Genomic DNA, 65316 nt, shown 5'->3' with positions numbered 1-65316 from the left:
TACATGGAATATTTTATGAAAATCTTATTTCGTTGAAAATATTTAAGTTCGGCAAAAAATAAACATGTTTATAGAATAATATATTTTATCATTGGTATCTTAATATATATAGTGTACTTATTATATCTTATTTCATTATTTATGCAATGAAGTATATAAATAATATTATTAATCACAAATATGTAAATATATATGTGTTTAAAGTATTATTTATATTTACAGTAAATGTGAATTTATAAATATATAAGAATAATCAGATTTTAACCGGGTTTTTAATCGGGTAGGGCTGGGCCGAAGCCCGGGCTTTTAACCGGGTCGGGCTTGACTAGGCCGGGCTTGACCGGGTTTTGACCGGATCGGGCCGGGCCAGATTTTCGGGCCCAGACTTTTTGTGCATCTCTAGCAACAACAGGTTAACAACCCCCCTTGCGCGTACTCTGCCCCATAATATTATATTTTTTTTGTTTTTTTATTTTATAACCTTATTTTTTATAATATTTTTATTTTGTTATTCTTTTTATTATTAATATTAATATTATATTTATTAAATATGTATTTATTATTATTATTATCATCATTTGTACATATTATTAATATCTTCTTTTTATTTTACTATTATTAATATTATTATTATTCTTACATGTGTACATATTATTATTATTATTACTACAACTATGTAACTTAATATGTTATTATAATTACTGTTTTTTGTTAATTCTTTGGAATAATAATTTATTTTTATTTTTTAACCTATTTATTTATGTATAATATATAATACTTTATCTATATTTTAAATATAACCTATATTAATATATATGTGAGATATGTAATTTCTAACATATATGTAATTTATATTTTTTTATCATACAAAAAAGGAAAAAGAATTGTTATAATATTTATATTATATTATTTATATTATGTATTCTATTGTAGATATTAAGGGTGGGGGTGTCACGCGGGGGTGTGGTTCTCCGATTTCTACTGCTCTACCGTTCCAGACTTTTCTTCCATATTTTCAGCTCCTTCACAACAACCACGAGAATTTTGATTCCATTCACAAATATTTATCGCATCCTACACCTTGATCCCATGGGATTTTTCTTTCTCTTTATAGTAGAATTTTATTTTATTATTTTTATATTTTGTTAGTTAGTTCATTGGGGACAATGAACCACTTAAGTGTGAAGATGAGTTACTAGTGTTAAAAATCCAAAAAAAAATAGAAAATTCAAAATTCAAAAAAATAGAAAATTCAAAAATCTTGTATAGTGCCTAGTCTCTTAGTGTGTTAACAAGGATAAGTACACATCTTGTCAGTTTCTTTTGCATGATTAGTTGATATGTCATATATTTAGAGAAAATCATTTGTTGCATGATGATTCCTTGTATGTGCTTGCGAAAATTCTAAACTTGAGATGTGTATTTGTCAATTTTGGTAAGTATTGAAGCATGCTTTCACCTTGTGAGATCTTGAGCCTAATTTGTGATTGATACCTTTTATATCAATCAAATTTTTATTGTTGTGTGTTATTCGTCATGAAGTATGTTGCTCTAGAACTTGTTTTAAACCTTGTTGAGACTACATGGTATTTGTATGCATGAAAATGATAAAGACATTAGGATGAACCTCATTTACCTAAACAGTACCCATTATCCCTAGTGAACCCACTTGAGCCTTATATCTATTCTTTTGATATATCACTTGTCTAAATGCTTGAACCTACTTGTTCTTTCGTGTCTTGATTTACTGGTAGAATATTTTGATTCATTTGAAGGTTGGTGATACATAGTGTGGGGATTCTTTGTTAAAGTGTGAAAAATTGGTGGGTATCAAACTCCAAAAAAAAAGAAAAAAAATAGAAGTTAAGTACTCCTTTGAGACCAACGGGTGGCAAGTGTAATATCATATGAAAGGGACGATCCATGTGCATGTGCTGGTATTAAGTACACTGTTAGAAATTATGAGGGATTAATTTAATATCTCTTATTTTTCTTGGTGACTTTTCACTGCTCTTGGTTACTGGATAAATACTTGAACCTTGAAAAAAAGAAAAAAAAAGAAGATCAAAAAGATTTTGTGTTCATTGGTTTGTGCAATATGAAGTGGAAAAGTACATGATAATATGTACTTGGAGTTTAATGCTTGTGAGAGACTGATCACCTTCTACAAGATCTTGTTTCATATTTAGTGCTTTAATTAAGAATGAACATTATGCTCTATTAGTTTATCAAATTAGCCACTTGTTAGCCTTTTTCTTGATATCCTACCCTTCACCTTAGCCATGTTACAACCTTTAACGAAGACCTTGTGATTTTTGCATGCATGTATTCAAAGTAGTGGAGATTTGGTAGACAACCAAGCTTATGGCAGCACATATCTTTATTGATTGAACTTGAGCGAATACGCTTAGCCTATACACTTGTGTGATTTGAGAGTTGTGTGAGCTTTTCTTATTAATAGCATGTTACTTGCTAAAAGCAATTTTGATGTCTATTTCTTGTTATTTTTGTCTATCTAGACAATGTGTGCGTACTTGGATAGTTGTGTACAAATGATGTTCGAATTAAAAAAGACTGTCAAAATTTTGTAATTGTGGTTTACATGTGTAGAGTGCTATGATATGTTGCATAATTGAGACTTGGCAGAAAAAAATGGATTTTTTGGGTAGATTCACTATAAGCCCTCACGAGACAACAATCGTCCTACTAGGGCTGCCTAGGGGTTTAAAGGCTTGTTGCATATGTTCAATACAATCGTGTCATCTACGAAAATGGTGTTAGTTAGTGAGGACTTAGTTTTTATTTCTCTTATTTTCCCGAGGACGTGCAAATGCTTAGTGTGGGGATGTTTGATAGAGTATATTTATATATATATTATATGATTTTATTCTCATATTAATTCTGTTTTGTACTGATTTGGATATTTATTTAATAGGTTTTAATGTTTTATTGTAGGTTACAAGGAAATTCTATATTTCGAAGGATTTGGAGCAAAACGTCCTATTTTGGAGTGAAAATAGAAGAAAATTCGTATTATTGGGCTATACGGGCTGTAAATACTGTTTGGGTCGTATCTTGAGTTCTTAAAGTCCGTTTTTGATGATCTTACAGTCCACGCGGAACCCGAGAAATTCTTTTTAATTCAGAGATGGTCCAGTAAGGAGAATCCAGCTGGAGCAACCCAGAAACTGCAGTGAATAGACAGCTACAAATTTTTATTACAGAATCTTATTCAGTGTAGAACTCTCACTTGTAATTTGATTAGAATAAGAAAACACTTTTATTATTAGATAAGACATCAGATTTTATTATTTTTTTTAGACATATTAGAGATACGTATTATTGTAGAGTAGGAATAATTAGGGTTATATATACATAGAAGAAGCCATGAATTTTGGTCTCGTGACAAGATTGAATATAATAGGTTTTCTTATCTAATTTTCATACGTATTCTTATTAGTTTAAGTATGCTTCTTTATTGTTTTAGTTGTTATACTTGTGTAATTATTAACGAGTAGTCGTTTATAGGGCATTAAGGGGAAGCCATGTTTGCATGATAATACAAGCATGATTTTCATAGTAGTTCGATTTATTATGGTTAATTCTAAGTTGATTATGTTTTATTATTAATTTGTGTAATCGGCCGATATCATGAATTAATTGAATGCAATAGGAGTAATAGATCGGGAGATTTTACTCACTAGAGGCACACATACGATTAACAGAATTGAATTTGGGAGCGAGAACATCATTGGATTTCTGAGAGCGTTAATGCTCAGGAGAGAACATTGCTTTAATTGCCTGATTATTTGAACTACCAAAAGTTATTAATGTGTAAGCATATTTCGAGAGTGTTAATACTCGAGAGAGATTGACAAACTCTGGTTGTGTGATCACTTTAGTGACTTTAGTTTAAAAGTCGATTATTGTGTGAGCATGGTGGACCTAATTGCCCTAGGTTTTTAATTCCTTGTTTAGCGCCTAAATAATTAGTGTTAATTTAGTCATAGTTATTAGTTAATTAAAATCTTTATAATCGATTTGTCCTTGAAACAATTGATAGTAACTGAATCAAAATTGATAGAACATGTCTCCTTGTGGATACGACCCACTTGTCACTTTATACTAGTAATAGACACCGTGCGCTTACAGGTAATTAGAATAAAAATAAACACCTCAGTGCAGTTTGGTGGGTGAAGCCACATCATAATGAAGTAAAGATTACATCTGATGCAACAATTTTTACAGAGCAAGGAACTTCTAAATGGGTCTTATAGCTCGTGATCATGAAGGGCATCTTTTCTCAGCTAAGTCAAAAACAATTCGGGAGGTCTTAAGTCCAGTATTGACGGAGGCAATTGCAGTGAAGGAAGCTCTAAGTTGGGCAAAAAAGATGGGATCGAAGCCAATCACAATATAAACACAATAGAAACCGGTTGCCCCTATGCGATCTCGTTTGGGTATGGTGATTGAAGAATGCAGAGATTTAGTTCGTAGTCACAACAACTTCAAGTTATATTTTGTTAAACGATCCGCGAATATGGCGGCGGCACATCCATTAGCTCGAGTGTCACATATGTTTTCTGATCGTAGTTTAGAGCAGTGATAAGATTTGTATTCAAAATGATTTAATGATCTAATAAACTTGCATTTCGTCAAAAAAAAACTCCAGCCCAAATACCTGTTTTATTTTTGGGTTATTTTCATATTTATCCGCGAAATACACTAAACACGACTAAATAATTTGGTGTCCATAGGCGTATATGTTTGGCTGGTTTGTATACTTTCCATTCTTTTTTTCTAAATACTTTCCATTTTCGAATAAAACTAAACAAACCAACCTTGACTTATCGAAGTTGGTGAACTTTATTAATGATCTCCTCGGATCTTTCAAATCTTTACACACAACCCCGTGCACTTTCACTTTTCACGCACTTCAAATGTACCATCTTCTTCTTCAACTCTAACCTCTTCAAGACCCCTTTTCAAATCCTTAACAATGTCACCCATATCCTCACTATCTCCCTTCAAGTTCACACCTTTACACAATCCCCACCGTCCATTCTCCCCATCTTCAAATCCCCACCGTCCATTTTCACCCCAACCCATTTTCTTGAAACCCCTCAAAGCCACTTCTCAAGAATCATCACAAGCACAACCCCAAGTACTCACTACTATAAAACCCACAATCACATTTGAAAACGACGCCGCATTGGACTCAACATGCTTTGTGATCAAAGCGAAGAATAGGATTGGATTATTACAAGTAATTACTAGGGTTTTTAAGGTTCTTGGGCTTGTAATTGAAAAGGCTGAGGTTGATTTTGAGGGTGATGTTTTTGTTAAGAAGTTTTATGTGACTGATTCTAATGGGGACAGAATTGAAGAGAGTGGGGATTTGGAGAGAATTGAAAAGGCATTGAGGGAGGCTATTGAGGAGTGTAATGTCGATTATCGCGGTGAGACGGGGAGGAAGAGAGGAAAAGTGGTGAGGACTGGTGGACTGAGAGATGGGATTGGGAAGGCGAAAGCGGAGAGAATGTTTGGTTTGATGGATGGGTTTTTGAAGAATGATCCTTTTAGTCTTCAAAAGAGTATTCTTGATCATGTTGAGTATACAGTGGCTAGATCAAGATTTAATTTTGATGATTTTGAAGCTTACCAGGTTCATTATTATATGTTGTTAGATTGTTGTTTCACTTTTGCTTAGTTTGTTGTTTTTAACGGTGGCAACTTTTTTCATGATTTTGTTGTTTGTTTCTTAGGTGGTATTAGTGTTTTTAGTAGCGGGCAGTTCTTAACTTTTAAAATGAATTTAAGTTTGTTAATGATCAGTCGCCAAGATGAATTAGTTCTTAGTCAGGTTCTTGGCCTTAAAAGGGAGAGAAAATGCAATAGGAACACAACATGTAGGTCAACCTGTTTGGTTCTTTTTTCTCGATTTAGGAAGATTTAGGAAGAAACACGGGTTTCTTACTTGGCTCTCTATCTTAATTGGTTTGAGGTTTGAATCACTGAAGGTTTAATAATATATTTCTGAATTCTGGTGTAGTTGCTAATAATATCATCTAGATAAGGATATTTTGGCAATGCTAATGCTTACGAAGCTATTTTGCAATAAGATTTTCACAAACCTCAAAGGAGACCTGCAAAGAAGTCATCATTTATTTATGTAATAGAATTTCAACTTAACTAATTGCGGAAAGGTAGAGTACTAACATGGAATCACGTTTTTCATTTGTTTCTAGAGCTGTTACGGGGTATGGGTATTTTCCATTATAGGTAGCCTCGTAGGAACATTTGTATAAACATTCCTGATACAACTTTAAGGTGCAACCAAAACCACAACGGCTATGGGTATTATTAAACCTTTCTTTTTAAGATGCCCACTTGAAAATTTTGTAAAATCGTCTAACGTAGTACTCTACCTAAATTATTGAATTACATCTTTCATTTTTTTCTGGAGTTGTTAGATATTAAAGGTATTTGGATGCATGCTATCTATTGTGAAGAGATATATAATTATGGAACCAAATGTTATATTTTGACAGTGATGTTAGAATATATATCAACCTTTGTGGTATTAAAGTAACTAAAAAAAGAAAGATCAATGTTTATATTATATGATAAACTTGGTTCCTCGAGGTGAAATTTACTTAATGTCACATTCAATACATCAACTCAGATATGATTATTATGAATACCACGATAATGATTATGACGTAAACCGGGTAAAAACATAATAAGAAGAATAATAATAGCTATTACGAAATGTAGGAACACAATTATTATTGATAATTTGGTTATAAGAGAAATTCCACATTTGTTCGAACGGAGCTAGTAATATCTGTGCCAAATATATAACTGGAAATTTATATAACATGATATGTAAAATGTAAACAGTGCATACGTTATTGAAATCTTAGATCAAATACGAAACATCCATATACCACTGATTACTAGAACAAAAAAATTATAAAAAAATTCGGTCAATACGAGACTTACCTTAATTAAGAAGAAGAAAATGTAGTAAACATGTGGGAGATGAAGAAAATGCGGAGAAGAGGCGGGAGATGGAAGTGGGGTTCAGGGTTTTAAAGCCGGCAATGCGTGTCGTTCATATACTTTCGTGTCGTGTACTTTCGTGTTTCGTGTAGTGAAGAGCAAACACATATCCGACCCGTTTAGCATTCGTGTACTTAAGGGTAAACACAATCCATAACTGATCGTTTCATGTTCGTTTCGTGTACATTTCGTGTATAAAAATTAATTAATTAATTAATTAATAAATATATAAAATATTATATAGTTGGATATAATTTTACATATATATATTTATATATATATATTTACATATAACAATATATTTTTGGATATATTTTTATATATATATGAATTTTATGTATATATACATATAATATTAAAGTAATATGTATATTTATATAGATGAATATATAAAATATTAAAAAAAATTATTAATAAATTTATTATTTCGTGTACTTTCGTGTCGTGTCGTGTATTCGAGGGTAAACACATATCCGTACCCATTTAGATTTTTGGATATATTTTTATAAATATATATGAATTTTATGTATATATACATATAATATTAAAGTAATATGTATATTTATATAGATGAATATTTAAATATTAAAAAAAATTATTAATAAATTTATTATTTCGTGTAATTTCGTGTCGTGTATCCAAGGGTAAACACATATTTGTACCCGTTTAGATTTCGCGTTCTTTCGTCTCGTGTACTTTCGTGTTCGTGTACCAAAAAGCTGAATACATATCCATTTATTTCGTGTCGTATACCAAATTGCCAGCTCTAGTAGAATTGTTTCAGGCGAGGTTTCTGAAAATAATTGTTTTAGGTGGGGTTTAGAAGATATAGGCCATGAAAGTTTTATGTATAGTAAAATCCCCTTGCGAAACTTGTTTTTATCGACTTTCTATAGTCAGTGAAAGGGGTAGAATAATTTCATATTAAGTTAAGTGACAACAAAGAAATTGACCATTGCTAAGTATTAAGTAGTGAGAGAGACAGAGAGTTGTTATTGGAGTCTCAAAACTCGAAAATCGAAACCCCAATAACAACTCTTTCTTATACACACACTATACTTAAAAATGGTGGATAAAGTGCAGGTTGGTCATTCTATTTCGCTGCATTCACTTAATTTCATATGCAATTATTCCACCCCTTTTACCGACTATAGAAAGTCTATTTGAACAAGTTTTTACATGGGGACTTTGCTATACATAGAACTTTCATCGCTACATCTTCTAAACCCCACTTAAAACAATTTTTTTGAGAAACCCCACCTGAAACAATTCTTCTTAGAACCCCACCTCCATCTCCCTCTCCCGTCTGTTCTCTACAGTTTCTTCTTCTACCGCCTGTTCTTTACATTTTCTTCTTCTTAATTAAGGTAAGGCAAGTCTAGTGTATTGACCGAAAAATTCTGTAATTTGTGATTCTAGTATTCTGTGGTAGATGGATGTTTCATATTTTATCTAAGAATTTATTAACCTATGCATTTTCTACATTTTACAGATCATGTCTATATACATTTCCCGCTATATATATGCCGTTGATACTACTAGCTCCATTCACAATCCTTGTGAGAACAAATGCATTTCTCTTATAACTAAATTATTCATAATAGTTGTGTTCCTATATTTCGTAATAATTATTATTATTATTCTTTTTATATTTTAACCCAGCTTACGTCATGATCCTGATCATGGTATTAATAATAATCAAATTTGAGTTGATGTATTGAATGTGCTTTAAGTAAATTTCACCTCCATGAACCAAGTTTATCAAATAATATAAATATTGATCTTTCTTTTCTTAATTCTATAATACCACAAAGGTTAATTTATATTCTAACATCAACCTATCAAATTGTAACATTTGGTTCCACAATTTTATATCCCTTCAAAATAGATGGCAGTGCAGCCAAAACCTAAACCTTAAATACGTAACAACTCTAGAAAAAAAAAATGAAAGACGCGATTCAATAATTTAGGTAGAGTACTACTAATTTTGCAAATTTTCAGGTGGTGCAACCTCAAAATTTTCAGGTTTAGATAACTGAAGATTTAATAATAGATTTCTGAATTATGATTTGGTTGCCAATAAGATCATGTAGATAAGGATATTTTTGGCAATTGTGATACTAAAGAAGCTATATTTTGACAAAATTTCACAAAACAAACCTCAAAGGAGACCTGCAAAACAAGTCATGTTCTTGTTATATAATAAAATTTCAACCACTAATTAAGGAAAAGTAGAGTACTAGCTTGGGATCAAGTCTTTGTTTGTTTGTTTATCTTTACACGGTGACGGGTATTCTCATATAGGTAGCCTCGTGGAACATTTGCATTAGCATTCCTAAGGACTAAGGTTCATGTGATCTGCCTCTATGTAATTATATTAGGAGTTCCGAACAATTCTCTTAAAATCAATTTAGCTGTCATGAATTGTCAATATGAACATCACATGATAGTTAGTATGCACAGGCCTTATCACACAGCGTAAGAGATCGCTTGATTGAACGGTGGCATGATACTCATCAACACTTCAAGAAGAAAGATCCCAAGCGCCTGTACTTCCTGTCCCTTGAATTTCTAATGGGTATATCTTTTGCCCTTCTTCCTTCAGTAACAGACATGTTAAATTAATCTAGCTAGTGTATGCTTTTGTGCAAACTGATGATATTTTAAAAATAGACCAGTTTCACTTGTCCTTAATAATGGTCTTCTCATGATTCTGCTATATTTTCTGTACCTTTCTAATACTGACTGTCGTATCAGGACGTACTTTATCAAATAGTGTCATTAATCTTGGCATCCGGGACCAATATACGGATGCCCTAAGCCAGCTTGGCTTTGACTTCGAAGTTGTGGCAGAGCAGGTAGCTAATTTAGCTATTTTTCTGTGTGATTGTATTTTCAGATTACATTTTTTATAACCAAGCAAATTATTAGAAAGTTAAGTCCCATGTCTGGAAATTATAACCTAGGAAAAACGAAGTATGCTACAGAAGCTTAAAAATAACTTTACTTTTATCGTCACAGGCTCACAGCTGCTATCCACATGTAACAAAAAAGAAACACTGATATCCTTGTACATATTTGTGTTAAATGTATTTCAAAATTTACAGAAAAATGATAGGAAAATGACTTTTCTATCATCTCCTTCACCAAAACTTCTTGAGATTCTTTATTGCAAAACTGTCAAACAGCGCATATAATATTACTTATCATGCCAGTTTTATTTAACTTCAGATTATTCCACGATCAAAAGTTTTGTTAACATGATCTTCGCAGCAAACAAGTGCATGCAAAACTCTAAAATCTTACTTGCTAGTGCGAATTTCGTCTTGTACTTCCATTTAAATGCTGAAAGTTTTAAAACATGTTCTGCAAACAATAAACATTCTCCTTAAAATTGATCATACATAGTTCCTGGTTATTGATTAATATGATTGGCTTCTTAGGAGGGAGATGCTGCCCCTGCTTATAGGAAAGCATTGTTTTTAGTAAATGGATTGTACGCAGCTTCTTGTAAATCACATGATTTATTGCTTTTGTTTTCTTAGGAAGGAGATGCTGCACTTGGTAATGGAGGCTTAGCCCGCCTTTCAGCTTGTCAAATGGATTCATTAGCCACATTAGACTATCCGGCAATGGGGTACTATTTAATTGTGAAATACTCCTAATCCCTAGAGCTTATTGTACAAATTTTTCATTTTTATCTGAAGCAATTTTCTGAACTTGTCCCAATTATTAATAAAGGCAGTCAATAAAAATTGGACTTCTTTTGCATGTTTTCACCTTGTAATTCTAGTGTATTGCTACTTTCGTTTATCTAATATTTTTTTTAACTTAAAAAGAAGAAGTTATTTGATTCTTGTAAGATTTTTAGTTGAACTTTTATTCTGGCCTTTTCATTTTTTTAAATAAAAATCCGAACTTGTCCCATTTTTAACGAAGGCGGTTAAGAGAAACTGAACTTTTTACGTATTTCTTAACCATGAAATTGTAGTGTTGGTACTTCCATTTATCTAATTTGTCTTAACTTACAATTCTTTATTTGATTCTTGGAAGAGTTTTTGACGAACTCTACTATCGCACTTCCATTCTTCAGTTACGGATTACGTTACCAGTTTGGTCTTTTCCGTCAGATCATATTGGACGGTTTTCAACATGAGCAACCTGATTATTGGTTGAATTTTGGAAATCCATGGGAAATAGAGCGGGTTCATGTATCATATCCTGTGAAGGTTTGCAACAATATCTATTTCTATTCATGTTGAGTTTCCTTTTATATTTTAACAGTCGTATATTAATATTCCTAAAAGATCTGTGTTTTTACTGCCTTTTGGTGAAATGCTGTATATGGAATAGTTTTACGGTACAGTTGAAGAAGAATTTGTAAATGGGGAGACGCGTAAAGCTTGGGTACCTGGAGAAATGGTGAGTTTCCTTATGACCAAGGGATATGCTAGTATCTAAGATTGTGTGCATTTGATTACAGTGACTGTTTGCACTTACTTTATATCTTCTTATATTGCAAGCAAAGACTCTGCATTTACAATTCATTATACAGAAGATCTAACTTTATATTTCTCTCTTTTTTTCATTTTTATTTGTAGGTTGAAGCTGTAGCTTATGACAACCCTATACCTGGTTATGGAACGAGGAATGCCATTAATCTGCGATTATGGGCTGCCAAACCAAGTGGTCAATATGATATGGTAAATTTACTTTAATGGATTTTTAAATCTTTTTTGTTATTAGCTTGTAGCTAATTATTAAGATTTGATTGATTATGTGATGTACATCTGTTAATGTGTTATATTTTTCTTTTCATCTCCACAAATTTATCTATTATTTTTAGTTTTTATATTTCTGTATTTAAAGTATATAGCTATATCTTCTCCAAAAATTGAGTTGATGTGCAATGAGTATCAATTTCACTGTCGAGTGATTATTACATTCTTTGTATTGTATCTAGTTTCGCGTAATGTAGGACTTTGAAGTTCAAATTCATCCTTTTTGTTTTACAGGAGTCCTACAATACCGGAGATTATATCAATGCTGTTTTTAACAGGCAGAAGGCTGAAACTATAAGTAGTGTCTTGTATCCTGATGATCGCTCCTATCAGGTACATATAATTTTTTACCTACTTAAAATGTAGGCTATACTATAGCTGAAACTTAACATATTTTAATCCTTGACGTGAGTTGATATTCTATGGCTCTATAATTACCCACTCACAAATTTTGATCATACTTTAGGGAAAGGAATTGCGACTGAAGCAACAATATTTCTTTGTCTCGGCATCAATACAAGATATTATTCGAAGGTTCAAAGATGTCCACAATAATTTTGATGAATTCCCGGAAAAGGTGCTGAGTTAATATCTTGCATCTCAATATTATATCTTCTACTGAGAAAACATAACACATTAAACATGATACTAAGACATCTCTTACATTAAACATGGTACAAAAGATTTTGTGTCTCAGTCTGAGCAACATTCCTCCTAAATAATAATTAATTTTAAATAATCAAACTACAAATGTTAGGCACGTGCTTGTTGTATTACTTACTCATGCTTCCAAATAACTTATTTCAGGTTGCTCTACAGCTGACTGATACCCATCCGTCTCTTTCTATAGTCGAGGTCTTACGAATCCTTCTTGATGAGGAACATTTGTGCTGGAATAAAGCCTGGGATATCGTGTCCAAGATATTCTCTTTCACTACTCACACTGTAATACTTGAAGGACTTGAGAGGATCCCTGTGGACCTGCTTGAAAGTCTTCTCCCGCGCCATTTACAAGTATGTTTTTTTAATGATGGAATACACAGTTCCTATGAGTCGTTATGCCCCTCTCTTTTGCAGATTAGGATAACGAAGGCCATAGTTTAACTAATTGTTTGTCTGTTGGTATGTATCAGCTATAAAATTAGCATGGATTGGTATATTAATCTTTCAACACATTGTTGAACCATTTACACGATTCAAATATATGTCAGTCAAATGCTTCTATTTATATAGTGGACATTCAGTGATTATAATCAAATTCTGTGTTTCTTCAGATTATATATGAGATAAATCAGATGTTCATGGAAGAGTGGAAAAAGAAGATGGGGAATGATTATGCTCGTTTGTCACGAATGTCAATTGTTGAGGAAGGCTCTGTGAAGGTATGTGTAAGACCTAAAATTCCTAGCTCTCACTTATTTGGTAATTTGTGAAACACTGGTTTTGGCTGGGGTTAGTTCGATGAAGCTTTTTATAGTTTTCTTTAAACTTCAAGATTTCACTGTATTTGATGGTAATTTTAATGGCAATCTTACTCATCATGATGCTAATGTTATGTTTAATTTGATTTTTTTTTAAATGAGTTTGGATACTGCAAAATGTTTTATGCTGTCATGGCTAATCTGGAAAGCAGGGGTGCGGCACCCACCCAGCGTACTGCGCACCCGATACGTTCGGGTGCAAGGGTGCGTGGTGGTGCGGCCAGATACGCACGGGATTCTCCAGGTGGCGTGTCACTGTACTTTTCTGCTCCGATTCGTGGGGGGGGGGGCGGGAATGGCAGTGATTTGGATTTTGTGTATCTTTACCTGCTGTTACTGAGAGAGTCTTATTTTTTCTATGACTTCCGCATCTTCATCACCGGTTCTTTCTCGATCTCCGGCCATCTCTTCTTTCCTTCTTCCGAACAAACTTATATGTATATATATAGTGGGTTAAGTTCTATGGAGACCACTTTTTTTTGGAGACCTTGGAGACCACTTGTGTTCTGCAAGTTAAATGTTGCATAAAAACATTGCAAAACATATTATTTTGTGAATCATGATCTACAAAGATCTTTATTTTATTCAAAATCTTGAAATATCATATATGTACTGCATGTAAAAGATTACAAAAATACTTTATTCTGCAAAACATGTTAAGTTTGCAGAACATACACATTCTACTTATTAAACGTAAATGATCTTCAATAATTTTAATGAATTAGTGATACTCGTAGAACATACTTCACAAAATAATAAATTTTATAGTGTTTTGATTGCAGAACATATGTGGTCTCCAAGGTCTCCGATTAAAAAGTGGTCTCCATAGAATAGTATGTACTTTATATTCAATAATTTAGTACATGTTGGGGAGGGGAGAAGTGAATGAATATTATATAATATTTGGTGTCAGTGGTAACATGGGTGTACAAAGTTTATCCGAAATCTTAATTATTTTATATTATTATAAGCCCTGAGTGGATCTCTAACCATACAAGTTTCAGAGTACGTGTTTTCAGTTAACATTACTAAGCACTAAAATTCGAAAGTAAACTGAATTTAATATTAAATGTAATATATTATTCAGAATAAAAAAAAATGATTTGTTTTTCATAACATCTTTATTAAATTAATAAATTAAAACATATTTTATGCACATGTATATATTTATTATTTTTTATTTTACCGTATCTCGCCGCACCCGAATCCCCAAATTTGTTATTTTGCCGTACCCGCACCTGTGCTTCACAGCGGCTAATGTAAACATCCTCCCTCTTGTTATGCATACTATATTGGCAATGTTCTGAGGACGAAATATTATATATGCAGCATTCTCGTAGTTGCGCTAAGTAATGCATGCAACCATCTTTTATGAAATGAATTATTATCATTTATCGTCCTTATGGGCCTCTGCAACACGCGCCTTAATTGATGTTTGTTGAGATTGTGGAGCTATGCTCTTTTTGATGTTTTACTTTAGTACTTCCAGTATTGAAATAGGGTAGAGACATGCAGTAAAAAGTAAATCTGATATATCATATTCTTTTGGTTTGGCAGAGTATCCGTGTAGCCAATCTATCAATTGCTTGCTGCCATACTGTCAATGGTGTCTCCAGAGTTCATTCCGAAATAATCAAATCAAGAGTATTTAAGGTGCTACTTGGAGTAAACGTATATTTGATTTCTTCCAGCATTTCCTGAATATTGTGTGCTTAATACCTTGTTGATTCTAGTGCATCATAAACTTAGAGATTATAGTTTTGGTTTATAATTTTATTGGTAATACAGTTGGAAGCTGAATTTTTTGTTGTTTCCATGCTTTTGCAGCCTTCTGTTGATGTATATATCTGTCTAACTAAATTTTTTTAGTGCCTCGAGATCTTTCTGTCACAATATTTTGGGTGCCTTATACCTCTGTTATTTTAATTTCTAGAACCAAAATATCGCATCTTTGACATTTTGCTCATATACAAATATTCTTTTAAATATCACAATTTTTATTACTAGTAGTGGTTTTAGATTGGATGCCTAAGAATTAATCTTCAAATGTTTCTTTATTCTGACATGACTTTTGTTATATAAACACTTTGAGCATGCTATGGCTTTTTTACAGGATTTTTATGAGGTCTGGCCCGAGAAATTTCAGTACAAGACAAATGGAGTAACTCAGGTATGCTACAGATAATATTTAAACGCACAAGTTTGTGATTAGAAGGAAATGAAATTCCCCCACAGGTTTTCAATTTTATTTATTTATAGTTAGCATGTTATGGAAACAAATAATGGAGCTGTTTAGTTAAATGAAGTGTGGATAGCATTCTTTCATCAACTTCTTTCACGATAGCGACTTAGAACTATATTTTTTAAGTTGCATTAAATCATCTGCAATTTTCTGTTTGAATGAGTGTGCTGTTTATTGTTGGCATACACAGAATAGCTAACCTCTAGTAAATCATATTATCAGCGTCGCTGGGTTGTGGTGAGCAATCCAGGTTTATCCACCCTTATTACAAAATATATGGGGACAGAAGCTTGGATCCGTAATGTTGACCTCCTATCTGGGCTGCGCCAACATGCGTCGGATTTAGCTTTGCATCAGGATTGGAAAATGGTAAATAATCTTTTTAATATATGTTACGTAGTGTTGTAGATCCCTCCTTTACATTGACCAACTTACGCCCTTAACCTCACATGTTCAGGTTAAGAAGGTTAACAAAACTAGGCTTGCTGAGTACATTGAGATGATGAGTGGTGTGAAGGTCTGGAATTCCCTGAACTGCATATTTTGATACTTATATTTTTTATTCAATGTTAAGCTTCCCCTGTTTTATCAAGATTCATTACAGTATCTCCATAATTGGGGAAGGTAGCGGATCAGGTCATGAAGATGGGGGATATCCCTTGAATAAATAATTGTGTTGTGTACCTACTTTAAGCAATTAGTGTTATAATTGTTGACATATTAAGATGATTCTTTCATTATGTAACCAAACGGAATCGTTCTACATGTTTGCATTATTTATATAAAATTGGACTTTTATCCGAATTTATAATTTTTCCGTTTACACTTTATTGCAGGTCAGTTTAGATGCCATGTTTGACGTACAGATAAAACGAATACATGAGTACAAAAGACAACTTCTGAATATACTAGGCATAATTCATCGATATGACTGCATTAAGGTATCATTTTGCTTTCTATTTAAAGCTCTATTTTTTTTTGTTCTCAAGATGCCAGTACTATGAGAAAAAACATTTGAAGTGAATATTTTGTCCCAAATATTTTAGTAATTATGTTCTTGCAACTTATGTGGAGTCAACGTTGATGTATGAGAATTCTTTGCTTTTAATTTTGTTTGTTGCTTTTAATTTTGTTTGTTAATGATGGAAGAAACTAACGCTTAACAAGCTTATATTTTCTCCACTTGAAAATGAAGCTAAAATAGGTATATTATATTCACTCCCATGTGACTCTCCTAGCATCAGGAGAAGTTTTTAATTTACTGAAATTTCAGCTGGCTAGACCCTTTCTGATGTAATATAGTTATTCTTGCTCTTATTCCATGTCGTTCTTTTTCAGATTCATTAATTATCTAATTTTACGTTTTTTTGTTTTTTGATTTTTTTTCAATTTGCGAAACTAACAGCCTTGCTTCCTATAATGAGGCGGAATAGTAGACACGTGATATTTATTTATCATTTTGCATACAACTTATATGGTCTCAAGCAATTTTTTTTTTGTTTGATAGTTATAGTCTCATGTAATAATGTTTATAGATTAGCTTAAGCTAGTCTTATCTGCTATTATGTAATATGTGGCTTTATCATCTCTTATAAGAATATTGCGAAAGGTGATAGAACGAAGGTTGTACCACGTGTTTGCATTATTGGAGGGAAAGCAGCTCCTGGTTACGAAATTGCAAAGAAGATTATTAAACTTTGTCATGCTGTAGCTGAAACAATCAATAACGACACTGAAATTGGAGACCTCTTAAAATTGGTATGACCTCTTGAACTATGAACATGCTTATGCGTGCAAATTGCATTGGTAGAAAAAGCTCAATGTGCAGCTAAACATGCAACTCTCTTTATATTCGTAAAGTTTGTTTCAGAAAATTATTTCTTCAAAACTATAGGCAACATATCCCAGTCTTGTAATGTAATTTTCGTGTGTCCTTCAATTATTTCATCTATATTTTATTCATTGGAATTTGGAAGTGCTCCATTTGAAATAGTAAACAATCACATTGTTATAAACTTTGCAGATGTCATTGTTTTACTTTCAAGACTTGTTTGCTTATCTTCAATGTTGCAGGTCTTTATTCCGGATTACAATGTTTCTGTAGCTGAATTAGTCATTCCTGGTAGTGATCTTTCACAACATATAAGGTATAGCTCAATGTAGTATAGCTGTTTTTGCCTTTTCTTTTGATATCTGGTCTATACTGTATACCAAAGAAACCATAGTATGCTCATTGCAGTTCTATTGTTGAGATTTTAACGTCTTTTAAATTCCAATAGCATATTTGTACAATACTGTTGTGTCTTTTGAAGCACTGCTGGACACGAGGCATCAGGAACTGGCAGCATGAAATTTCTTATGAATGGATGTCTGTTATTAGCCACAGCTGATGGGTCTACTGTTGAGATCATTGAAGAAATTGGTGTAGATAACATGGTATGTCGATATTATGCTACTGCTAATCCGTAAGAAGAACTATATGTGTGGATAAGTTCAGACCTAAAAGTACGATTGCTAAGGATTAGTATGTTTTGATGAGAATTTTACCCTTAATGAAAATAGTGATAAAATGACAAGGTCGGACGTGGATAGAATCTTTACAATGTTAAAGTAAGATGTGAACAATTGCAATGAAGCTTTTGAAGTCTGTTTTTTTTTCAGATCAGTCTTCTTTTTGTTCAGTTTGAGCCTTTAAAGAGAAATGACGAAGTATGAAGCCTACACAAACTAGTTTGTGACCAGTCTTTTAATTATGAAAACTTGTGAAGAGCCAAACTGACATTAATTACGTATTTACCTGCCAACTATAATTGAGAATTTTTCTTTCTTTTAGTTTATATTTGGTGCAAAGATGACTGATGTCCCAGCTTTACGGGAAAAAGTAGCTTCTACTAAAGCACCTCTTCAGTTCTTAAGAGTTGTAAGGTAAGTTTACTCTTTTTTCATAATAAGAGAAGAACCTGCTGATCAACAATATTATCGATTTATACTTAAATCTTTCCCAACACCAAAGTACAACTTATTCTTGGTTTGATACTAAATGCAGGATGGTTAAAGATGGTTATTTTGGCTTTAAAGATTACTTCAAATCAATTTGCGACACTTTAGAGAATGGTGATGATTTTTATCTTCTTGGTTCTGACTTTGCTAGCTATCTGGAAGCCCAGGTAAGCCACATTCCACTTCATGACAAATAAAGCATGTGGTTTCAGCTGTCATTTGCGATATATCAAGCAGAGATTAAACGTGTCAAGTACAGGCGGCTGCAGACAGAGCTTTTGCTAATCAGGAGAAATGGACTAAAATGAGCATTCTTTGTACTGCTGGTTCTGGAAGATTTAGTAGTGATAGAACCATTGAAGAGTATGCAAAAAAGACTTGGGGAATTGAACCATGCAAATGCCCTTCTGACTACTAGAATGAAGAACCATTCCACAGTAGCCAGCCTCTTATAGAGCTTTACGAATTGTGACATAAATTGTGAAGGTGTACACAACACCAGATATTAACTTCATCACTGGAGGAACAACTGCTTGCTTCTGCCTTCTGTAGCTTGTTGTAAGTTTGTCGGGTTATCTGTACTGGGGGCAGGGGAAGGAACAGTTATTTACTTATGAATTAAAAAGTAGTTTTTATTTCATATATAGCTTCCAAGATTATTGTAGTTTTAGTTTCTACTTTTACAACAATGAATTGAGAGAGAGCTAATGCTATAAAATTCAGAAAGTGTTGATTAATCTGGCAATACAAAACAGTAGCCAAAATTTTTAATGCCTGTTTTTTGATACGCATTCTCATAAAGATATATTTCATATATAAGATATTTGGGGTTTTCCATCTTAAACATGACAAGGTATATGTTGGTTTTAACCACATTTTTAAATATTAGTAAAATTTTAAAAATAAAGATTGGTATGTTTCACTAAACCAGCATGCAGGAAAATTACTCGAGTGACTTTATTTTCTTTTTCCAACAATTATTTTTTTTCAAATTCCATCCTGATTATTGCTTAAAAAGACTTTCAAGAGTCTGTTGAATAAGAAACTAAAGTTATGTTTTGGGCAAAGATTTGGTAATAGCATATAGAGTACGTGTCTGAAATATATTAGGGGACACCGGAGGGAATAGGGGATCCGGACTAGAACCCCCTGGGTTGTTGTCAAAAAGAGATTTGGAAGTAAGATAATGGTAATGATGCAAATAGACTGATCATCATCATCATTATCAAGTAGTGAGGCTCAAGATTGACAGACACTAGCAATTTAGCAACAAAAACAAATGGTGGCATCATTAATATGGCATTACACTCAAAAGTCTTGCTACCATTATGCATAGATGCTTCTTAAGTAGCCATTTATTTGTTTTCCAAAACCAGTTTGGCCCCATGTTTGATTTATGTTGTTGGATTAGGCACTGACCAACTACAACTGCACCATCAATTGCGCAACAACAAATCTCATCAGGAGACTATAAAGTCAAGGCAGAGGATGAAATAGTGGATGAATTTGATTTGCAAGCACAAACATTGACATTGACATTGACATTGAATTATAGTACCTATTGTGCTTCCCACACTAAGATAATAGCAAGGCAGAGGTTGAATGTATCTGATGTTTAGGCCTGAAATTTTAGCATCAACAAAATCTCTGCTTTTAAACTATAGGTAAAATTTACGTAAATTTGATAATTCATGTTGTTCCAGACGTTTATCCGAAATTGTGTGTTTTATTGACAGCCTACACGGTGAAGTGAGAGTTGAATAAATGTTTGCAATCGACAATCCAAAGAAGAAGGGCGGGGGAGTTAAATGAGAAGGCAACATAAGTTGGTAAAAAGCTTAAATGCATACATATAGGAGTAGGAAACACTAGTGTATGTATGTAAACAATGAAAAAGGTAGATGCACCCAGTAGTGTACTATCTTATATTGTGTGTTTATCAGTGTATAACTTGCACATGCTCTGTGTGCACTCAATGCTGCTACTACTTGAACCCCACCAAACTTCTCCTACCCATTATTACCCCTCCCTGCTCCCATCACTTTTCCGTTCTTTTCTGCATCTTCTTCTATTTACAAACATCAAAACAAAGTAGCCTAATTTTATCAAATTAACCTAAAATATTATATTACTTTTACACCAGGCCATCTCTCTTTTCCACCCATATTACCAAACAAGTTGAAAATACACCCTTTCACCCTACAAACAACATCAATTTGGGTTCACGCATGAAATTTTCTACATTTCCACAAATTTACATCATTTCAATTCTTGATTCACCAAGGGACATTGTCCTTTGCAACTTGCAACATTACACTTTATGTCCTTCCAAGAAAATCCACTTTTTTTCATATTCAAAATAAATACTATGATTTTTTCCGTGATTTTTGTTTCGATTTGCACTAAGTTTCAAACTCTCAACACGTATTATATTTAAAAAAAAAGTGTAGAGAAAAAAGAAAATGCTAACTTGATGATTTTTTTGTCATCTACAAATCTATACAAATCAGAAGTACCCACAAATCCATATTTTTTACATGAGATATATCAAAAATTTCAACTGGTATATACGGAATGTGAAGTCAATTTAATCAAAGGTCCAGCACACACACAAGACAGAAAAATCTGTATATAAAGGCAATATTTTTCCCAACTAGAAACCAAACAATTTCCACCATGGCTCCCTCTATCACTTATTTTTCCATCCTCATCTTCCTAACCCTCTCATCCTCCCTTCATGTTGATGCAAGAGAAAGCAAGTTGTTCAGCAAAGTCACTAATTACAACAATGCCAAACAAGTTTTCCCAACAAAAGAACATGAAGAGCCCTTAAACATACCTGAACAAGAGCCAAATTTCATCCCCGAGAACCAACAAAACTCCGGGGGCTATGGCCTTTACGGACACGAATCGGGCCAACTTCCTCCTACCACCACCACCGAAAACCTACCCTACAAAACTGAAACAGAAAATTCTTACAACAAAGAATTCAACCCTAGTTCCAACAACGGCCAGTACTACAATAATGATGCTTATGTGAATCCCGAGTCTTACTCCAACTCAAACAATGGCCAGCAGTACTACAATAATGATGGTTATGTTGCTAAGCCACAAGGCATGAGTGACACAAGATTCATGAACAAGGTTTATAAGCCCTACACCACTCCTATCAACAAAGAAGACAATTTTTTTAATGGTGGCAATATGTACAACAATAGGCTGCATGGCATTGGTGAAACAAAGCTAGGTGTGACTAATGGTTACAACAAGGAGAGGCAAGGGATGAGTGACACAAGGTTCATGGAGAATGGAAGGTATTATTATGACCTTAATAGGGAAAATAATTACAACCTTAATGATAATAATGTCAATGAAAATTCAAGAAATGAGTATTACAACAATAGAGGCAACTATGGGAACTCATATAGGGGTCAATATGGGAACAATGAGAACTCTTTTGAAGCTGCCAATTCCATGGAAGGGTACAATGGGAATCAAGAGGAGTTCCAGGAGAGCCAAGATGAGCAATTTTTGCCTTGACCTTGCCTTCATTAGTTACATGATGTGGACTAATTATAATTGTTATTTCCTAATATATATATGTCAAATAGATAAACTTGTAATGGACTCCAAATCTTATGAAACATAATCCGATTATCTATTTGTGGACTTGCATATCGCAGCTGCAATGTATAATATCTATAGTTTTATATATCTGTCAACATATATATATATATATATAGGCTGAGAAGATCTCGATGAATGTACATATACCCAGTTATCAATTGTATATGCCTGCCTGACATGTCAGAGTATAATGGTTTGCTCGTGAGTTCAATGATAATCCACACCACTACACCAGATCAGTGGAGTACCTGTCAAAGTGTCAGATGTGTTGAGTTCATCAAATATCATTGCTTGGAAATTTACAAATTCTAATGAGGCACAAAGATTACTCCTTACAAATGAAGGGATGGAATCAAATATGTTTGCGAAGATCTTCAGGTTTTATGGCCGCTACGCTAGACTATGAACTCATCCTCTTTCGTGTCACATTATTTTTACAGAGCATATATCACATATCAAATTTGCGAGATTCATCTATAAGGTCCTTTCTTATTAATTTTCCTTACAATTAGTACTAGGACCTGCCATTTATGTACCAAGCACTTGGGTGCACTGTGCACTTAGCCCAAGTGATGCGGCCTTGACATCTAGCCGCCAGGGTCTTTGTTAAGGAAGCTGCTCCTGAACGATCTACCCTGGTCTGCCCCGTATCCGACTTAGGAATCATACAAAATAAGTACTGTATCAACTAGCAAACAATTATAGACCAAAAGAAGCTTCTTTAAATTTCCTAAACTAAAGCTCATACGGTGTTTAATTCCAGAATGCAGTTGTGTTCTTTCTTGGCTTATACGCATACATAAATTGTCTCAGCTACATCATTTGGCGCTATACGTCAGAGCTGTCAACTTAAAACATTATATCATCTTAAGTTACTTGTAACATTATATGTTAAGATTCATAAAGTGAAATAACTGAACATTGTGGAGATATTGAAGTAATTACTTCATCATTATAACTACGACGAAAATACCAGATTCAGCGCTTCTCTTCACAACCAATCCAGTTGGCATGTATGGATCCTGCAAATTGCAATCGACACTAGCGTCTCCTTGTACGTACTTCAAATATAATGTGTTCCACAATAAAAGCAGACATTTCTTGCCCCTTGTAACACTTAAATCAAGAGCGACCATCATTTTCATGTACTACTTTGATATCACCATTGTTGAGATAACCCTTAACAGACAGTACTGACCTATATGGCGATATGACCTCACTAGTACAAATATGACTTTTAGAGTTGTTCAAAATAGGGTTTAGGCGTCGGTTTTTTGGTATAGTACATGAAGGGGACGCTATAAGAATGGCTTTTTTGTGTCGGTTAAATAGGCGTTGCTTTAAATTAGACTGCAGCGCTTTAACGGCCAGTACTACAACAATGATGCTTATTTGAATCCCGAGTCCTACTCTAACTCAATTACTCAAACAATGGCAAGTCCTATAATAATGATGCTTATGTTGCTAAACCACAGGGCATGAGCAGTGGCAGATTATAGATGTTAGGGATGAGCTCAAGCACCCCGAGCCCCCCTTCTGTATCCGCCCCTGGGCATGATGAGTGACACAAGATTCATGAACATGGTCTACAGCCCCTACACCACTCCCATCAACAAAGAACACAATTATTTTAATGGTGGCACCTGGAGTATCATTTCAGCTGCAGCTCACTGATCCACATTCTTCATCTTTTACACAAAATGTGATAGACGAACAATTTATGTTTGAGAAAGAGGTGAGATGCAGAGAGAATTTGTGAAGAGAAACACAGAAGATTTATTACCAAAACTCATAATGATTTTCTGTTATCAATACTTCTTAATATAAGAAATATTAGAATGCAAGAAATAATATTATTTAGCTATTATTTAGCTCTAAATAAAAGCCTAAATAAAAGCTCCCATATCAATATACCCCCTCTTGAAAACAGACTTGTCCCCTGGATACATCCACCAGGTGTGGAAACTTGGAAGCAAAATTCTCAGTTACTTCCCAGAAACTCTCGTGCACTGGACAGTCCTTCCACTTCACCAAAAATTGCACCTGGGCCACATTATTAACCTTCACAAACCTTATGTCCAGTATTGTTTCAGGGACTTTCTCTGTATTAAAGGGTACTGTAATCTGCATCTCTCCAGGCAACTGAACAACAAGCGAAACCTCACCAATGACCGGCTTTAATTGAGAGACATGGAACACATTATGAATTTGGACCGATGGTGGAAAATGAAGTTTGTATGCAGCTTTACCAATTGTAGCTATCACTTTAAACGGGCCAAAATACTTTGAAGCCAACTTCTGATTGTTTATGGACGCAACAGTCTGCTGCCTATAAGGTTGCAATTTACGCCATACCCAATCCCCAACCTTAAAATTTCTCTCAGACCTGTGTTTATCAGCTTGTTGCTTCATTCTCACCTGAGACCGGATCAAATGGAACTTTAATTTTGTCAGCATCGCCTCTCTTCTCTGGAAGCTTCTATCAACTTCATGATTAGTAGATTCCCCTGGTAAGTACGGCAAATGTAATGGAGGGGGCTGATTGTAGACAAGCTCATAAGGAGTTATTTGCGCAGGTGTGTGGTAATGAGTGTTGTACCACCACTCAGCTAGTGGTAACCAAGAACTCCAGTCCTTCGAATTCTCACTACACATTCACCTAAGATATGTTTCAAGACACCTGTTTACTACCTCTGTCTGCCCATCCGTTTGTGGATGGTATGCAGATGACAAAAGAAATTCAGTTCCGTGTAAACTGAACAAACCTTTCCAGAAAGTGCTCAAAAACACAGAATCTCGATCACTGACTATGCTTCGCGGCCAACCATGAAGTTTAAAAACATTATTCAAATAGCATTGTGCAACTTGAATGGCTGTGAATGGATGTGATAAAGGCATAAAGTGTGCGTATTTGTTTAACCTGTCTACAACCACAAAAATAACGTTTTTACCATTTGATTTAGGTAACGCGGATATAAAATCCATCGAAACATCAGTCCACACCTCTTCAGGTATCGGCAAAGGTTGTAATAGACCAGGGCTAGCGACTGAATCTGTTTTAGATTTTTGACAAACCAAGCAGGCTCTTACAAACTGTCTAACATGCTGTGCCATACCCTTCCAATAAAATAAGCTCTTAATCCGCTTCGAAGTTATTTCTCTTCCCGAGTGGCCTCCTTCAACCGAAGCGTGATGCCAATTAATAAGTTTACTTCTGAGATTAGCATCAGGTCCTACTACAATATTTCCATTCTTGTATAACAAACCATCTTGTGATTTGTAATGAGAAATGTTGATTTGTTGCTCTAGTTGTTGAATGATTTGTGTGAGGCCAACATCTAGCTGATAACTAGACTTAATCAACTGGGGAAGTTCAGAAGATGATACGAAAAGTGCCGTACACAATAATTCAGCTCCTTGAACCCTGAATAATGCATCAACAGCAACATTTTCTACCCCTTTTTTGTATTGTATTTCATAATCAAAGCCCATAAGCTTAGAAATCCAAAACTGTTGAAATGGTGTAGTCAATTTTTGTTGCAACATCCACTGCAAGCTTTTCCGGTCTGTCTTAACAATGAAGTGACTCCCTAAAAGGTATTGTTCCCATTTTTGGACAGCAAACAACAAAGCAAGTAATTCTTTTTCATAAGCAGATAAATTTTGTAATTTCGGGCCCAAAGACTTGCTGATAAAGGCCAAAGGATGACCTTCTTGCATCAAGACTGCTCCAATCCCCATTTTCGAAGCATCTGTTCCACTACAAATAATTTTGAAAAGTCGGGCAGCGCCAAGACGGGTGCACTTACCAATGCGTGCTTCAAGGATGAGAATGCCCTTGAGCCTGTTCATTCCACGTAAAAGTACCTTTCTTGAGCAGATTTGTTAATGGTTTGCTAATAGTAGCATATCCTTTAACAAATTTTCGGTAGTATCCCGCGAGCCCCAAAAAGCCCCTTAAGAAGCCCCTTAAGTCTCTCATAGAAGAAGGTACGGGCCAACTCTCTACTGCTGCTACTTTTTGTGGGTCAGTTTCTATTCCAGTAGCAGAGATAAAATGGCCGAGGTACTCTACCTTATCAGTAGCAAAGACACACTTACTAGCTTTCGCAAACAACATGTTTGTCTTCATTACTTCAAAAACTTCAGCCAAATGTTGCCAATGATCTTCGATAGTTTTGCTGTAGACTAAGATATCATCAAAGAAAACCAAGACTGACGTTCTTAGAAAATGTTTAAAAACATTGTTCATCCAATACTGAAACGAGGCAGGTGCATTCGTAAGGCCAAATGGCATTACCAAAAACTCATAATGACCTGTATGAGTTTTGAATGCAGTTTTGTAAACGTCATCCGGTTGCACTCTCATTTGGTGATAACCTGATCTCAAATCCAATTTACTAAACACTGTAGCCCCAAAAAGTTCATCAATAAGCTCATCAACCACCGGTATTGGATACTTATTCTTTATAATCCGTTTGTTCAGCTCCCTGTAATCTACACATAGCCTCCAAGTACCATCCTTCTTGCCCACTAACACAACAGGTGACGCAAAAGGACTTGAGCTATTTCTGATAATTCCTCTATCCAACATCTCTTGGATCAATAACTCAATAATATCTCTTTATTTCAACGGATATTTGTAAGGTCGAATATTTACCGGGCCTGTGCCATTTTCTAGAGGAATGGTATTATCAAAGGCACCCCTCAGAGGAGGAAGCTCTTGAGGTTCTTCGAATACCTTTTTATAGGTCTCTTTCAAAATTTTCAATTCTTGATATCCTTTAGGAGAACCTTTATCAAGAAGTTGAAGTTGTTGTTGTGACATTGCTGTGTCTGGCTGCTTAATCAACTATAAAAAACAAAGATGGGCAGCATTTTTCATGAGTTTAGAATTAGGCGCTCCCTCAACCACCTTCAATTTATGCATAGGAATGCCCTTAAGGACAAACTGTTTTCCCTGAAATTTAAACTGCATCACCAAATCTGTAAAATCCCACAATATAGGTCCAAGCTTACTCAACCACTGAATACCCAACACCATATCACAACTTCCTAAAGGTATAAGCATCACATCAGTGTTGAATTCAGACCCTTGTATCTTCCATATAAAATTTTTGCAGACATGTTGACAGGGAAGATGACTGCCATCTGCTACAGTGTTGGACTGAGGGTTAATTTCTTTTAAATTACGACCCAATTTTTTAGCAAGTGACAAGTCCAGAAAGTTATGAGTACTTCCCGAGTCAATTAAAATATTTATGATTTTGCCATTCACTGCACTTTGAACCCTCATTGTTTGGAAACTTTGACTGCCCGCTAAAGCATTAACAGAGATGAAAGGATCACTTACTGTAGTACCCAATTCTTCCTGATTTGTCATATCATCATACACATCTAAATCCGTTCCTGGGATCTCAACCATAAATAATTGAGGTTCTCGGAATTTACACTTATGGTTCCTGTCATAAGGCTGGTCACAATAGTAACGCAGTCCCTTTGCAATCTTTTCAGCTCTGACATCGGCAAGTATATGTTAAAAGTTTTCGCAGGAGTTGAAGTCTGTTTAGTGAAAGGTGTAATGATTTGTTTGGGTTCCGGTGTTGGTAGTAATGGTGGTTTGGTGTTAGCTAGCGAGGGTGTGTACTGTTAAAATTTTGGGGTGTAATTGTTGGTCACAGTGGACTTGATGATTTTTGTATTAACACTATTAAGGGATTCCTCTTGTAATCTTGCAATTTCTACAGCATCAGCCATGGAGGTTGGTTTAAATGCCCTCGCCATGGGTTTAACAGCAGGTTTCAACCCTCCTATAAAGCTCTCCAACATATATGAATCATGCAGCACAGAGTTGTTTTGCAACATTAAGGCTCGTAAATTTTCAAATTCATCTATATATAGTTCAATAGAGTCGTGTTGTTGTAACTTATTGAACTGCTCGACCACATTAATTCCCGTCTCATCCTTGAACCTAGCATTAAGATCTATCATAAAATCATTCCAATCCATAAATTTTCTTACCGACAAATAGCTAGAAATCCAGTTTTCAGCCTTATCAATCATATATAACGAAGCCAAATCAACACGCTGATCTTCAGGAATTTTGCACAAGTTGAAATACTTACAACACTTTTTTAAACCATAATCGAGGATTAGAACCATCAAACCTTGGAAATTCCAACTTAGGCACATAACCGAGATGAGTTTTTTTGTGAATTGGACCTCCTGTGTTTGTTTCTCGAGAAAATTCCCCCGAACTTTTGTTATTGTCATTCTGGGATATATGGGCTTCCTTCATCTCTCTCAGCACATTCATCAGTGCATCAAATTTTTTGTTAGTTTCAGTGGTTTGCTGCTCAAATTTCTTTTCTAGGTTCTTGATTTGATCCTCCATAGCTGTTGAACTCCTTGTTGATGGCGCCAGGACTGATTTACACGACCAGACTGTATTTTTAATTTAATCTTCTTTTTTTTTGTAAATTGTGAACAGAAAAAACAGAGTGTAGGGTTTGCAAGCGAGGAAGTGTGGATGGAAAAGGCTCTGATACCAATGATAGAGGAACAATTATGTTTGAGAAAGAGGTGAGATGCAGAGAGAATTTGTGAAGAGAAACACAGAAGATTTATTACCAAAACTCATAATGATTTTCTGTTGTCGATACTTCTTATATAAGAAATACTAGAATGCAAGAAATAATATTATTTAGCTATTATTTAGCTCTAAATAAAAGCCTAAATAAAAGCTCCCATATCAAAATGAAAGCACTTCAAACTCAGATGAACAGTCTTATGCAGAGTCTATACAAAGGAATCAGTTTACTTTGGGTAATATTATCGATTTTTGTAGGGTACTCGTCATTTTTTTGTGAATTAAAGTTTTAATTAAATATTTTCATTCACAAAAAGAAAATTTCTAAAAATTATTATTTTAATTATGCGGTCAAACCACTCAGAAGTGCGTGCACAAAAATTAAACGTCATATAGAAAACCGGAGGAAGTATTGATTACTGAAAGAACTCAAATTTTTCCGTAAAAGAAAAATAAATACTTATTGTTAAAATATTTGAATAAATATAAAGTGATTGTCAAAGCGTATCGAGGAAGTCTCTCAAATGTTACTGAGGAAGACTTGCACAGCTTCTCAAGAAATAAACTTAATCAGAAAACTTGTAAAACTTATCGAGGAAGACCTGTAAAGCTTATCGAGGAAGTTTTGTAATACTTAATGAAGAAGATTTGAATAGCTTACTTAGTAAGACTTGTAAACCAACTACTATAAATAGCTCATTTAGCTAATGAAATGAGATACAACTTTCTTTCCATATCTTCTTTTCTCCTATATTTCCTCTACATTAAACATAACTAATATTTTTAGTCAAGGTTTATAACACGTTATCAGCACGAGTCTCTGCCAACTGAAGCTTTATTCTCGAAAGAGCTACGACTTATTCTGACCCACGAGTCTCTGCCGACTGAAGCTTTATTCTCGAAAGAGCTACGACTTATTCTGACCCACGAGTCTCTATCAACTAAAACTATTTCATAAAAGATGTATGATTTCTTTTACTCATTTTATTCTAATTATTATTACATATTTATTTATGTTACTGATTGAAATCTATAAAGATGGCTATGCCGTCAAATAATATTATAAAGATGGCTCTGCCGTCAAGTAATACTACTATAAAGATGGCGCTGCCGTCAAGTAATAATCAAAAGTTTTATGGTCGGATATGCCGTCATAACTTTTGTATAAAGTTATTATTTCAACTTGTCTGTTTAAATATTAAGTGACATATTATATCTTATTTAAAATCTATTCAGAATGGCGAATCTTGCAAAATTAGAGTTTGTTGTCTTGGATGTTTCGGGGAATAATTATTTATCATGTGTCCTTGATGCGGAATTACACCTTAGTGCTAATGGCCTAAAAGATACTATTGACCCATAAAAAATCTCAATTGTTGAACAATATGCAAAAGCAATTATCTTTCTTAAGCATCACATCCACGAAGATCTAAAATCTGAATACCTCACTATCAAAAATCCACTTACCCTTTGGAATAATCTCAAGGATAGATTTGATCACCAGAAACTTGTTCACTTGTCATCTGCCTGATATAACTGGATTAATTTGAGGTTACAAGATTTCAAATATGTAGCTGAATATAATTATGCTCTTTTCAAGATAAGCTCAAAATTAATTTTATGTGGTGAAAATATTAGTGATGCTGAAATGATTGAAAAGACCCTATCAACCTTTCACCCCAACACTATGATACTGGCTCAACAATATAGGCAGCGGAATTTTTAGAAATATGGAGAGCTGATATCTCTCCTTCTTGTGGCTGAAAAGAATAATGAGTTGCTAAATGTCCCACAAGCTCTGCCCAGTTACCTGAAGTACATAACACGTTATTCCTGAAAAATGAACGTGGGAAAGGGCATAGAGGAGAACGGGGTTATGGACGAAACCGTGGACGTGGAAATTTCCGTGGTTGGTTTCGTAATTAACATTATTCTGGCTACCTGAAGTGGCAACGTGATGGTTACAACTTTGGCCACCATAAATGGCAACGTGAAGTGCCAAATAAAATAAAGGCACCCCAAGAAGGAGAGAACCGAGGCATCTGTCATAGGTGCAGATCTGAGGGGCACTGACAACGTACTTGTCGCACACCCAAACATCTTGTTGACCTCTACGAGTCATCCAAAAGGAATAATGGAAAGAGAGTAGAAACCAACTTCGTTAATTATAATCTAGTTAATGAACCAATCAATAAGGTCTCAAATGAAATAGACACCGGTGCTAATCTTTATTATGGTTTAGACGACTAGACTTCATATGTTTTTTCTTGCTTTACTTATTTCCTTCGTATTTTACTTATTTTCATTATGTACTCATTTTATGTACTTGTTTCATGTTGTTGTTCTATGTACTCAGTGTGTTTTTAATAAAGATGTTTTTCGTTTATATATGTATAGAGATGGAAGATATATGCATTGTTGACTGTGCAACCACACACACTATTTTACAGAGTCAGAAATACTTCTCACAATTGACTAAAACCAACTCACATGTATGGACGGTATCGGGTACATCAAATTTAATAGAAGGTTTTGGGAAAGCTAGTTTTCTTCTACCAAATAAGACACACATATACATACAAGAGGCTCTATACTCTAGCAAGTCAACTAGGAACCTACTGAGTTTTAAAGATATCCGTCTTAATGGGTTTCACGTTAAAACTACTAATGAGAATGAAAAAGAATACCTTCGCATCACCTCAAACACGGTTGACAATAAAAGGGTCTTAGAAAAATTTCACTCGGCTTCTTCAGGATTATATGTTACGAGTATATGAGTTCTTGAATCTCATAGTGTCAACATCCTCAAAGTCATAGACCCAAAACTACTTTCCCTTTAGCACAAAAGACTCGGTCATTCAGGAGTATCTATGATGCGTCGTATCGTTAAAAATTTTGTGGGACATCCTCTTAAAACTCAAAAGATAATATCCCAAGATGAACTTCATTGTTCAACATGTTCCTTAGGAAAACTGATTATCCGACCATCCCCAATTAAGCTTCAAACCGAGTCCCCGAAATTCTTAGAAAGAATTTAAGGTGACATTTGTGGTCCTATTCATCCATCTTCTGGCCCATTTAGGTACTTTAAGGTTTTAATTGATGCGTCAACTCGATGGTCTCATGTATGTCTACTTACAACCCGAAATACAACCTTTGTCAAATTACTTGCCCAAATAATTAAACTCCGAGCTCAATTTCCAGACCATCCCACTAAATCAATCCGACTAGATAATGCTACTGAATTTACATTTGTAACTTTTAATGATTATTGTATGTCAGTAGAATCTCAGTCGAACACCCGGTAGCTCACGTATATACACAAAATGGTTTAGCAGAATCCTTAATTAAAAGACTTCAACTTATTGCCCATCCCTTACTCCTAAGAGCAAAGTTACCTATATTTGTTTGGGGTCATGCAATACTTCATGCTGCAAATATAATTAGAATAAGGCCTTCTGCTTACCACAAACAATCCCCTCAAGAATTGGTTCTTGGTCAAGTACCTAATATATCTCATTTAAAAGTATTTGGTTGTGCTATGTATGTTCCTATATCACCACCTCAAAGAACTAAAATGGGACCTCAAAGAAGAATTGATATATATGTTGGTTTTAATTCTCCGTCTATTATAAGGTATCTGGAACCATTAACTGGTGATGTTTTTACTGCTCGGTATGCTGATTGTCGTTTTGATGAATCTATGTTCCCTACATTAGGGGGAGATAAAATTTTGCATAAATTAAGTTCGGAAATATCATGTAATGCCTCAGGATTAAATGCTATTGATCCGCGTACTAAACAATATGAATCCGAGGTTCAAAGAATTATACATATGCAAAATATTGCCAATCAAATGTCAGATGTATTTAATGATTCTAGAAATATTATGAAATCATATATACCTGTTGTTAATGCTCCGACAAGGATTTAAATTCTTGGCAATAAATTAATTTCAGCGGAATTGATTGGTGATTCAAAGCCACGCCAAAAGTGTGGTAGACCTATTGGTGCAAAAGATATTGTACCATGAAAACGAAAATTGATTGGAATTGCCCTAGAAGTGGCAAAAGATTCAGAAAATACCCCAGAAGTGGTATTGCCTCCTGAAGAGGTTCAAGCCCCTGGAGTGGCTGTAACAAAACTCCCAGACGTGGGATTGCCTCCAGAAGAGAATGTTGCCCCAGAAGTGGCACATGCCTCATAACTGGAAAATGCTTCCACAGAAGCAAAGTACCTGAAAACTATGAGATCTCAATGAATTATGTCCATAACGCGAAATTACTGGATCGTGGGAGTATTGAGATTGATGATGTATATGCTTTTTTCGTGGCATCTGATATTATTATGAACACCGATCCTGAACCACAAAGTGTGGAAGAGTGTCGACACCGAGATGACCGGCCAAAATGGAAAATTGCGATTCAAGAAGAATTGCAATCCTTGTGCAAGAAAAATGTATTTAGACCTGCAGTCCAAACACCAGCTGGTGTAGTATCCGTCGGGAATAGATGAGTATTTGTACGAAAACGAAATGAGAAAAATAAAATTGTGAGATATAAAGCCCGACTTGTAGCCCAGGAATTCTCTCAAAGACCTGGTTTTGATTACCAGGAAACATACTCTACTGTGATGGATGGAGTTACTTTTCATTTTCTAATGGGTATGGCTTGTATGGAAAAACTAGCAACACGTTTGATGGACGCCGTGACAGCATACCTATATGGATCACTTGATAATGATATTTATATGAAAATTCCCGAAGGATTAAATATTGAGGACACTAAGCCTCGACATTTATATTCTGTTAAATTACAACGATCACTGTATGGTTTGGAACAATCTGGTCGTATGTGGTACAACAGACTTAGTGAATACTTATTGAATGATGGATATGTTAATAATCAAGTATGTCCTTGCATTTTCATTAAACGATCATCAATTGATTTTGTTATTATTGCTGTATATGTGTATGATTTGAATATTATCGGTACTACTAAAGATATTACTAATGCTGCTAACTATTTGAAAAATGAGTTTGAAATGAAAGATCTTGGAAGGATAAGATTTTATTTAGGTATACAGGTGGAGCACTTATCTTCAGGAATATTTGTTCATCAATCAAACTACACTGAAAAGATTCTTGATCGGTTCTACATGGACAAAGCTCATCCACTAACCACACCAATGGTTGTTTGATCACTCGAGGTTGAAAATGATCATTTCCATTCTAGAAAACAAGATAAAGAGGCTCTTGGACCTGAAGTTCCATATCTCAGTGCAATTGGCGCTCTCATGTATCTTACAAACAACACACGACCTGATATTGCATTTGCAGTGAACCTGTTGGCAAGATTTAGTTCTGACCCTACTAAAAGGCATTGGGATGGAATCAAACATATATTCAGATATCTTCGAGGGACAATCGATCTTGGACTATTCTTCCCAAATAATTCAAGATCACGGCCAGTTAGATATGCATATGCTGGATACATGTCAGATCCTCACTTTGGGCGATCACAAACAGGTTACCTATTTATATATTGTGATATCGCTATCTCTTGGAAGTCTACAAAACAGACTATGGTTGCAACTTCATCAAACCACGCAGAGTTACTAGCAATTCATGAAGCAAGCAGATAATGTATCAAGTATTTCAGACAATCATACAGTTTTATTCGAGGATAACTCGGCATGCATCAAACAACTTAAGGAAGGATATATTAACGGGGATCGAACAAAACACATATTGCCAAAAAAATTATACACTCATAAACTTCAAGAAAATGGTGATATTGATGTACAACAAGTTCGCTCATGCGATAATCTGGAGGATATACTTACAAAGTCACTACCTACATCGACATTTGAGAAGCTGAGAAATAATATGGGTATGCGGAGGTTAAAAAGTTTGCTACATCAAAATGTCAAAATGTGAGACATTTTATTCATGGAGAGGTTGCACTCTTTTTCCTTCATCAAAGTTTTTATCCACTGAGTTTTTCCTTGCAAGATTTTAACGAGGCAGTCAATCTTTGCAATAACTCGCATTTGACAATCAAGGGGGAGTGTTAAAATATTTGAATATATATAAAGTGATTGTCAAAGCATATCGAGCAAGTATCTCAAATCTTACTGAGGAAGACTTGCACAGCTTCTTAAGAAAGATACTTAATCATGAAGACTTATAAAGCTTATCGAGAAAAACTTATAAAGCTTATCGATGAAGTTTTGTAATACTTAATGAATAACTCATTTAGCTAATAAAATGAGATACAACTTTATTCCATATCTTCTATTTTCTTGTACTTCCTCTACATTAAACAAAACTAATATTTTTAGTTAGGGTTTATAACAATTATATTTTAGTTTAGTTTACTTGTCACAGTCTCACAGGCAACAGCACGGGTTCGACTCTTCGGCCGTGCATAATTTTTTTTCCTATTTTGCACAACTTCTTTTTTCTCTTTTGCAACAGGTAACTGTGACTGTGAGCTTAAACCCCCGTATTCTACCAGTTTGATTAGCAATTTGATTCTCCACACAAATGTCGACCCCAAATTTTTTCAACACAGTGAAGAAAGTTTTCCCCCTCAACTCATCTTCAAAATCAGATGAAAGTCTTGCAAAATTAATTGCTAAAACCCTAATAAATTCAACCTCAAAACCCCTTGAAATCAACTCTTCTCTCACATCCAATCTAAACCCAAACATTATTCGCCTCGTTCTTTCAAACCCAAATGTCAAAATTCAATCTTGCTTACATTTCTTTAGATTTCTCAAATCAAACCCATCTCAATTTGCTCAAAAACCCAATCTTGAAGCTCACATTACTCTTGTTTGTCGCCTTTTTAAGGCCAAAAAGTTTGCAGAAGCCAAGATTTTGCTCAACCAAGTTGTAAGTAATGAAAATCTTGTGTGCCCATCTTCTAAAATTGTATCTTTAATGATTGAAAGTTATGAGGAGCCTAAGATTGTTCATAAGTTGTTTGATATGTTGTTTAGGGTTTATGCTGATATTAAGAGGTTTAAAGAAGGTTTAGAGGTTTTCGAGTATATGAGAAATAATGGGTTTGAGATTGATGATAGGTCTTGTATGGTTTACTTGCTTGCACTTAAGAGATGTGGTCGGTTTGATTCGTTGTATGATTTTTTTCGACAAATGGTTGATTCGGGTGTTAGGATAACTGTTTATTCCATGACATTGGTGATTGATGGTATGTGTAGAGTTGGAGAGGTCGGGAAAGCAAGAATATTGATGGATGAAATGGTTGGAAGAGGGATTGAGCCTAATGATTATACGTATAATACGTTGATTGATGCGTATATGAAGAAAGTTGATTCTAGGGGTGTTGGAGAAATGTTGAGTGCAATGGAGAAGAGTGGAATAGTTTATAATGTGGCAACATATACGCTCTTGATTCATTGGAATTCAAGGTTCGGAAGGATGGAAGAAGCGGAAAGGCTATTTGAGGAAATGAATGGGAGGGGTATATTGGGTGATGTTCATGCTTATACTACCATGATTAGTTGGAATTGCAAGTTGGGAAATATGAAAAAAGCATTTAGGCTATTTGATGAAATGGTTGAAAGAGGGTTGGTTCCCAATAGTCATACCTATGCGGCTTTAATTAATGGTCTGTGCAAGACTGGACAGATGGAGGGTGTAGAAGTTTTACTGAATGAGATGCAAACTAAAGGATTCGATCATAATCGAGTAATTTTTAATACTTTGATTGATGGGTATTGCAGGCGAGGTATGATAGATGAAGCATGGAAGTGCCAGAGTATCATGGAGCGGAAAGGTTTTGAGGCTGATGTATTTGCTTACACAACAATTGCTCATGGATTATGCAAGCTTGATCGTCATGAGGAAGCAAAAAGGCTGCTATTATCAATGATGGATAGAGGTGCGGCTTTAAACGTGTTTGCATTTACTATGTTGATTGATATATATTGCAAGCAAGGAAACTTTGTTGAAGCAAAGAGAACAATTAAAGAGATGGAGAGTAAAGGAGAAAAACCTACTGTTGTGACGTACAATGCCCTCATTGATGGGTATTGTAAAAAGTCAATGATGAAGGAAGCTCATAAAACAAGGAAAGAAATGGAAGTTAAAGGGCTGATGGCTGATGTTTATACATACACAACACTTGTTCATGGAGAGTGTATTGCTGAAAACATGGATGAAGCAGCTAGGCTGTTTAGTGAGATGCCTCAAAAACATTTAGTCCCTAATATAATAACTTATAGTGTATTGATTTCTGGTTTATCAAAGGTTGGAAGGTCAGAAGAAGCTTTTAAATTGTATGATCAGATGAAAGAGGCAGGCCTTACACCAGATGACACAGTATATGCTTCCCTTGTGGGAAGTCTTCATTCTCCAACTACTTAACATTCAGAAGTCTACAAAAGAAATGCCCAGTCATTCTATCTGGGTAAATGTTAAGTATCATGGAAATGCGTTTACATTTAACCATAGGACTCAACATGCTTTGTGATCAAAGCCAAGAATAGGATTGGATTGTTACAAGTAATTACTAGGGTTTTTAAGGTTCTTGGGCTTGTAATTGAAAAGGCTGAGGTTGATTTTGAGGGTGATATTTTTGTTAAGAAGTTTTATGTGACTGATTCTAATGGGGAGAGAATTGAAGAGAGTGGGGGGGGGGTGGAGAGAATTGAGAAGGCCTTGAGGGAGGCTATTGAGGTGTGTAATGTCTATTATCGCGGTGAAACAAGGTGGAAGAGATGAGTGGGGGAGGAGTGGGAGATGAGATTGGGAAGGCGAAAGCGGAGAGAATATTTGGATTGATGGATGGGTTTTTGAAGAATGAGCCTGTTAATTGGTTTGAGGTTTGAATAACTGAAGGTTAATAATAGATTTCTGAATTCTGGTGTAGTTGCTAGTAAGATCATCTAGGTAAGGATTTTTTGGCAATGTTAATGCGAACGAAGCTATATTCTGATAAGGTTTTCACAAACCTTAAAGGAGACCTGCAAAGAAGTCATTATTTTGTTATGTAATAGATTTCAACTCCACTAGTTGCGGAAAGGTATATTACTAACTTGGAATCACGTCTTTCATTTGTTTTTAGAGTTACACGGTTATGGATATTCTCATTATAGGTAGCCTCATATTTGCATAAATATTCCTAAGGTGTGTAATTCATGTGATATGCCTTGACATAATCATATTAAGAGTTCAAAACAATCATTTCTCGTAAAGTCAATTTAGCTGTCATGCATTGTTTATATGAACATCACACGATAATTGGTATGCACAGGCTATATCACACAGTGTAAGGGAATAATTGATTGAACGCTGGCATGATACTCATCAACAGTTGAAGAAGAAAAATCTGAAGTGCCTGTACTTCCTGTCCTTTGAGTTTTTACTGGGTATTTTTTTTTCGCTTCTTCTTTCAGTATTATATATGTCAAATTAACCTAGCAGTGGTCTTCTCATGATTCTGCTCTGTTTTCTAAACCTTTCTAATACTAACTATCTTATATCAGGATGTTCCTTATCAAATAGTGTCAAAACTTGGCATCGGGACCAATATGCAGATGCCCTGAGCCAGCTTGACTTTGACTTTAAAGTTATGGCAGAGCAGGTAGCTAGTTTAGCTATTATTCTGTGTGTTGTTAAATTACCTTTCTTATAACCATGCAAATTATTAAAAACTTAAGTAGCAATGTTCCTTTGCGAATCCCATGTTTGGAAATCATAACCTAGGAAAAACGAAGTATGCTAGAGAAGCCAAAGAATAACTTTCCTTTTATCGTTACAGCTGCTCTCGACATCAACATGTAAAACAAATAAGAAACACTGATATCCTTACACATATCTGTGTTTATATGTATTTCAAAAGTTACAGAAAAAAGATAGGAAAATGACTTTCCTATTATTTCCTTCACTAAGACTTCTTGGGATTCTTTATTGCAAAACTGTCAAACAGGGCATCTGAGATTACTAATTTAACCAGTTTTAAACTTTCGATTATTCTCCGATTAAAAGTTCTGTTAACTTGATCTTCGCAGCAAACAAGTGTATGCAAAACTCTTAAATCTTACTTGCAAGTGTGAATTTCATCTTATTCTTCCATTTAAATGCTGTATTTGTTTTAGGACATGTTCTGCAAACAATATACATTCTCCTTCAAATTGATCGTACGTAGTTCCTGGTTATTGAGTTATATGATTGGCTTCTTAGGAGGGAGATGCTGCCACTGCTTATATAGGAAAGCATTGTTTTTAGTAAATGGATTGTACATACTTTCCTGTAAATCACATAATTTATTGCTTTTGTTTTCTTAGGAAGAAGATGCTACACTTGATGATAGAGGCTTAGCTAGTCTTTCAGCTTGTCAGATGGATTCGTTAGCCAAATTAGAATATCCGGAAACAGGGTACAATGTATTTCTGAAATACTCCTAAAGCTTTTAGTATGACTTTTTTAAAATTTATTTAAAACAATTATTTGAACTTGTCCCAATTATTAATAAAGGCAGTCAATAGAAAGTGGACCCTCGTAAGTGTAGTGCATTTGTACTTTCGTTTATCTAACTTTTTTCAACTTTAAAAAAGTTATTTGATTCTTGTAAGATTTTTTGCTGAACTCTTATGATGACCTTTTCATTTTTGTTTGAAACAATTATCTAAACTTGCCCAATTCTAATAAAGCAGTTAATAGAAACTGGACTTCTTATGATTTTTGATTGAATTTTGGAAATCCATGGGAAATAGAGCGGGTTCATGTATCATATCCTGTGAAGGTTTGCAACCATATCCATTTCTATTCATGTTAAGTTTCCTTTAAACATTTAATATAGTCGTATACTAATATTTCTAAAAAATCTGTGTTTTTACTGCCTTTTAGTGAAATGCTGTATATGGAATAGTTTTATGGTACAGTTGAAGAAGATTTGTAAACGGGGAGACACGTAAAGCTTGGGTACCTGGAGAAATGGTGAGTTCCTTTATGACCAAGGGATATGCTAGTGTCTAAGCTTGGGTGCATTTGAATTTTATTACAGTGACAGTTAACACTTACTTTAAATCTTCTTATATTGCAATTGCAAAAAGACTCTGCAATTTCATTATGTTACACAGAACATCTAACTCTTTATATTTGTCTCTTCTTTCCTTCTTTCTTTTTTTCCTCCTTGTAGGTTGAAGCTGTATCTTATGACAACCCTATACCTGGTTATGGAACGAGCAATACCATTAATCTGCGATTATGGGCTGCCAAACCAAGTGGTCAATACGATATGGTAAATTTTCTTTTAATGGATTTTATAATCTTTTTTGCCCCCAGCTTGTAGCTAATATGATTTGATTAATTATGTAATCTACATCTGTTATATAATAAACTTTTGATTGGCTCGATGTCAGAGAAGCTAACTCAGTTCTGTACATGAATTTGGGTAGTGTAACTGTCATGTCAGCCAAACATTTATCTGAATTTGCATGGGGACTAGGAAACAGCAAGAAACACTTTCATTGGGTAATTAGGCCTGATGTAGTAACGGGTGACTCGGCCATGTTTCCTCAGCAGTTTCTGTCAGAGACAGAGAATAGGGGAACCATTGCAAGTTGGTGCACGCAAGAACAAGTATTGAACCATCCAGAAAATGCTGGATTTCTGACTCATAATGGCTGGAATTCGACTATTGAGATCATTGCTGCTGGAGTGACAGCACAGTATCTCTTGGCCTTTTTTGCTGAACAGACGAATTGCCGATACTGTTGTGTAGAATGGGGGATCGGAATGGAGATTGACAATAACGTGAAGAGAGAGGAAGTAGAGTTGCTTGTAAGAGTATGATGCATGGTGAAAATGGTTTAATGATGATGAAGAATGTGCTGGAGTTTCATTAGTTTTTATTTTCGTTTATTTACTAAATGTTTTATCACGTACACCCCTGAACCTATTTATTGGCCATTTCATTTTATCTAAACAAACTGTTGCTTCATTTTACTGATACAACGCTGCACTGCAATTGAAAGTAAATGCGAAGTTTAATAAAATTTAATTATCCTTAGACTTAATAAAAAAATAAGAAGTCCACGTTAAATTTTTTAATTTGCAATAAATAATTAATTTATTGATCATTAATTAAGCGAGATTTTCCTATACTTTTAAATTAGATTAATCCCTGATATCTAGTTTATTTGAAATGAATTTGTTAGTTTAGTAAAAAGTTACTTTAAGTAAATATTAAAGAAAATGTTATATATTAATATTTTTATAATATGGAAAAAATAATTAATTGTGTATGTTGAATAAAGGTCATATAACGATTTGTTTTTATAAATTTTACTATATTGTGAATTAATCAAAAAAAATAAAAAATTAATAAGTAATTAGAATTAGAGAGGATTAAAAATGGGGAGAGAGAATAAGTCAAGGTTAATGAGTGAGAAATGAAGGATGAGAATTAATGAATAGAGAGAAGTAGAGTGTATAAAAGAGAAAATTTTAAAATGATATAAAAAATGAGATTAAATGAGAAATTGACATATAAGCAAACATGACATCTAATAATCTGACACATTAGTAAAAATGACATCAGCTGTACTCTATTTTAATATAGCTTAGATTATACTTCCCTCGGATGTTTATATACATTTTTTTGTTTGGTTATCGATGTATAAGGTCAACTTTACACGCTCGGGTCGCAAGGTTTAGCACATAATCTGAACTCTCTGACCCCTACTTAAATTCAAGTATGCATTTGTATTCGAACTTGAGATCTTTGAATTGTAAACCCCTAAGGCTTATTTGGATGGGTTATGAGGAGCTGGGTTGGATCGGGAGGGGTTCATATCTCTTAACCATCGTTTGGCAAAAAACATTAAACGAGATGGTTGGGTTTTGAGAGGCAGGTAAGGGGTTGGTGACGGGAGGGGTTCATATCTCTTAACCATCGTTTGGCAAAAAACATTAAACGAGATGGTTGGGTTTTGAGAGGCAGGTAAGGGGTTGGTGAGAGGTTCTGCTTTAATGGACAAGTATATGAATTTTAACACCCCAAATCGGGGTGTTGTGAGTTGTGCTAGCGAATATGAATGAGGTCCACTTGTTTTGTTTCTTATGCTTTGTTGTATGATTGATTTTTTTCTTTTATGAAAAAAAACTGTGCAAGTGAAAAATAAAGATTGAAATACAAACTAATTTTGAAAAATGAGCATTTAATATTAAATTTATAGTATTAATAAAATTATTTAATTTGTTTTGAAAAATTAAAAACTAATAGTTACTACCAAAATTATATAATATTCAAATTTATATATAAATTAATCTAATTTTTGAATTCTAATTACTTTTTCTTGATTAAAAAATATTTATTACAACATTTACATATCTGACCCTTCCTAAATCTCACTTACTCAACCCTTCTATCCAAACAAGACAAGAGCTCAAGTCATCTCAACCCAACCTTACCTAACCCAAGTGCTGAATCGAACCGAACCGGTAAAATTCGGTTCGGTTTCGTTTAAGTTTTTTTGAAAATTTTGGTTATTTTGGTTTTTCGGTTTTAATCGAAATAAAATCGGTTCGGTTTAGTTTTTCAAAATATTAATTCGGTTTTAACCTAATTAACCGAATAGTATAAATATATATTTTTGAATTATATTATATATATAATATATTATAGATAATTAGATACAGAATATACAGTAGTACACATTAATTAAAAATATTAGATATACTTATACACACTCGTGAGTCGTAATTCACTAACAGCCAGGGATGAGGAATCCCAAATTCCTAACCTAAATACCTAAATTTCTTGTCTATCATATTCATTTTCACTTCCCTGTCTGTATATTATGCAAAGAAGATCGAACCATTTTGGTTGTATATTATTTTTGGTTAGCATAATCTATATCTGTATCGTAGTCTGCAACACTCCATTACCTAGCTGATATGAATGGCACTAAGGAAGCCTGAGCCCATTCCTGTATCATTTGAGTTGAAAATTAGGTTTCTTTATGTGTGTTTTAAGCATCTTGGTAGACTACTCATGTGACTCGTAATCAGCAATAGGTTAAGTATCTTGGCAGATCGATAAATATTTCGGTTAACCAAACCGAACCGAATAAATCAAAATATTTCGGTTCGGTTTTATATAGAAGTTTGGTTCGATTTGGTTATGAAAAAAATCAGTAATTCGATTTTCGGTTAATTCGGTTCGGTTCGATTTCTGATCGAACCGACCGAATGCTCAGCCCTTTACCCAACCTAACCCAGCCCAACCCAACCATTACTTCCTTAACCCTCTATCTAAACAAGCCCAAGGCACGAGGAGCTGAGATGAGCAAGCCATATATTTATAACCTCACATAATAGAAGCCTCACCGAGTGGAAAACTAGAGATGCAGTTTATAATGTCACAAAGACAATATGAAAATGGTGTTAAAGTCATTGACATGAATTTCATGCTTTCATTTTATTATTAGATACAGAGTTTTGACTTACATTATTAAATATGTAGTCTTGTACATAATAAAAGAAAAATATATCCTAGTTGCAGAGCAATGAGATATTATGTTACAATTTCCAGTACTACCGACAGTGAAGCAGCACCATACTAATAATTATTTATTCATTACTATTGCCCCTTCTAACAACCTAGCAACTGACCCCATTTACACTGTAATCTGGACTCCCAAGTGTTGGTCACTATCCAAATTAACATTATTAAATCTATTATAAGATTGTTTTTCTATCGAACCTTTAATTGTTTTGGCTCATCCAAGATACATTCTTATTTATTTATATAATAATTAGCTATAGAATGAGCAAAAAATAAACAAAGTGCATATACAAATGGACACAAGGGTGACCAAAAATGCTAGTAGGGGCCCAAGAGAACGATTTATGGTAATATTTAAGGAAGAACTTAAAAGATTGTTTGAAAAGTAAACATTTACTTGTATATTAAAACTAGTTTGGTTGGTGATATTTGAATTGCCAATCATCTCCTTCTTTCTGCAGCTTTTGTCATTACACTGGTGGTGAGGTGAGTTTTGTTTTCATGGTTTTTGATTGTTCTCTGAAAAGGTCTGTTGACTCAGATTCTAGATTCTGTTAGTAATCATGACTTTGTCGTATTGAAATCTTTGATTTTTATGATTTCTGTTGAGCTTTCTGATTATTATTATTATTATTATTATTATTTTATTGAAATTAATGATTGAATTTTAGTATGGTCTGGTTCTGGTGAAGTTTAAAGTCTGTTCTTAGATGCTGCTGATCTTTAACATTACTCTTTTGGTGATCATGTTGATAACAGATGGCTCTGCAGGAAAATTTGATGCCAAATGGATGGCCTCTAGGGCTCGAAAACATGAACACCAGATTACTTGAAGCTGCAGATAACTCACCACAGCCGACAGTAGCTGCATCAGTACCAAGTTCTTTACATGTGCCATCCTCCAGCTTCTCCTCATTCTCGTCCTCCAGTCTTGACACCGAGGTTATACTTCTTGAGTAAATCGATTCTTAATTAATAATTTCATTACGGAATCATGATTTTAATGTTGATCAACATTTTGCTGCAGTCTACAGCATCTTTTTTTGCAGACCACAGTGTGACACTAGGCCGATTGATTGGAATCAATCCAAGAACCAGGCAAAGCTTGCGCTTCACAAACACGACACTAGCTGAAACAGGGCAGGAACCTGGTGGCATTGTCTCCGTAGATGGTGAGAAGATGATGTCTCGGGGGATTTGTGTTCCGTTGCTGCGAAATATTATGCTGATGAAATGCAAGAGCTACTAGCAAAAGCACTTAACCTCAAGACACTGATATCCTCTGCAGTTGGTTTGTATTGTTGATGGTTTAGACAATAAATTTTGTAGCCACCAGCGGAGTCTATGCAATTTGCTAAATACAGAAGTTGAATATTTAAACTTGTACTAGTGTTTTGGTTTGTAAATAATAAAGGCAAGGGTATTTTCTGTATTTAGCTGATTTCTGAATGTAAGAAGGTTGCATATTTCATTTACAAACAAAGCAAACATCTTTTTCAAATCACATAATTTAGGGTTTTGAGAGTCAGGCCCCTGAAATTAGAATTTTAACCATCATTTATCCATTATTCAATATTCATTCATCAATATATCAAGCTCCCTTTTGCTATCTCATCTCCTCTTTTATTTATTTATCATTTTTTTCAATAAAGTCAAGATCTAATTCTTTTCGGGTGAGATCTTGTTGAGTACCTTGTTATAAAGTTTATTAGTCGTGACCATCTTTTTGAGATGTTAGTGTTTTATGTCAAGATGTTCTTATGTCTTTTGTTGCCGATTTCGGTAGTCGCTCTGAAAAGGATTTATATGATATTTTTGGAGATCTGTAAGACTTGTATCAGATCTGGGATGGTGGTAAATATCGCAAAAACTCACATTTCACAACAAAAAAGTGTTCGTATTTTAGGGATATTTGTTAGTCTAATATCAGTTGATGTAATTGATAGTTATGAACATTGGTCGACAGATGGTGCTTACGTGAAGGTCAATTGTGTTACTACTAGTTTCAGAATTGATGTAGGTTGGATTACTCGAGATTTCATCGTAATACTTTTTAGTTTAAAAAATTTCAATATTCTATGTGTTAAACAATTTAAAAACAAAACAATTATTTGATTAGCTCGATTTTTGTTTCACAATCAAGTTATAGTTGACCGTTCTGGGCTTTATCGGATTGAGGTTCAATATTTTAATAAAATTTTCGCTTTACTCTTTAACAAATATCTTTTTAATCAGTCAATCAAAGAATAATTAACTGTAGATAGATACCTTTAATGAGAGAGGTTAGGATTTAAGTTTGTAATAAAGTTTAAAGACTTAAAAGTAACTTAAATCTGATATACAGCACCCAAAACCATTTATTTAAAAATAGTGCGATAACTCATTTCTGATCACTTGGCAAATTTACAAAGTTTTTATCCATAAAATTTATGTGAATGTGAAAGTTCATTACGTGTACCAGCCGAAAAGCACATATTAGCTTAATAATATTTTTTAAATTTTATAAATAAATATATTGAATTTTTGATATATTATATTCTTAATGCATAATTAATATGGGCCTGAAATTGGCCTAAAAGTATAATTAATGTTAAATTAATTAAACACGATATGGTCCAGTAACAAAGCCCGGTTAATGAGGCCCAAAGCATGTTAATGAGGCCCAAAATATTGATTATTTATTAATTTCGTAATTAATAAATAAGGTAAAATAACAATTCATTAAGTATATCACATGGAGGATAAAATTCTTCACTGAGTAGCCTCCAAGGCACCCAAACCAACAAGCAATCTGCTTCCTACTTATTAGGACTCCAAAGTCTACTGTAAAACAGAGACTTATTTATCAAGTCTCCTAACCCTAGTCCAATTCAAGGACATCCAATATCTATATAATGGGTCTCACCCCTCCATGAATAACTACATTTTGGCTTGATTCTCTAAATTTACAGAGATACGTAGGCATCTTGTGAAGGCAGATTTAAGTTACAAAACACAAGTGCAGCCATTAAAGGCCTTGAGCTCTCGAACCCTAGCAATAAATATCGTAATAACTATAACCTAGCTTTTTACCCATAATATTTGGTGTCGTCTGTGGGAAAGTATAATAACAACCATGGTGAATACACGGAGCAGAAACAACGCCCCTGAAGGAACATCGGTTGGGACGACCCAAACAATCTCATTTGTGGTGGAGATCCCCCCGCACTCAACCTATGCCTCCACTCAAGAAGGAGCCCCCAACTCTTCAAGGGACGAATCCCCAATTTCAACAGCTACATGCACCTATGAACCCTCAACCCATTGGGTATGAATACTCAACGATCGTGACCACTAACCCCCCTTACGGGATGCCCCTATACCTTGAGGTTGGAGGAAGTGGACACTCTAACCGGAGCGAGGCACAAGCACGGACGTCCCACTATGTACGTGGTCTGGCTCATATCCCAGAAGGTCGAGAGTTCTCTGGACCCTATTCTGATAGAGACTCTAAATCATCGGATGACGAGATCGCTCCAAGGAGAAGGCGTGCTGGAAAAGAACCAATGCCTACTACTAACCAGCGACCCAGGAACACTCAAGGGACAAATCCCCGATATGTTCAAGAGAGGATCAAGGCTCATGAAGCCGAGGTCCACAGGCTGAATCGTGACCTGGAAATGCACCTGACATCAAGACCTCCACTTGCTTCGAGACAAAGAGATTTTCCTCCAATTATAGACCTGAATGGTCTAATACCAAGAAGGGCTATTGTCCTAAGGGCTAGCCCAAGTGATTTAATGCCTCTAGGAGATCCTGATGATCCAAACCCACCATTCACTGAAGAAATAATGAATGTCCACATCTCAAGGAAGTTTAAGATGCCTACTATCAAAGCATATGATGGAACTGGTGACCCAGCTAATCATGTCAGGATGTTCTCTAACGCCCTGTTGTTACAGCCAGTGAATGACGCTATTAAGTGCCGGGCCTTTCCACAAACCCTGTAGGGTATGGCTCAAAGGTGGTATAGTCATCTACCCCCAAACTCGATTGGATATTTCAAGGAGTTGAGTCAAGCTTTCATCAAGCAGTTTATTAGTGGCAAAGTGCATGAGAAAAGTTCAGCTTCCCTCATGGGCATTGTACAAGGAGCGAAGGAGTCCCTTAGAGACTATCTTAATCGTTTCACAAAGGAAGCCTTGAAGGTCCCAAATCTTGATGACAAAGTAGCTATGATAACACTGAAGCAAGGAACTAAAGACGAGTTCTTCAAGATGTCCTTAGCTAAGTGCCCCCTGAAAACATGTTGCAGTTCCAAGATAGGGCCGAAAAGTATATCAAGATGGAGGAAAGTATGAAGAAGGCGGTAGTGAGCAACGAGCCCTCTAGTGGAAAGAAGCGAAAGACTGATCAAGAATACAATGCCAAGGACAAGTATCCTATAACTGAGAAAGACGTTGATTCAACCCCGAAGAAGGGAGGACCTGGATAAAAGTTCACCGAATATGCTAAGCTGAATGCTCCTAGAAGTCAGATCTTAATGGAAATCGAGAGAGATAGGGATGTTCGTTAGCCTAAGCCCTTGAAGGCTGATCCTGCCAAGCTAGATAAGAGCTAATATTGTAGATTTCACAAGGATGATGGTCATGAAACTGATGAGTGCTGACAACTGAAGGACGAAATTGAATTCCTTATTCGGAAGGAAGGCTGAGCAAGTATACTGGAAATAGGGAAAAAATGAAAGAAATAACAATGGAAGAAGGAATTTTGACGATCGTAAGAGGGATCAAGATGACCAGGGCCGAAACCCTCAACCCCGAGGGCCAGTGATAAACAATATCTTTGGAGGGCCAACTGCTGCTGGATTGTCTAAAAACTCGAGGAAAACTTATGCTAGAGAAGTCATGCATGTAGCGATTGAAAATTTCGCGATGTGATTAAGTGAATAAAGTATAATTTTGTGTCGTAATTGTGAATGAGTTTATGTTGTTTCCTGTTAATGTGCATGATTATGTGATATGGAAATTTTTATTTATTTTAAGTGATTTATTTGATTTAAATAAGGTTTATTGAACCTTTATATTTTTATAAAATTATCTGAGTATGGTCAAGGTGTGAAATTTGCTTTATTATATTCGAAATAGTCCTGGAGACTTTCTAAAAATGATAGATGAAATTATTGCGTGATCGGCGTATTTTAAAATGATTTTATTGGGTTATATTTTTATTATGAGCGTAATCTTATAAAATTCATATAAAATAAACCGTACGCTCAAAAAATATTTTAAAAATATGGCTAGAAAGCTAATTTCAAGATCTATATTCTAAAATTGTTATTTATGTCATTTTCACCTTTTCTGAGGGAGTTATGTATTATCCAAATTTGTTTTTGAGTTTTTGAATAAAAGAAAAGAAGTTTCTAGAATTAGTTGGCAAAAGACCATTTCGTCCCTCCACTCACTTATAAATACACCCACTCTTCCTTCCTTCCTCCTCACTCTCTTTTTCCTCTTGGATCACTCTTTCTTTCTCTTTTCTTTTCTCCCTCTCTCTCCCGAATTCTCTCTCTCTCTCTCTCTCTCTCTCTCTCCCGAGCTCTCTCTCTCTCTCTCTCTCACCTACATGCAAAATCAAATCCTACTTAGAATTCAAAGATCTTGCCATTGATCTTCATCATTTTTAATCCTCTATCTATTTACTCTTTGCATTTAAGTGTTTAAGAAGGTTTTTGCATCAACATCTCTTGGTTATATCTAAGAAAACATAATTTCTTAGTGTGTGATCTTAAGAGAGTATAGTGCATTAAAATTATGTTATTTTCTATGGTTTTGTTTGATGTTTGTTTGAATTTTGCTAGTAAAAAGGAGGGTTTAATTTTGATTCGAGTTTTACAAAGGGTTTTGGTTTTAAAAAATCTAATTTTTGGTTCGGTTTTTCTTTAAAATGATTTGAATGGATGTGTTGTGGATTGAACATAAGTTTATGCTTGATTCTTGAACTTGCATGTTGATCATTGTTAGTTAATAGTTAACTTTTAGGCTTGCATGTTGATCATTGCTAGTTAATAGATAATATTTGGACTTGCATGTTGATGATTGGATTTTGGTTCGATTTTATGTAAAAGAAAAATATTTTAAAGGGTTTTCTTGTTAAGAATTGAGCGAAGATAAGCTTTAAAGATAAAAATTGACTTTACATGTTAATTTAAGAGTTGCATGTTGTTTGTTTGATTAGGGCCGAATAAGGCTTGGATTTTTAAGAAAGAAATAAGTTTTAAACTACTTGATTGGTTGATGAGATTTGGGATTTGATAACTTGTTGCTTGTGACCTTGTTTTGATTCGAATTTTGTGGTATGAGTGGATGATATGGCCACATTTAATTAGTTTAAGTCCTAATAAAGCTAGGATAAAAATCTAGATTATGCATGATGACAATAAGTGGTTGCATGTTGATTTCTTGGCTTGGTTCCATTATTTTGGTTCAATTTTTTGAGTTAAAAAGAAAGGAATAAGTTGTTTGGTTGTCGAGTTATTTGTTTGGTTTACTATGTGTTTTGGTTCGAATTTTGGGATTAAAAAGAAAAAGGATGATTCGTTTCGATATAAGGTTATATAAAGGGTTTGGAGTATTAGGTATAATATGTTATGTGATATCGTTGGGCCGTACTATGTGATTCGATGATTAATTTTAAATTTAGAGTATACGAGTATATTGTAATGCATGCTATGAGAATATGGTTGAGTATATACTTGCTATGTGTTATGTGAGTATACTATGATTATGCATGAGTATACGAGTTAAGTGTTATCGCGATATGGGGTAATCGTTAGGCGTTCTGAGAAACGTCGAGTGTCGAGTAAGTTGCTGATTATGGATTCTGTTTTGGATTATAGATCCGGACAGCGAAAGCATTCAGGCTACAAAAAGGAAATGAATCCTAGGTGGTAGTAGTTCAGTTTCAGTAAAGCAGGAAAGTGATTTAAGGTAAGTAACTCTGCCTTCTCTTGTGAATTGTTTATAGAGAGGAAATTATTGATGCCATGATTAACTAGAGGCTTTTTATTGAAATTGTGATATACCTGTTATTGATTCTGAGAAACCCTGATATTGTTCTTTTGACAATTTGATATCATACCCTGTTCGATCCTTTGTAGTAACCCTGTTGATTCGTACCCTGAATATCGTATTGTTTCCTTTGTTATCTTCTGATATCGTAAACCCTACAAGAACTTTTACATTCTTTCTTACTTCATTTCTTGGTAAATCCAAATTCTTCGTTGACCCGTGAACCCTGTCATGAGTTGATTGTTGAAACTCTCTTGAATTGGAACCAGTTAACCCTGTTTATCATTTGATGTAGTTCCTTTGTATTGATCCCTGTTTACGCTTGATCTGTTCATTTTCCTTGAAATCTTAAATTGAACTTAAGAATGATTTTCGACTTGATAGAGTCCAAATGATTTCACATTCTTGGTAATTTTAAAATGAATTTAGTAAACTCTTTTTTTCCAATACAAGGTTTTCCAAAAGAATTCCTGATGGATTGGATAGAGACGTAAGAGGCTAGTGGGACTAGTCCAGTCACATAAGAGGCTAGCAGGGCTAGTCCAATATAAGGCTATAATGCCATACGTACCATAACGACCAGATGGAGGTCGGTACGGGCTGATCACCCGTATTATAATTTAAAGATGGATATTCCAATCATGGGTTCTCTTATATTCTATAAAGATGAAAATGTTTATATACTTGGAGAAGTTGCTCCTTATTCTTTAAAAGATGAAATGAAATGAAATGGAAAAACTCGAGTCTTCGTTTTGATTGTAATGTTGTGAACCCTGTCACTTTACATTGATGATAAGTTTCAAAGTCTGATTGAATTTTTCCTTCTGTTAAGAAACACTTTGAAGTCCTGCTAATGATTTTAGATGAATGTCGGCTTTCACCCTAACCTGAGCCTTGATTCCTGAAAGCCCAAATCCTTCTTCATAACCCTTTCATAGCCAGAAATAGAAATCTGCCACCTAGGTATTTAAAGTCGAATGCCTCGTATGTCAATATTGATATTGCTACTGCATTATAGAACTGTTTATATAGTTACTTGCTGAGCTTATTTGCTCATATATTTTGCTAACCATGGCAGTTAAGAAAGAAGATGGCCAGACTTAGGCGCATTGCTCGCCAGAGCGTTCTTGGAGATCCCTACCGTGTCGTAGGTTTCCAGATGCCAGAGCAGGTAGCTGTGTGTGTGAGCAAGCGTATGAGTTAGAAGGATTGCATAAGTTGGACGAGATACAATGGGTTATTTATCGGTTCCATGTCAGAATCAAATAAATTTGAATTTATTATTATTTTGGGTTGTAATATATTTATGATGGTTGGTATTTGTAATATTATCTCATACTTAATCATGTTTAGATACTGTTAGTGTTTAATCGGGGTTTATTATATCCGTTGTTATTATATTCATTAATGGTGTGTGGGTCCTCATTTTCAAACCCCGAGATTGAGGGCGTCACAATGCATATAGTAGGAGAAGCTCCAAAAAGGGTTAGGACAAGAGTAACAATGATGTTTGATGATTTCGACTTGGAAGAAATTAAGTTTCCCCATGACGATCCCCTAGTCATAACACCCATAATGGGGAACAACCTGATGAAAAGAGTCCTTGTAGATAATGGAGCATCTTTAGACATTTTACTCTATGACACCTTTATAAGGATGGGATATAATGACTCTCAATTAACCCCGACGGATATGCCCATATATGGATTTGATGGAGTCGAATGCCCTGTGGAAGAGATAATTAATTTGCCTTTGACTATGGGTCAGGAACCAAGGCAAGCAACACAGATGTTGAACTTTATAGTGTTAAAGGTTGGTTCAACTTACAATACAATCATGGGAAGAACGGGTATACATGCTTTTAAGGTAGTCCCCTCTTCTTACCATTCAGTGATGAATTTTTCTACCAGGAACGGGATTGGGGAAGAGAGAGGAGATCAAAAGATGGCAAGGAATTGTTATGTGGCCTCCCTCAGGGCAGATGGAGTAGGGGGCATGTCTTGCCTATTGAGGATCTGGATATCCGTGAGGATGATGAGAAATGAGGAAAACCAGTGGAAGATTTGATTTTGATTCCTTTAACTCCTGAGGACCTCGAAAAAGTAACTTTCATTGGAGCATCATTGGAGGAGCCCCTTAGAGGGAAGTTAATAAGGTTCTTGCAAGAGAATAATGATGTGTTTGCGTGGTTGATAGCGGATATGCCCGGCATAGACCCAGAATTGATCACCCACAAGTTAAACGTGGATCCTAATTGGAAGACCGTGAAACAAAAGAAAATGAGTTTTGCTCCTGAGAGGTATGAAGATATCAAACAAGAAGTGTAGAAGCTCTTAGAGGCTGGATTCATTGAAGAGATATAATTCATGGAATGGTTAGCAAATCCGGTAAAGATAAAGAAGGCTAATGGGAAATGGAGGATATGTATGGATTTCACTGATCTGAATGATGCATGTCCCAAGGATTGTTTTCCACTGCCCAGGATAGATACTCTGATAGATGCGACCGTGGGTCATGAGATGTTAAGCTTCATGGATGGTTTTAGTAGATACAACCAGATTAAGATGTATATGGATGACATCCCAAAGGTATCATTCATCACTGACTTTGGTGTTTTTTGTTATCTTGTTATGGTATTTGGTCTCAAGAATGCAGGTGCTACCTATCAAAGGTTGGTAAATAAAGTTTTCAAAGATCTTATTGGAAAAACTATGGAAGTTTATGTAGATGACATGTTAGTCAAGAGTCTTTTAAGGGTTGATCATGTATCCATTTGAGGGAAGCTTTTGAGATCTTGAGAAAGCACAAGATGATGTTGAATCCCTCCAAGTGTGCTTTCGGTGTAGGATCAGGAAAATTTCTAGGATTAATGGTCTCCAAAAGGGGAATTGAGGCCAACCCGGAAAAAATAAAGGCAATTTAGACATGGAACCTCCACATTCCATAAAGGATGTGCAGAAACTCACTGGAAGAGTTGTAGCATTGGGACGATTCATATCCAAGTCCGAGGACAAGTGTTTTCCCTTCTTCAAGGCTTTGAAGAAGGTGAAAGGTTTTGCATGGACAGAAGAAATCCAGGTGGCATTCGAGGATTTGAAGAAATACATGGTTCGAGAACCACTATTGGACAAACCAATTCTTAATGAAACTTTGTGCTTATATTTGGCCATTTCAGAAAATGCCTTGAGCGCCGTATTGGATAAGGAAGAACTTAAAAGTCCAGAAATCCATATACTATGTCAGTAAGATTCTACATGGAGCTGAGTTGAATTATTTGACTATTGAGAAGTTTGCTTTAGCCTTGGTGATGGCTTCAAAGAAATTGCGTCCTTACTTCCAAACTCATAAGAATGAGGTACTAATGAATTAGCCTTTGAGAAACATCATTCACAGCCCTAAAGCCAGTGGAAGGTTGATTAAATGGGCCATAGAGCTGGGAGAATTTGATATAAAGTATAAGCCATGAATGATGATAAAAGCCCAGGCTTTAGCTGATTTCGTGGTTGAATGTACCATCCCCAACCAAGAAGTCGGGGGGCAGGGAGATACTGTACCCCGAGATATGGAGAAAGAAGGAAAGAATGAAGGAGAACAGAACAAGGACAAGGAATTCTGGGTTCTCTATTTTTATTGAGTATAAAAAACAAATTCGAGTGGAGCAGGGCTAGTTTTACAAAGCCCCGTTGGATTCTTGATTGAATATTCTATGAAGTTAGATTTTATGACTATGAATAATGAAGCTGAGTACGAAGCTTTGATAGCTGGCCTTTGCTTATCAGGAACATTGAGGGTTAAAAACTTTAAAGTTTGTGGAGATTCGAAACTTGTGATATCCCAGGTCAATGGAGAATTTGAAGCAAGAGATGAAACAATGGAAAAATATGTATGCCTGGTGAGAGCTGTGATGACTTAGTTTGATGAGTATCATGTTGAGCACATTTCGAGAGAAGAAAATGCTAAGGCCGATGCATTGTCCAAATTTGCCTTGTCAGAAATAAAGAGTGCTCTGGAAGCGTGTACTTCCGTGTTTCAGAGACACAAAACATAGATGTCAAACTAGTTGCCCCTATAGGGCTTGAAGGGTCATGGATAGATCCTATTAAGGCCCATCTACAAACCAGATGGCTTCCTAATGATGTAGTAGAGGCGAGAAAATTGTCTGTACGAGCCCTAAGATATTCTTTGATTGATAGGATTCTCTATAAAAGATCCTTTGTGATTCCCTATTTAAGGTGTCTCAGGCCTGATGAGGCCCGACTTACCCTGAAAGAGGTATATGAAGGTATATGTAGCTAACACTTGGGGGAAAAGGCCTTAGCTCACAAGATTACTCGTTTAGGATTTTATTGGCCAAAGATGATGGCTGATGCCAAGGATTATGTGAAGAGATGTGATCGCTGTCAGAAGCATGCCTCTGTAGTAAAGTAGCCACCCGAAATGCTTACTTCTATAAACTCCCCAATCCCATTCGCTATGTGGGGAATGGATATTCTTGGGCCTTTCCCGATGGACACTGCTCAAAAGAAATTCTTGATTGTGGCAATTGACTACTTCACTAAGTGGATCGAAGCCAAGCCTTTAGCCAAGATTACAACCAAGCAAGTTGCACAATTCCTGTGGGAAAACGTCATGTGCAGATATGGAATTCCTCTCATCTTGGTAACTGACAATGAGACACAATTCAATAATGAGGAGTTTAGGAAGTACTGTTAGGCGAATGAAATTGAGCTGCGCTTCACTTCCGTAGCTCATCCTCAAGCCAATGGACATGCATAAATGGAAAATCGAATTATTCAGGATGGATTAAATAAAATAATTGAAAAATCTAGGAATAACTGGGTAGATTAGGTACTTCCAATACTTTGGGCTTACATGACCACATGTAGAGTCACGACAGGAGCAACACCCTTTATGTTAGCATACGGGGCAGAAGCAGTCATTCCAGTAGAGATATCACATTCGTCTCCTAGGATCCGAGAATACAATGCTGAGGAAAATGAGGAAGGACAAAGGTTAGCCCTGGATTTAATAGATGAAGTGCGGGATGAAGCACATGCAAAGATTGTGGAATATCAAAAGAAAGCTTCTTTTTACTACAAACTGAGGGTGAAAGAGAGATTCTTCAAGTAAGGAGATTTGGTCTTAAGGAAGGTGGAAGCCTCTGGAGTAGGGCAGAAAGGAAAACTCGCCCCAAATTGGGAAGGGCCATACAAGGTTAAGAGCGTTCAAGGAAAAGGATCCTACAAGTTGGAAACTATGGATGAGGATGAAGTACCAAAGACTTGACATGCTCAAAACCTGAAGACTTATTATATATAGCCCTTAGGAAAGAAAATGCTTACTTATTAAAGTAGCAACAAGGTTCAAAAGCACCATGAAGCTTTGCTTGCTTAGGACTTATATTCCAGTTTATTAGGATTTCTATGTTTTACTTTATCATATAAGGGTCAAACCCATTTTATTAAGTTCCAGACTATTTGTTTGTTATTCTGTTTGCCTGAAAATTTTCCTTATGCTTTTGTAAAGCATGATAGGCATAGAATATGCAAAGCTAGTTACAAAGGAAATAAGGAGGAAATAGATGTATAAATAAATAAGTCATAGGTCCAAATCAAGTACATGAGAGCCACGATGGGTTAACAAAAGCAGGAAACTAATCTAGATTCTTAAACAAATCATCATCATTTTTCCCATCAGTAGCAATAGTAGGAGGAGGGGGGACAGAGTCATCTTCCATAGGAGTAGCTTCCCGGGAAGGAGAAGTTGTGGCCTCAGCGGAAGTAGTAGGAATGCGAGAAGGTGGAAGATCCTCGAAAGGAGACCCTTGCCCAAGAATAGGAGGTACTGGGTATGCCGCAAGAGTCACCTCTGGAACCTTCTTCCCAATCTCTCCCACAATCTGCTCCCAGCAGGTGGAAAAATTATCAGGGAAGTTAGCATGATACTCAGCATTCAGGACCTCCTGAAAGTCTTGTGATGCCTTGTATTCTGCTATCACCTCAGCTCGACCCCTCTGAGCATCCAACTCCATCCTGCGAACTTTCTCCTTTTCCTCAGCTAACTCTCTCTCCACCTCCCGGAAGCGGGTGAAATTGGCCTCTGAAGCCTTGAGGTACCTATCCATGTCCCTCTCGGTGATAGTCAGGCTAACTCTCACCTTCTTCAGGTTATGAAGGGCATCCTGAAGGTAGGTTTTCATATGCAAAAATATGTTTTAATATAATAAGCTATATGTGTAAAGGAAAAACAAGAAAAAAAAGAATGCTAAAAGAGGGTAGTAGAAGCTTATTGAAGCTACTGCATGGGAACCAAGGCGCTCAATCTGAAGATCGTTAGAAGACTCCATGATCTCATCCCAGTCACGAGGTGTAACCACACTCTCGAACCATAGAACAGTCACCTCAGAACTCCCTACAACTGTGTCCCTTCTCTGTAAACCCCAAGTAACAGTGAAAGGGGAGGTATCCTTATCAAGGATAAGAGGCCTCTCAGATATGAAGGTGGGAACGGCCTCTGTAACGGTGACCGAAGCACCATCACCAATCTTCACCCGTTTTCATGGTGAGTTTCAACTGCGAAGCCCCGAGAGGCACGGGACTCTCTTCTCTTAAAAATAGAGTCTGTTGTGGAACAAAACCCTAAGTGCATTAGTATTTAATGCTAGGGTTGGTGAGCTTCGAGCTTTAATGGCTGCTCTAGCGTTCGGGACTATCGATCCTTGCAAGATGCCTACGTATCTCTGTGTTGTAGAGAATCAAGCCAAAAAATGTAATTCTAGGTTGAGGGGTGGAGCCCTTTATGTAGAGGTGAGTCTAGGGTTAGACTTCTGTTTGGAGACTTGGTGGACAAGTTTCCAACTTAGATGGTGATTAGGAGTCCTATTGAGGAAGGAGCTCCAGAACCTTCTGTGTAGGACTTTGAGTCCATTTAGGACACATGTCTCTACTCTTCCAGCCGTATTGGGCCTAGTCCATGAACAACTTATGTTCGTGGACCTTAACGACCTCAGCTAGTGGGCCTTGTCTACATGGGCCATCTTGAGTCTGCTATAAGTTCAGACCGGACAGGTCTGTATTGGACTTTTTAGACAAGAATCTCAAGTATAGTTAATGTTACATTTAATGTGTTTTTAGGATGTATTTTATATCCATATCATTTCCCCTCAAACTTTCGTGAATATTGCTCGAGTTTTCATGGAAGTTATAACGGTCTATTCGCGAATTGGGGTACTTTCGGCTTTTCTCGGGTACCGACCCTTCATGGGTATCGGCCCTTCATGGGTATCGGCCCTTCATGGGTATCGGCCCTTCATGGGTATCATCATTTTATCGTAAATTGTGGAGCGACCTATACATTTATAATGACTTGCTAGTGCGAGTATACACACTTAAGGCCTTTGTATAGGCTATTTGGATAGTCTTTTATGCTAAACGGCCCTATCCGGGGCTTCTGGTCATCCATGAAATTAATGTCATGGTTGCCCTTGAGTTCCTCATGGCTCTGCTATGACTGTTTCAATGAATGTTCTGTACTCATCCTACTGGATGTTCCGTACTCGTTCTTGCTAAACATTATGTGTTTCATTGAACTTGTCCTTATAGGAAGTCTCATACTTCATTTAAATTGTCCAAACTTCTCTTGTAGGATGTTATACACTTCAACTAACTCATTCTCGTAGACGTTCTACTCTTCACGAAACTTGGTTCTGCTGAGAGTTATCCTTTTCGAGAAATTTCCTAAGGACCTCTAAAGATGGTCTCCGGAGCAACTTTTGAAGGCCTCATGGGTCTCCTACAAGAGTTTCTGATCATCCAAAAGGCCTCAACTTGAGGGCTGGTCGGCCGGGAGTTCCCCGTGGACAAGTTGTGGCCGTCATGGCTCTCCTATAGAGGCTTCTGGTCGGCCATATGCCCCCCAAATGTGGGATGGTCAGCTGGGAGTGCCCCGCACATAAGTAGTGGCCGTCACGGCTCTTCTACAGGGGCTTCTGGTCGTCCATATGCCCCCCATTTGTGGGCCGGTCATCCGGGAGTGACCCGCACATAAGTTGTGGCAGTCATGGCTCTGATACGGAGGCTCTTGGTAGGCCAAAAGGCCTCAAGTTGTTGGCTGGTCGGCCGAAGCTTACCCGCATGTAAATTGTGGCCGGTATGGCTCTGATACGGAGGCTTCTGGTAGGCTAAAAGGCCTCCATTTGTTGGCTGGTCAGCCGAAGCTTCCCCGCATACAAATTTTGGCCGTCATGGCTCTAATATGTAGGCTCCTGGTAGGCCAAAAGGCCTCCATTTGTTGGCTGGTCAGCCGGAGCTTCCCCGTATGCAAATTGTGGCCGTCATGGCTCTGATACGGAGGCTCCTAGTAAGCCAAAAGACCTCCATTTGTTGGCTGGTCGGCCGGAGCTTCCCCGCATGCAAATTGTGGCTGTCATGGATTTGATATGGATGCTCCTGGTCGGCCATATGCCCCCCATATGTGGGATGGTCGGCCGGGAGTGGTTTAATGGACCTTGAGAGTCTCCTGCAGGATAGTCTTATCTGTCAGGAGGAGAACACTCTATTCTCCTATTCGCGAGTTTAGCTGAAAAGCTAATCTGGTCTTAATCTTAACCAGTTTTGCTAATCATGGTGATTAACATAATTGTCCTTTAGTTAAGGCTGATGACATGTACTTAGTTTCAGCCCAGCTTTTTTCGGAAGACTGATACGATAAGCGATGTTCTGCATCACTTTTCTCGTTTATTATGTCGTCTTTTCTTGCCTTTAATCGCTCTTCTTTATCATTTCCGGTGTTCTTTAATCGAGGTACCTGCTAGCGCGAACCAGGCAGACTTACGACCTGATGTAACAAGTGACCTTTTTCCTTAAAAGAAGATGAGAAGTGCTCATTTTCATTCACACCTTCATTTCACAACTTCCCAAATTCTCAAACCCTCTCAAGCTTTTATCTTTCTTCAAGCTCTTCAAGAATATCTGGCGGACAAAGTCCTAGCAAGTCCTCTTTTTCTCAGAAGGAAGCTCTACACAAGAGGGCCACTCTCTGCTCCCTCCAAGATATAGCTTTTGTTTCTCCCTTCTCAATTAACCATTGTTCGAACAGTCTGAAGAGTATGTTACATGAGAGGGCGGACGAATACCCTAGTACTGTCCATTTCGATGCATTTCATCACAGAAGTATGCTCTGCAAGTAGTCAGACATGACTTTAGTAGCCCAGTTGATAGTTCTCACTTCATTCTTAACTTTTTTGATGCCAAGCTTCTTGCCCGAGACCTCCTTATTGATGACTAAGGGAGGACCCCTTATTGGGAGTTCATGACAGAAGTCAAGCCTGTCGAGGTTGGCCTTAGCTGCCTCTCTATAGAGGGTATTTATTTTTATTTTCCCTTACTTTGTGCAAGTTTATTCTTATATCTATTTTCTTTCCTTCTTATTTCAGCTGCTGAGGCTCTTGATGCCAAAGCCAAGCTGAGCAATGCTGTTACGAGCAGGATGGCCAGAGATGCAACTAAAAAATCCAACCATATTCCTAAGGAACCTGCCTTCCTTGAGGTGTCGAGATCTGGTTAGAATAGGACCAAAGACTTTGACGGGAGTTCCAGGACCCCTTTTGCGCCCGAATGGGGTATCTCTTCCAACGACTCCGTTTTTGGCAACTCGGGCCTTGCCCTTTAGTGGTCGAAAAACTGCATTACTCCTCCTAACCTTCTATTTGTCTTTTCTGGTGAGAAGCTTCTCGAAGCCGAGATGCTGGGGGCTCACGCCCTTTATCAGGTATACTTCTCCTTGTGTAAATTTTTGTTTAAGCTCTACTTTTCTTAGAACTTGGAAAATATTATAGGAATCACTCCTTGGGGGCTCGGCCCTTCATACTTAAACTTTTTTTTATAACCATACTCATATTTTCTTTGTCAGGCCAATGCCTACTTTGCGGCGTCCTCCACTCAAGCTGTTAAGATGAGAGGCGACTATGCCGCATTGCAGACTTCCATGAACCAAATGACTATCTCCGCAGGGGAGTGGGAGTCCAAGGCTCATGAAGTAGAGGGTAAGCTTGCTGTCATGGAGAGGAAATATGCTAGTTCGGAGGAGAAGAGGAAGAAGAAATGGAAATACCTCAAGGGAGCTTATTACAGATCCTTTATGTTTACCAAAATGATGGACGAGCATGATGATGAGATGCGCCCTGTTAACCTGGACATAGGTTGGAATAGGGGAATCAAAGATGCTCAAGGCGTATGGCCGGATGTGGTTGATCCAAACCTTCTATCTTGCCCCTGGCAGCTGCCTGTTATGGATCCATCCGGAAAAGCTTCCGGATCTGTTCCCTCAACTCCTCGTATGAGGTCTCAATCAAGTTCCAATCATGGGGGTTCCGGTTCCGGTTCTAAGGGTAAGGCCCCTTCGGGTAGCTGCAAGTCCAGAGCAGCCCTTCGTGGGAAGATTAGGGAGCCGATTCCAGGGAGCAGTGGTTCTTCTTCCGAGGAAGGCTCAGATGGTGAGGGGGATGACTCTTCTGATGAGTGAATTATGTGGCCTTGCATGGCCTTGATTGCCGTGTGTGGCTTTTATTTTTAGAACTTATTAATTTGAACCTTATTGGTCTGTAACCTATTGGTCCTTCGGGACTTTAACTCATGATCCTTCGGGATCTTTTATCTATGCACTTTGTTTAATTTCATTCCATACTTGTCTTTTATTTTTGGCATTTGGTCCTTCGGGACTTGCATTCTTTAAATGCTCGTACTTAAATAAATTGGTAGACAAGATGATAGAAATAAACTTGCATAAATAGATAATATATCTAAGAAATGGGTTCAACCCTTACATAAGATGGTTTCGTCGACCTTATTTATAAACTTAATACTAAGTACTAGGAATATATAGTGAATGTCCTAAACATAATAAACCTTCAGGTTTGAAGCATGCCAAGTGTGAGGCACGTCATCACCATTCATGGTCTCTAACTTGTAGGAACATCGTCTTAATGTCATCCTGACCTTATAAGGTCCTTCCCAGTTTGGGGCTAGCTTTCCTCTCTCCCGCACTCTTGATGCCTCAATCTTCCTCAGAACCAAATCTCCCTGTTTAAAAAACCTTTCTTTAACCCGTCTATTGTAATAGAGGGAGGCTCTTCGTTGATGCTCTGCATTTCGGGCATTGGTCTTGTCCCTGACCTCGTCAATGAGTCAAGAGCGAGCCTCATGCCTTCTTCGTTGGTCTCCGGCTTGTAAGCTTCGACCCTAGGGGATCCATGAGTGATTTCAAGGGGCACCACTGCCTCGGCTCCGTAAGCCAACATAAACGGGGTAGCTTCAGTTGTCACTTTGGAGGTGGTACGATATGCCCATAGTATAGGAAGTAACTCATCCACCCAAGTGTTTCTCGAGCGTTCAACCCTTTTCTTAAGTCCATCAAGGATGATTTTGTTAGCAACTTCCACTTGCCCGTTTGCCCTGAGGATGTGCAACCGAGGTGAAGCGAAGTTCTATGCTGTTATCAATGCAGTACTCTCTGAAATTTACATTATCAAATTATTTCCCATTATCCGTGACAAGGATGCGTGGGATTCCATATCGGCTTATCACATTCTCCCATAAGAATTGGGTAATTTTCTTGGTGATTATCTTGGCTAGTGCCTTAGCCTCAATTCACTTTGTAAAGTAGTCTATGGCTACCACAATGAATTTCCTCTGTCCCGATGCTATAGGAAATGGTCCAAGTATATGTTCATTCCCCACATTGCAAAAGGGATGGGTGTGCTGATCGATGTAAGCCTCTCTGGGGGTTATTGTACTATCGGAGTGTGCATCTGGAATCTATCGCATCTCTTCACATAAGCCTTTGCATCAGCTAGTATAGTTGGCCATTAGAACCCCAACTGAGTTATCTTGTGAGCGAGGGCCCTGCCCCCAAGTGTTGTCCACAAATCCCTTCATGGGATTCTTTAAGTGCCTTCTCTGCTTCAAGAGGTCTTAAGCACTTCAAGTACGGAATAATAAAGGACCTTATGTAAAAAAGGCCTTCAATCAATGTATATCTTAATGCTCTAACCGACAGCTTACGTGTCTCCTGGGCATCGTTGGGGAGCCACCCAGTTTCTAAGTGGGTCTTGATCGGGTCTATCCAACAAGTTGCCACACCAACCGATGCTATCAGATTTATTACATGAATAGTAGGGGTCTTCAAGACCTGGAAGTAAATACTTCTCGGATAATTCTCGATTTTAGATGAGGCGAACTGAGACAAGGCATCCGCCGTAGTGTTCTCCTCTCTTGAAATATTTTCTGCGTACCATTTATCGAACTGAGTCAGTATTCCCTTTACAACTCTCAGGTACTTGGCCATAGTATCATCTTTGGCCTCAAACTCCCCATTAACTTGAGCAACTACAAGTCTTGAGTCTTCGCAGACCTTCAAATGCTTCATATTCTGCTTCGTTATTCGTAGTCGAGAAATCTAACTTCAAAGTATATTCAATCATAAACCCATCATGGCTTTGCAAGAATAGGCCTGCACCACTAGATTTTGTTTTGGACGATCCGTCAAAATGGAGAACCCAATACTCTTTCAAGGTTATTTCTTCATCCTTCTCCTTCTCTCTTCCTTCCGGGGTTATCATCTCTTGCCCCCAACTTCTTGGTCGTTAATGGTGCATTCGACCACGAAGTCTGCTAAGGCCTGAGCCTTGATGGCCGTTCGAGGCTTGTACTTAATATCAAATTCTCCTAACTCAATTGCCCATTTAATGATCCTTTCACTGGCCTTCGGTCTATGAAGAATGTTCCTCAAGGGTTGGTCCGTCAGGACTTCGATCTTGTGAGCCTGGAAGTATGGTCTCAACTTTCTTGAGGTTGTGATGAGAGCAAGTGCGAGCTTTTCCGTGGTGGAGTAATTCAATTCTGCTCCATGGAGCACCTTGCACATATAGTATACAGGCCTCTAGAGCTTCTGCTCTTCCCTCACGAGGACCGCACTCACGGCTTGTTCAGATACCGCGAGGTATAAATAAAGAGTATCCTCCGGACTTGGTTTAGCCAACAATGGGGCTTTAGTCATGTACTTCTTTAGCTGTTCAAAGGCCTCTTGGATCTCAGATGTCCATTTAAAGTCCTTCACCTTCTTAAGGGTTTGGAAAAAGGGCAAACATTTATCTCCAGACTTGGAGATGAACCTCCCTAGAGCTGCGATTCTTCCTGTCAGCTTCTGAATGTCCTTGATGGAGCGTGGTGGCTCCATGTCTAGGATGACTTTGATCTTATCGAGATTGGTCTATATTCCCCTCTTAGAGACCATATGACCCAAAAATTTTCCAGACCCAACGCCAAAAGCACACTTGGCTGGGTTTACCACCATCTTATGGTGCCTCAACACTTCAAATGCCTCTCTGAGGTGACTAATATGATCTGCCTTTCTTAGGCTTTTAACTAACATGTCATCACTGTAGACCTCCATGGTCTTTCCAATTAGATGGGCAAATATCCTGTTTACCAGTCTTTGGTAAGTAGCTCCTGCATTCTTAAGTCCAAAAGCCATAACAAGATAACAAAATACACCAAAGTCAGTTATGAAGGATACCTTGGGGGTGTCATCCTTATGCATTCTAATCTGATTGTAACCACTGAAGCCATCCATGAAGCTTAGCATCTCGTGTCCAGCAATGGCATCAATCAGGGTATCAATCCTCGGTAGGGGGTAATAGTCCTTGGGACAAGCATCATTCAATTCATTGAAATCAATGCACATCCTCCACTTCCCATTGGCCTTCTTAACTATTACGGGGTTGGCCAACCATCAGGGAATTGCACTTCCTCGATAAATCCAGCTTTTAAAAGCTTCTCGACCTCCTTCTTAATGGCTTCCATCCTATCAGGGGCATAAGTTCTCTTCTTTTGCTTTACAGCCTTCCGAGTTGGATCAACGTCCAACCTATGAGTTATAAGCTTTGTCCAAGCAAATACATCATTGTTTTCTTGGAGCAAAGTTGTCATTCGGCCCTTCAAGAGCTTGTCCAGAGATTCCCCAATATATACATGACCTTCTCCGGGTCTAAGGGGTCTAAAGGAATTGGGACCAAATCCTCGGCTGGCTTCCCTCACAGTTCGTCATTCTCTCGGACATCCATGTCTTCTATGGGGAGGACCTTCCCCCGGTTCCATCGGGTCTAAGTGCTGCAACATAGCAACTGCGGTCCATTTTCTGATCTCCCCTTGCTTCTCCAACACCATTCCTAGTTAGGAACTTCAGTACCATGTGGTAGGTTGAGGGCACATCCTTAAAAGCATGGATCCATATTCTACCCATGATATCATTGTAAGTAGAGGCTGTCTTGACAACCTGAAAGTTCAACATCTGTGTGGCATCCTTGGGTTCTTCCCCGATAGTTATGGGAAGTTGTATTGCTCATTCTACTTTGCATTCCACATGGTTAAACCCATAGATGGGTGCGTCAGACGGAGTTAGATGAGAATCATTGTAGCCCATCCTTATGAATGTGTCATGGAACGGAATATCCACGGAAGCTCTATTGTCCACTAGGAGCCTCATAACAGGACAATTTCCAATTATCAGAGTGATAACCAGAGGAAATTTCAAACCTTCAAGGTCTGGGTCACCAAATTCAAGTGCCATCTCTGACTTAGAACGCTTAGATGGCTCTCCGACTATGCTCATCACTTCTCTTGCATAAGCTTTTCGGGAGTTCCTTGTATTACCAAGTGCTGTAGGTCCTCTTGAGATTATATTGATTACTGGCCCTCGGGGCTGTGGGTTGCGATCTCTGTCGTTACCCCTCCGATCGTCATCTCTTCGATCATTATCTCCCTTTTGGCCTCCGGCCTCTTCACCCTTGGTGAAACGTCGAAAATTTCCCCTTCGGATCAGATACTCAATCTCATCCTTGAGTTTCCTACAATTATTAGTATCATGACCGACATCTTTGTGAA

General features: G+C 36.4%; 7 protein-coding genes and 1 long non-coding RNA gene across 16 annotated transcripts in view; 5 read left to right on the top strand and 3 right to left on the bottom strand.

The window, feature by feature from the left end:
• Positions 1–4869: 4869 nt before the first annotated feature.
• LOC141671468 (uncharacterized) lies at positions 4870–19306 on the top strand. Its single transcript, XM_074477736.1, has 22 exons — positions 4870–5665; positions 9529–9643; positions 9823–9923; positions 10611–10702; positions 11159–11294; positions 11419–11487; positions 11667–11768; positions 12081–12179; positions 12313–12423; positions 12654–12860; positions 13121–13228; positions 14885–14980; positions 15441–15497; positions 15792–15938; positions 16027–16086; positions 16406–16510; positions 17166–17327; positions 17643–17716; positions 17882–18005; positions 18403–18494; positions 18616–18736; positions 18829–19306. The coding sequence occupies exons 1-22, from the start codon at positions 5000–5002 to the stop codon at positions 18985–18987; spliced, it is 3003 nt and encodes a 1000-aa protein (XP_074333837.1). The 5' UTR covers positions 4870–4999; the 3' UTR covers positions 18988–19306.
• Positions 19307–21218: 1912 nt separating this feature from the next.
• Positions 21219–22238, top strand: LOC141671818 (uncharacterized). The gene has a single exon (XM_074478188.1). It carries the CDS (start codon positions 21246–21248, stop codon positions 22107–22109), a length of 864 nt encoding a protein of 287 aa, XP_074334289.1. The 5' UTR covers positions 21219–21245; the 3' UTR covers positions 22110–22238.
• A 4582-nt stretch (positions 22239–26820) lies between these two features.
• On the bottom strand, positions 26821–27621 carry LOC141673653 (uncharacterized). Its single transcript, XM_074480400.1, has 2 exons — positions 27112–27621; positions 26821–27048 (listed from the first exon to the last, which is right to left on the bottom strand). The coding sequence occupies exons 1-2, from the start codon at positions 27619–27621 to the stop codon at positions 26821–26823; spliced, it is 738 nt and encodes a 245-aa protein (XP_074336501.1).
• Positions 27622–35187: 7566 nt separating this feature from the next.
• On the top strand, positions 35188–40765 carry LOC141671692 (uncharacterized). 9 transcript variants are annotated; one of them, XM_074478005.1, is made up of 9 exons: positions 35381–35683; positions 35791–37838; positions 38070–38184; positions 38302–38399; positions 38914–39194; positions 39472–39560; positions 39665–39754; positions 39957–40058; positions 40180–40765. In XM_074478005.1, exons 1-2 carry the CDS (start codon positions 35526–35528, stop codon positions 37178–37180), a joined length of 1548 nt encoding a protein of 515 aa, XP_074334106.1. In that variant the 5' UTR covers positions 35381–35525; the 3' UTR covers positions 37181–37838; positions 38070–38184; positions 38302–38399; positions 38914–39194; positions 39472–39560; positions 39665–39754; positions 39957–40058; positions 40180–40765. The 9 variants fall into 9 exon arrangements, with proteins under 9 accessions (XP_074334100.1, XP_074334104.1, XP_074334103.1 ...); XM_074477999.1 differs by having other exon boundaries at positions 35188–37838; positions 39103–39194; XM_074478003.1 differs by having other exon boundaries at positions 35188–37838; positions 39103–39194; positions 39469–39560.
• Positions 37534–40612, top strand: LOC141673652 (7-deoxyloganetin glucosyltransferase-like). The gene is made up of 4 exons (XM_074480398.1): positions 37534–37638; positions 39103–39201; positions 39957–40105; positions 40180–40612. Exons 1-4 carry the CDS (start codon positions 37534–37536, stop codon positions 40610–40612), a joined length of 786 nt encoding a protein of 261 aa, XP_074336499.1.
• A 2891-nt stretch (positions 40766–43656) lies between the features above and the next one.
• On the top strand, positions 43657–44892 carry LOC141672242 (uncharacterized). The gene is made up of 3 exons (XR_012555415.1): positions 43657–43814; positions 44088–44270; positions 44356–44892. It is a non-coding gene; the product is annotated as an uncharacterized LOC141672242 (long non-coding RNA).
• Positions 44893–63643: 18751 nt separating this feature from the next.
• Positions 63644–64723, bottom strand: LOC141673651 (uncharacterized). Its single transcript, XM_074480397.1, has 3 exons — positions 64515–64723; positions 64164–64300; positions 63644–63882 (listed from the first exon to the last, which is right to left on the bottom strand). Exons 1-3 carry the CDS (start codon positions 64721–64723, stop codon positions 63644–63646), a joined length of 585 nt encoding a protein of 194 aa, XP_074336498.1.
• Positions 64724–64774: 51 nt separating this feature from the next.
• Positions 64775–65316, bottom strand: part of LOC141673649 (uncharacterized) — a 1800-nt gene continuing 1258 nt past the window's right edge. Inside the window, exon 3 of the mRNA XM_074480396.1 lies at positions 64775–65279. Coding sequence (XP_074336497.1) covers positions 64775–65279 — 505 coding nt within the window. The remainder of the gene's footprint in view (positions 65280–65316) is intronic.

The sequence above is a fragment of the Apium graveolens genome, chromosome 7 (genome assembly GCF_009905375.1).
Source record: "Apium graveolens cultivar Ventura chromosome 7, ASM990537v1, whole genome shotgun sequence".
Taxonomy (NCBI): Eukaryota; Viridiplantae; Streptophyta; class Magnoliopsida; order Apiales; family Apiaceae; genus Apium; species Apium graveolens.
Note: the sequence above shows the minus strand (reverse complement) of the source record. Positions and strands in the feature narration are given on the sequence as shown.

Coding starts and splice junctions, on each gene's coding strand:
- LOC141671468 (XM_074477736.1), top strand. CDS start 5,000: ATGTCACCCATATCCTCACTATCTCCCTTCAAGTTCACACCTTTACAC. Junction 11,295..11,418: donor ATGTATCATATCCTGTGAAG/GTTTGCAACAAT, acceptor TATATGGAATAG/TTTTACGGTACAGTTGAAGA. Junction 18,737..18,828: donor CTAGCTATCTGGAAGCCCAG/GTAAGCCACATT, acceptor TGTCAAGTACAG/GCGGCTGCAGACAGAGCTTT.
- LOC141671818 (XM_074478188.1), top strand. CDS start 21,246: ATGGCTCCCTCTATCACTTATTTTTCCATCCTCATCTTCCTAACCCTC.
- LOC141673653 (XM_074480400.1), bottom strand. CDS start 27,621: ATGGTTGAGATCCCAGGAACGGATTTAGATGTGTATGATGATATGACA. Junction 27,049..27,111: donor TTCCTATGCATAAATTGAAG/GTGGTTGAGGGA, acceptor TGTTTTTTATAG/TTGATTAAGCAGCCAGACAC.
- LOC141671692 (XM_074477999.1), top strand. CDS start 35,333: ATGTCGACCCCAAATTTTTTCAACACAGTGAAGAAAGTTTTCCCCCTC.
- LOC141673652 (XM_074480398.1), top strand. CDS start 37,534: ATGAGTGGGGGAGGAGTGGGAGATGAGATTGGGAAGGCGAAAGCGGAG. Junction 39,202..39,956: donor ATCCGGAAACAGGGTACAAT/GTATTTCTGAAA, acceptor TCCTCCTTGTAG/GTTGAAGCTGTATCTTATGA. Junction 40,106..40,179: donor ATCTTTTTTGCCCCCAGCTT/GTAGCTAATATG, acceptor GCTCGATGTCAG/AGAAGCTAACTCAGTTCTGT.
- LOC141673651 (XM_074480397.1), bottom strand. CDS start 64,723: ATGTTGAACTTTCAGGTTGTCAAGACAGCCTCTACTTACAATGATATC. Junction 64,301..64,514: donor CCCGATGGAACCGGGGGAAG/GTCCTCCCCATA, acceptor TATAACTCATAG/GTTGGACGTTGATCCAACTC. Junction 63,883..64,163: donor GGAAGTGCAATTCCCTGATG/GTTGGCCAACCC, acceptor TTAAGAATGCAG/GAGCTACTTACCAAAGACTG.